This window comes from Dipodomys ordii, unplaced genomic scaffold (assembly GCF_000151885.1).
Source record: "Dipodomys ordii isolate 6190 unplaced genomic scaffold, Dord_2.0 Scaffold13, whole genome shotgun sequence".
Classification (NCBI taxonomy): Eukaryota; Metazoa; Chordata; class Mammalia; order Rodentia; family Heteromyidae; genus Dipodomys; species Dipodomys ordii.
Genome location: NW_012267229.1, coordinates 4,978,454 through 5,050,542, shown reverse-complemented (window position 1 = coordinate 5,050,542; position 72,089 = coordinate 4,978,454). Strand labels below are relative to the sequence as shown.

The 72,089-nt window shown below is 36.4% G+C and overlaps 1 pseudogene; it reads right to left on the bottom strand.

Annotated features, from left to right (window-relative positions):
- Positions 1 to 32,204: 32,204 nt before the first annotated feature.
- Positions 32,205 to 61,561, bottom strand: LOC105981442 (annotated as a pseudogene).
- Positions 61,562 to 72,089: the final 10,528 nt, after the last annotated feature.

Here is a 72,089-nt window from a genome sequence, read left to right as displayed (position 1 = left end):
TGCTAACCACATTTTAGGATTTAAAAAAATTAGTTTAGTGGAAGCTTACTTTTGTGCTGTTTAAAATCAATAAAGAGTGAAGCTTTCATTGATCTTAAGAGTTTCAGTGTGACAGACTTCAAAATACCCTAAGTTAATTTAAGAGCAGAGTATTTCTTTTTTAAATAAGTTTTTTATTGTGAAAATACTGTACAGAAGGGTTACAGTTACATGAACAAGGTAATGAGTATACTTCTTGTCAGAATTGTTGCCTTCTCTTTTGTGGGAGGGATGGGCTGGCAGGGCAGAGCAGAGTATTTCCTTTAAAGAATCCCTTTGAAGAAATGCATCTCACTGTATGCACTGAGTGTCAATGAGGATGTTTCCAGGTACTTAGATGAGACAGTGTAAAAAGTTCTTTTTCCCCTTAATAATTAAGATGTGGTTTTTCAAATCAATTTTGGTAGATACAGCATCAGGAGCTCAGAGAAAAAGAGTGGAAACGAGATTCTTATAAAGATCTCAACACCATTAAGAAGTTTCTTCTGAGACTGTGGTGTCAGCCTACTGATAAAATAAAAATAACAGTAACCTCTAGCTTTTATAGGAGACACCCTTGGATTAGTCAGAGCTGCTGGATTGTAATAAGGAAACACACGTTTCAAAAGATGAATTAAAGGAAAAGATGACCTCCAGGCTAGGGTGGTGTGTTGATGGGGTCAAGGGAAGGAAGGTTGGAAACCTAGTAGGAGAGAGGTCAGTCTGACAGTGGATGCGAAAGTTCACAAGTCTGCATTATAAATAATATATGTAGGAAATGAATGTTTACTCCCCCTCTAATGTTAGCAAACTGGAAGGATAAGATGGCTTCCTTTTGACGCGAAAAAGATCTAAATGTGAGATGCTATTTTAAACAATGAACAGCTGTTTCATCTTGAACTAAAAAGAACAAAGAAAACACCACAGGTCTACATAGGGGATATTATGGTTTCCCTTTGTGTGTGTGTGTGTGTGTGTGTGTGTGTGTGTGTGTGTACCCCTTTTCTCTTTTTACTTAGGATAATTGAAATGTCATTTTATCATGGAATGTTTTCTTTTCCAACCAGGAATGTGAAAAGTTAATATATTGAAGAATTTTCATCATTTTGAACAAAAACAACTTTGCATGGCTTTAACATGGAGTGTTTTCTTTGTTAATCCAACAGAGATTAATGCTTGGAATGTTAAATTGTATGCTTAAGGGGAAAAAAATCATGGTCCATGGGTAATATATTTTAGCCAGAACTAAAACTTTCCCTGCTCTGGTAGGCAGCTGTTAATATAAGGAGCAGGCTTATTTAAGAGTTTTCAATTATCTAAAGTTCCTGGGAATGGTAGAATTTCATTCACAGAAAAAAGTTATGTCACTTATATTTAGATAATTAAGAAAATGCACTCAAAATTTTTTTCTAAGCAAATTTCTTGGAAATTTATATCAACATACTGTTTGCATTGATATGTAATTCATTAAAATTATTTGTGAGTTTTTTACTGTAAATTTCTGAGGCTGGATGAATAGAATGAAACTACATGTTTAGTAGGTATCAAATTTATTTACTTAATTCTTCATAACTGTGTTTGTACTCTCATTTCTAAACTTTGGGAAAATGAGGCATAATTGCAATGATTTTTATTCTTCTAGGTAAAGAAAACACATACACACATACACACACATAGAGTCCACTTCAACTGAAAAACTATCCAGCAAGCAAAGAAAGAAAGATACACTTATAAGTATACCTACTCTTTGAATTTAAGGGATTATAGAAAAATACTTGTAGAAAATATGTCTGATACCTGGGAAAGACTTTGACTTTTTAAATTCATTTTAGTTAGCTTTTCCTGAGGTTTCATTCCTTCCAATATTTTTTGAAGTAAAAATGAAAACAAAAAACAAAAAAACTTATTTAAGAACAGGAAATTCTAGAACAGAAACATTTCTCTTCTTCTGATATAAATCTCAAGGATATCAGCATCTTGTAAAACTGAAAAAAATGTAGAAGAAGAAAAAAGTGTGGAAGATTTTCTTTTTTAATCTCAACTTGGTTATAGAGCACATTAATAAATTGTCCTGTCAACCTCTGGGACATGGGTTCAACTTCAATTGGTTTAATGGCCACAAATGTTTCCTTAGAAGGATTCCGGATTTCTGGATGGAAGAAGGAATGTCAGGGATACTTGGGGCAGGCCTGAGAACCCCTTAACCCCAGAAGGTGGTCTTGGGCCATAATCACACCCTGCTGATAGGATTTGGCAGTTAAAATAGATGAAGGTCAACCTGTCATTTTGTCTATTTAAATAAGTCACTTGTGATTAAGGATAAGCAGCAAGGGTTCTTTTCGTTTGCTCTCACTTTAGGGTCCTTAACTCACATCTATTTCTCTGGTGTTTGTCTTCTTGTATATTTTTTTCCCCTTTTTTGGCTTTTTATAGGGAAACTGTATTTCCTACAACTTTTTCCATTTGGGAGACACAGACTAGGGGGCAATTTATTACCTTATTCTGCTCAAACTACAAACATAAAGAGAGAAAAATCTCAACATCCAGATTGGAATTTGATATTTACTAGACATTTAGTGATATATGCAGGGTCTAGCCTTAAGAGTTTCTGTAATTTCCCTCTTTGCTAAGAGAAGTCACTAGAATCTACATGTGTAATCAAAGTCAAGGTAAGCTCTTCCTTGGCTTATATCCTTTTGTGGATAACCTATTTTTCTGCCCAGGTCCTGGGGCTTGAACCTTGGGCATACCTGAGGTGTACCTCCACTTCTGGCTTGTTGTTGTTGTTGTTGGTGGTGGTGGTGGTGGTGGCAGTGGTAGTGGTTAATTGGAGATAAAAGTCTCATAGACTTTCCTAGCTCAGCTTGCTTTGGATTGCTACCCTCTGTTCTCTGATTACTGAGTAATTAAGATTACAAGTAGGAGTGTCCAGATTTTTCTCCTTTAAGTTACATGGTGAATAATGTTGTGAAAATCCCTATAAGGGCTACATTTGCTTTAGAATTTTTCTTTCTGTAATCCAATAAGTTTTTATTTAATTATATACATTTCCCAAGAAGGCATATCAACTGTTAGCTGAAGAGGAATCAGCAATGTATTTGAATCTGCCAACTGCTTTGTTAAAATTGTCAAATACTTCAAAATCTAATTTCTTTCTCTCAGAGGTTTGGTATCCAATACTCTTCCACTTCATCAGGCCTATGTAAGACTCTTAGGTCTTACAAGGTATTGTCAAAAGACATTTCTTTATGTTAAAGATCTTGTTGAATGAAAGTGAACCAGAACTGATGCCTTTTTACTTTGGTCATATTTTTTTTTGAAGCATCTGGCCATGTGCAGTAGGTTTAATCTCATGGTGACCATTTTGGTTTCATCTTGCATTTCTTATTTTCTATGTCGGGTTAAGAACTCAGGGTATTCAAAATATGCATAGCCTCAAAAGTGCCAAGGGTTATCCCCTGTGGGACAGCCCTTAACCAACGAAGGACAGAGATAGTGCATCTCTTGGGCAGACAATTCTGAAGTTCATTTTACATAGATCTTCAACATTTCCCAGAGGGGGTGAGCCTGGGTCAGAAGAATGACTCAAATATACTGTGAATTGGGATTTCACATTCCTCTGCTCCTATTTTTGGCATTGTTTCCTCAAATAAACAAATTGCACACAGGCTCTGCTTTCTTGGGGTACCCAGCACAAAACAAAACAATGCAAAACCCTAGGAGATTTTCCTTCTAATACAATTTGCTGCCTACTCTCATGGATAAGTATAGTTCTGTTTCCCCTAAGCAAAAGTTTTCCTTTTAAAGTCAGGGAAAGATATGTTCAGCTCTCGTTTTATGCCATTCCTACCCTCCCCCGTCCCGGGACTTAGAGATACAGCATTTGAGTATGCTGTTCCCAAGTAGGAAGTGGAGACATTTATGCAGACATTTATGATGATTGTTGGAATAGAGAACTTTATGAAGTATTTGCTAACTAAATGGATGGTGTGTTAATATTTCTCAAACTGGGAACTTCAGACACTGGGGCATTTAAAGAAGATATAGCCGGTACTGGTGGCTCACACCTGTAAACCTACTTACTCAGTAGACAGAGATCTGAGGATCCAGGCCAGCATGGCAGGAAACACAGTAAGATTTTTATTTCCAAGTCATAGTGAAAGAGCTGAAAGTGGAGCTTTCAGCCTTGAGCTAAAAGCTCAGGGACAGCACCCATGTCCTGAGTTCAAGTTTAAGTTCTATGCATGTACGCACACATATACACACATGAAATGGAAGTAACCATGAAGCTGATAAATGACAAGAAATCATATTCTGCAGTTTAGGAGAAAATGGTATATTTTATCCTTGTTGCATAGAAAAATTTACATGTAAGAAAGGTAACATGTATTTACCTGAATTTTATTTTGACAGATTATATTTAGACATGAGTCTATTGTTTGCTCTCTCTGCTTTTTATGGACAGGTAGGATAGGAATCCACTACTAAACTTTCCTTTTATACTTTTTTTGAGATAAAATATGTCTGTGTTGCCCAAGCTGGCCTTGAACTCTGAAAAAGTTAAGGCAGAAAAGTGTGGGGCTGATTTCTTTGCTCTTTTTGAATTTGGGTATAAATGAATTTCTTTTTTTTATTTAATTTTATTTTATTTGTGAACATACTGTACAGAGGAGTTACAATTACATGGGCAGGATAATGCGTACATTTCTTACCAAGCATTGCAGCCTCCTCCTTTGTTTACCCTTCACATCCCTTCCCAGCCTCCCCCCTCCCCCCCAATCCCAATCCTTCTCCTTCCCCCCCCTTCCCCCCCCCCCGCACCGACGTTGTAAAGCTCGATAAATGAATTTCTAACAAAACTACTTGATTAAAATGCAGGCTAAATCTTAGATCAAAATTTTAGTATTTTAAATTTATTAAATGCAACAGACACACAAAATTCCAGATGTTTTAGGTATTTGCAAAAGATTCAAAATATTTGTCTGTGTTGTTTCTTAAACATTCATACACACATATAAACACACGTAGCAAAAAGGCAAAGAAACAACCTGAAAAGTTCTGATGATGAAGTAGGGATTGAAGTGTGACACTTTAAAAAATTACTATACTTCGGGATTTTCACAGGCAAGGGTCAAAATATCTCAAGAGAGATTTTGCAATTAGAGCATCTCATTGATCTTAGATACACCTGTAATCCTACATTTATATTTTCAAATTAGAAAAATTGGCCTAGGACAGTCCTAAATAGTATAAATATTGATTTTTCAACTTAATTTTCACAATAGCAGAATGATTTACTATTCACCAGAGCCTAATGGTAGCCACATGGCTAAAATTCCTTTGGGAAAAAAATGTATGTCCTGCATGGTGTTTATCTACAGCATTACATGAGTTAGATCTCTTATACCATTGTAGTGAATCTTATTATCCCATTGATTTGATAGTTGAAAAATGCAAGTGGAAATCATTGGTATTGTTTTACTATTCAGTGAAAGAAGGGGTTCCTAAACTGTTAGAAAACCAACATCATGAAAATACAAGAATGTATCTTAGGTTATATAATAATCAAGAGCCAAAAGAAAGAAGAGGGCTAAAAATAGAAATAGATAATTAACCATCTAAAAATAGGCTTGGATAGCCATATGGAAATCATTACAGATTAGTAGTTAAAGGAGGTGAGGAGGATAAAAATCAAATCAAATATTATTGCAAATTAAACAGCACCTATAAACATAGTCAGTAAATGCTTTACAGAGTTCAGCTCCAGGTAGACAATTATTTAGAATAAAAGTATAAAAGCACAGATGATCATTTTCTAGCCTATTGAAGAGATTTTTTTTTTCCTGGAAAGGTGTTTTTTGATCCAATCCACAATGCTCCTTCTGGAGATTATTAGTCAAGTGAGCAAGCTATAATTCTATGTGTCATAATGGCAAATTGTAACTTGAGACCATTTTTTATCATAACTATAGCATTTTCTATATGAATAGCAATGTTTTAATAACTAATAGGCAAAAAAGGAGGCCACTAACAAATATGAACCAGGTTCAAGATTCCAATATGCCACAATATGGCAGATGGTTCTACAATACTCTAAGGCAGACAGAAGCTGTCAATCTTTGCAATTTCTTCTATTCTAATCATCATTTTGAAATGATAAGGGAAATATGATTGCTATCACATGGGGGAAGAACTGTCATGGTTCCCAGGTTTTAAGGCTAGTTACTTCTTTCCAGTGTGTTATGCATCTTATGAGCCACATGGGCTGGAAAGTACAGTGGGAACTTTTAATCTGTTCAGTTTAGTTTCGAGTATCTAAGTTAATCAAAGCTGATGTGTGAAGTGATTGTATGTGGGTCAAAACAGAACACAGTTTTTAGTGTAGAAGCCACATATGTGTTCTGAGACCTGATTAAAAGTCAGGTTCTGCCTCACATCACATTTATGACCTTAGACAAATGATTTATTTACCTGCCAGAATATTTTTAATAGTTTTTTTATTGTAAAAATACTGTATAGAGGGGTTACAGTTACATGAGCAAGGTAATGAGTACATTTCCTATCAAGCATTGTTGCCTCCTTCTTTGTTTTTTTTTTCCCTACTATCCCTTCCCTCCCACCTCCACAACTACACTCCACTCCTCCCCCTCCTCACCTAAATTGTAAAGTTTGTTTTCCTTTTTTTAAATTTTTATTGTGAAAATACTGTACAGAGGGGTTACAATTACATGGGCAAGATATAAAGTTTGTTTTTCATCATAGTGTCTTGTACATCTCATTGTTACAATAGGTCAACCTGTATCCTTATTTAAGCATTTTGTTTTTTCCCTTCTCCTCCCCAAATTAGAGATGTGTATACAAGATGCAGGGCACTGACATCAAATACAGTGAAAACAGGTGTCATACCGTGGGGAAGGAACATACAAAGGAACAAAAAAAATCACATGGTACATTATAAATATGTTAGAAACAATAGGAAACAAGAAAAAAACACTGTGTCCCTATCTTAGGGTTCATTTTGCTTAATAACTGGTCATATGTATATAGCTTTTGACCTTTTCTGCTTGACCCAGACATATACTAGTTATTGCAAATAAGGGAAACCATGGGACGAGAATCGTATTTGTCTTTTTGTGAGAGTAATAATTTCTTAGCACACACATTGGCTATTGTAAGTACCTTATAGTGACACATGTGGAGAGACGTTAGAAATAGAATATTGGTATATAGCAATCATTTTTATAGATGATATTAATTATTAACATGACTATCAGCAATTTAATCTAGTAAGGGTTCACAAACTCTGAGGAGGTTGACACAATAAAGTTCCCTCAGAGAAGCTTGAAACTTTACATGTAAATAAAAGTGTGTGTGTGTGTGTGTGTGTGTGTGTGTGTGTGTTGTTTTTCTTTCTCTGTTTTGCAGCTCTGCTGTTCAAATATCAGGAATATTTCTTGATTCTCCTCTTGGTTTGAAATGGCTTTAATTTTCTTTAAGAATACCATTTAAACAGTACCAGTGGCTCATACACCCAGATCTGGGTAGTCTGAAATCTGAGGATTGTAGTTCTAAGCCACCACAGCAAGAATGACAGTAAGACTCGTTTCTCCAATTTACTTTTAAAAATCCAGAAGTGAAGTTGTTAGTCAAGTGGTAGAGCACTAGCCTTGAGCAAAAAAGCTCAGGGGCAGTACCCAGGCCCTCAGTTCAAGCCTCAAAATTGGCTCAAAAAGGAAAGAAAGAAAGGAAGGAAGAAAAGAAGAAAGAAAGGAAGAAAGGAAGAAAGAAAGTCTTTAAAGAGAGAGAAATAAAGAAAATTAAGGATTAAAGAATTAATTAAAAATATCAGTTAAGATGTATTTCTTTTTACTCCCATAGTATCAGAGGCACACTTTATGTATCATAATGTTAATGACATCCTGATTTAGCTTACCATCTTAATATGTTTGGCTGCTTCTGAGGTAGAAACAAAACTATACAGTCTTCAGAATTAAAAAAAATGAATGTAAAATCAATTCTTCATAAAAAGGCATGGCTCAGATATCAAGTATGTTTTTCCTACATACTTAAATTTATGCTGCTATTGTCTGTAGCATTTTTTCTATTTTATTTCCTAAATGGCAGTTTTCTGGGAATAGGAAAGTATTGTGCCTTAAATGATGGCAGTAGCTTACTCAATTACCTTTTTAATCCATTCATCTACTGAGGGGCATCTAGGTTGGTTCCATATCTTAGCTATGGGAAATAATGCTGCAAGAAAATATGGTGTATGTATATATAATGGAATTCTATGCTTCCATCAGAAAGAATGACATCGCCTTATTTGTTAGGAAATGGAAAGACTTGGAAAAAATTATATTAAGTGAAGTAAGCCAGGTCCAAAGAAACATAGGTCCATGGCTTCTCTTATTTGCAATAACTAGTATATGTCTGGGACAAGCAGAAAAGGTCAAAAGCTATGTACATAAGACCAGATAAGATGATGTTAAGCGAAATGAACCCCTAGATAGGGACACAAGTGTTTTTACTTTCTTGCTTGCTATTGCTTTTAACGTATTTATAATGTACCATGTGATTTTTTTGTTTCTTTGTATGTTCCTCCCCCATGGTATAACCCCTGTTCTCACTGTATTTGATGTCGGTGCCCTATATCTTGTATATACACTTCTCTAGCTTGGGAAGGGGAAGGGAAAAACAAAAATACTTAAATAGGATACAGGTTGACCCATTGTAACAATGAAATGTACAAGACACTACGTTGAAAACGAACTTTACAATTTAAGTTGGTGGTGGGGTGGGGGAGGACTGTAGTTGTGGAGAAAAACAAAGGAGGAGGTAACAATGCTGGATAGAAAATGTACTCATTTTCTTGCTCATGTAACTATAACCCCTCTGTACAGTAAATGTTTTTACACTGGTAATTTTTCTCTTTTTATGTTAAGCATATTTTTTAATTTTTTCTTGTAAAGATGCTGTACAGAGGGGTTACAGTTACATGAGTAAGGTAATGAGTACATTTCCTATTGAGCCTTGTTATCCCCTCCTTTGTTTTTCCCCTACCATCCCTTCCCTTCTCACCTCCCTCCCCATCTCCAAGTTGTAAAGTTCAGTTTTCAACACAGTGTCTTGTAAATTTCATTGTTACAATGGGTCATCCTGTATCCTTGTATCCACATTTTGTTATTTCCCTTCCCCTCCCAACATTAGAAAAATACATATACAAGATGCAGGGCACCAGAACCAAATACAGTAACAACAGGAGTTATACCATAGGGTGAAGAATATACAAAAGACATTTAAAAAAAATCTCAGAGTACATTAAAAACAACAGCAACAAAGAAAACACCTCCGTGTCCCTATCTTGGGGTTCATTTCATTTAGCATCATCTTATATGTCATATGTATATAGCTTTTGACCTTTTCTGCTTGTCTGGTAAGATTATCTTAGACATATACTAGTTATTGCAAATAAGAGAAACCATGGGACCTATGTTTCTTTGGGTCTGGCTTACTTAATATAATTTTTCCCAAGTCTTTCCATTTCCTAACCAATGGGGTGGTGTCATTCTTTCTGATAGAGGCATAGAATTTATATATATATATATATATATATATATATATATATATATATATACACACACACACACACTATAATACATATCACATTTTCTTGATCTATTCATCTACTGAGGGGTGGCCAAAAGGGAACCCTACTGCATTGTTGGTGGGAGTGTAAACTTGTTCAACCACTTTGGAAAGCAGTATGGAGGTTCCTCAAAAGACTCCACATAGAGCTCCCTTATGACCCAGCAATCCCACTTCTGGACATTTACCCAAACAATCACAAATAAGGCAATACTAAAGCTACCAGCACAACTATATTTAATGCAGTATTATTCACTATAGCTAATTTTTCTCTTTAATTGTATTGACCTCATATCTCTAGTAGCACATTAAACATTAGTAGTAATTATGGACAGCCTTGTATTTTTTTTCTGACACTGGAAGGGAGGTCTTCACTGATCTGTGGTAGGTATGGTGCTAGTTTCTGGACTCAGGTAATATATTTATTAGGTAAGAAAGTATCAGCTGCTGTTTTGCTGAATACTGTTATTGGAAGAGCAGTTCTTTGACGCTATGTGTTATACTTCTCCTAGTCCTTTTTTTTTCCTATCATTCCTTTCTGCTTCTTCTGAGAAATAGTGGTTAGGCAAAATTCATAGGTTGTTTTGTAACTTTAGTTAAGTGTTCCCTGCCTTTTCTGTGCATAGTCTCACAACTGAGAAATAACACTCTAAGATTATTATAATCTAATTCTTATTCATTGTAGAGACAAATAGTGAGTTATAATGGCATTTGCTTTTCTACTGATAAAGGGTCTTACACTCATTTGGAATTGCTATTTTGCAAATATTTTTAGCAATAAAAGGAAATACATGTAACCCTTATATACTCTACATACGTTCCTACATGTGTTCTTACATTTCATGAAGCAATTTGCTTTTATGTTTTGACCAGTGCCTTCTTGCATCTTGTCCTATAGTTTGTTATTTGACTTTGAATACTTTCATTAAGAAAATTACATTCTTCCACATAAAAATTGGAACTAGAAAACTTTAGGAGACAGGTGGGATGGGGTAGACTAGTCCTTCTAGTCTGCTTCTAGTATGATAGAAGCAGTGACACTGATCATGATGTATTATATGCATAAATAGCCATGTTTAATTGAGACTCCTTTGTATAACTATTTGGATATAATAAAAATATTACTATTATATTATTTATTTAATTTTTACTTCTTTTTGCAGCAAGAGGGTTTGAACTAAAGGTATTACGTTGCTAGGCAAGCAATCTACCATTTAAGCCACAACTCCACTTTATTTTTACCCTAGTTATTTTTTTTTCAGATAGGGTTTGGCATTTTTATCTGAGCTCAAATTGCAATCTTTTTACCGATGGTCTTCAATGTACTTGCGATCAGAGTGCACCACCATACCTGGCTGGTTGGTTGAGATGGGGTTTTGCTAACTTTGTCCAAGCTGGCTTCAAACCAGCTGGGGTTATAGAATGAGTCATCATGCTGGGACACACTTTTTTTAAGGCTGTAATAAAAAACCTATAATCTACCTGGAGTGTGCCCCACTGTAACACCTCTGCAGTCTTCTAGCCTGGCCTATGTTCAGTTCTTTCGGCATAATTATTATCATGAATTCATGTGTTGATTATGATTTATACTATATAGTTTTACTTGAATATTTCACTAATGTTTCAGAATTACACTTCACATTTTCCCAAAGTTTCCTCTGGATGACAATTACTTTAATTGATACTTCACTTTCTAATTGGGAGCTACATGTTAGATTGGGTTTTTTTTTTCAGTCATCTTGATTCTATTTTCAAGGACATGACCCACCAAGACAGTATTAGTGGATATTACCAGTTCAAAGTTTTTGGATCAAATTCCTAGAGTCAATCACAGAAATTATTATTATTAAGTAATCCTGGTCAGGACCTTAAATATAATTCCAAATTCTTATTTTTTGCTTTTCCTTTTTTATACTGTAACAAGTGCTTCAATCCCTTAATTTCTTCCTTATAACTGCAATTAGATCTACTTCTAATTGACCTCTCTGCTGTTAAGAATCATATCACAAACCACCCAGGCACACCATCCTCTGTCTCTAAGCCATTCAATAACTCTCTAAGACCCAAATGACTGAACTTCAAACTTAACCACTGCAGCACTGAAGGTCCTCCATGTTCTAAACACATGTCCCAAAGTCTTCTTCATGAATAATGTCCGAACTTAAAGGTATGTTTCCTAAAGCTATTAAAATTTTTAAAATTTATGTTTATTTTAAAGGTGATATACAGATGGGTTATGGTTGCCTAAGTCAGGTAATAGATACATTTCTTTCTGAACAGTGTTATCTCTTCTCTCCTTTCCTCCCTCCAGATTTTCCTCCCCTACAAATTGTATAGCTCATTTTCAACATAGGGTCTAGTGAATCCGTCAGGTTTACCTATTATACCTCTCTGTCTCGGTCTCTGTCTCTGTCTCACTCTGTCTTTCTCTGTCTCTCTCTCTCTCATACCTATTTCCATTCCCTATTTGGTGAAGTCCTCCCTCCTTTTTTTCCAAAGCATCCTCAAAATGCAATTACCTCTGTGGAGTTTCTTTGATGTGGCAAAGCTGAAAATTTCTCCCACCTCACACTCTTCTCTAGTGTTTCTGTAAGAGTCTTCTGCAACTCTATGTCACACTCATGTTTGTGTAAGTGTTACAGGGCAAACTATATTCACCTTCTTTGAGTAAAGGGATTTTCTAGGGCCATCTTACGTTCCTCAACGAACCCATGGATCCATAAATGTGAGAACTCTAGAATCATATAGATTACAAGACTGAATCTATAAAATGAAGTTAGTCATTTTAACTCCTTACCTCAAAAGGGCCTGGAGTCTACAAATAAATGGAGCTATTCTTTGTGTGTGTGTGTGGACTTTTCTGTCCAGGCTGGCTTTGAACTTTGATCCTCTTATCTCAGTCTCCTGAATAGCTAGGATTGATTGTAGGCATGAGCCACCAGCACCTGGCAAGTGGATGTGTTCTAAGATGCAATTTTGTTGTATTTTCATGAGCAAGTGAGTGAATATGCATATAATATTCAGGATACATTTGCAAAAAATAAAGATGAAGCTGTAATCTTTCTAAAGCTCTCCCCCCACTGCTTTTTTTTTTTAAAAAAATGAAACATTATGTGGGATGCTTCATTTTTGCCTGAGGAAATGAAGGCAAATGAAAGGGCTGGCTAAAAAAAAGTCAAAATATATTTTATAGCCATGTATAAATTCAAACATGAAAGCTGTTAGTCACTCATATTACAAGCTGAAAAATGTCCTTCTGGCCTGGCATTAGAAGAAGAAATTGTATGTCTTAATTATCTTGTGGGCCTTATTAAAATTGCGAGCTTGTTCCTCTCTGCTGTGTGCGCGCTGAGAACCACTTCTCAGAGCTCAATAAATAATAATGGCATAAACATTGAGAGATGGGCACTTAGAAGTTTCATGAGAAAGTCTCCCATGGGAGGAGCTATGTATATATGGGAATGGGAGTTTCTCTTCACATGCCAACGAGCTTAGCTAGATGAGCAGACAGTATTTTACATCTTTTAGGGGTTTCAGAAAGTTCAGTCAATTGGCACTGCCGTTGTATGTCTATAATGATGAAAATTAGATGAGAAATGCATTTGTCATTATTTTATATGTTGTCAAGGAATATTGAAACATAAAGGAAACATCTTTATCTTAAGCTGGTTAAATAAGCAAACGAGGCTGATGGAATAGGTAAAATAGGACTGAGTCAATATTATCTAGTGGTTTTCATTTCAGATTAGCATAGATTTTAAGATGAGTGTATCAGATAAGGATCATTCAGAACAATGCCCTTGTAGATATAAAAGGAAGGCAGGGATGAAAAAAGTCCATCTCTGTACTATTTTACAACTCAACATACCATTTATATGTATGAAATATAGGCTATATATATATATTAATATATATATATATATATATAAGCTACTATGTTGCTTTGGATAATGAAATAATTATCTGTGTGGATCCTGGTGTAATATGTTCATTCCTAATAGTTCCATACAATATTTAAATAGTTCTGTACTTTTTTTGAAATCTCACTAATGGTGATAATAAAACTGCATCCCAAAGTTATGCATTTAATATAGTTTAGAAGATAGTACAATGGCAAGATCTCCAGCAACCTCAGAGCCACAATTCCTGAAGTGTATGTGGATACATACATTAAAGTGTATGAAGATACCTGGGAATTAGAATGGGGAAAAATTACTTATTTATTCTCATCTCAAATACAAGAATTTTTTTTTCCGTAATGAATGTGAGCAATCAATCACAGGCTCAAGACAAATATTTTCATATTTTATGATAGTTACAATGCTTTAAAACATTATAACAGTAAATATACTCTCTTAAATTTAATAGGCATATAATAATTCATGAACCAAGTGTAAGACTATGCCACAAATAAGATTTTTCAAACTCTATTCATAGAATTAGATTTTTTAATGCCTAAGCATTTTTAATGGAGTATTTCATAAACACTATTACTCTGAGAGGATTTCATAAGCTTCATCACATAACAAAAAGTCTTATAGCTGGAAAAGTATTGTAATCTCCTCTTATATTGAGCAATATATTAAGATATGAAGGCTGTTTATGGTTATTTTTATTTTTCTCCAACTATGTAATTTTGAAACTAATTGATATTACCTTCTTAATCTGAGACATTAGTTTCTGAAACATTGATTTCCTATAGCAACTTTCATTAGAAAAAAATTAAGTTAAATTATCTTGTAGAAATTTTTGTTACCAGGGCTGGGAAGGTGGCTCAGGGGTAGAGTGCTTGCCTTGCATGCATGAGGCCCTGGGTCCTATTCCTCAGCACCACATAAGCAGAAAAAGCCCAAAGTGGCTCTGTGGCTCAAGTGGTAGAGTGCTAGCTTTGAACTGAAGACCTGAGGGACAGTGCCAGGCCCAGAGTTCAGGCCCCATGGCCAACAACAACAACAACAAAATTGTTACCAGTTCTAAAATAATTCTGTTTCCCTATAATTAAATGGTCATTATTTTTAAGTAATAGATTTGATATCTTATCAAAAATGACTTTAAGTTGGTCTTCCAAAGTTCCTAATATCAGAGTTATTCACAGATTCTACCAATTTCACCAAGATCTTATGAAATAAGATCAAACAACAATACTCTTAAATCTAGAAGGAATTATGCAAAGAGACATACATTTAAAAATCCTTAAAACTTTAGGCAATTTTATGTTGCTGGTGAATTATGCATATATTACTCATAAATAGCAAAGCATCTTAAAAGAGCAGATTGTTGTCTGGATATAGAACTGGTTTTTTCTTAATAAAATATAACTTGTAAATGATGCTGGGTGCTGGTGGCTCATGCCTGTAATTCTACCTACTCAGGAGGCTGAGACTTGAGAATCATGGTTCAAAGCCAGTCTGGGTAGGAAAGTCTGTGAGACATGTATCTCCAAGTAATCACCAGAAAACTAGAAGTGGAGCCATGGCTCAAAGTGGTAGAGTGCTAGTCTTGAACAAAAAAGCTCAGTGACAGTGCCAGATCCTGAGTTCAAGCCCTACAACCAACAAAAAGGGGGAAAATGTAAATGAGATGAAGGAATTGTTATTGAAATGAATTAGGATTTGTTATTAGCAATGTATACTATGATATGAATTAAACAGTAAATAATTTTAAAATTAAGAATACTCTCTCAGATACCAAGTCTAGTTTATTTTGAGATTGTAACATATTGTAGAGTTTTATTTACATCTTGTGGAGAACACATGTTGGGGCCTGGGAAATCAGGGTCAAATGGTGCAAGCCAAACTGAAATGTGCAGATCATTAATGACTAATATGCAACCCTTAACACATTACTCATTTTTTGCTTTTGACATGAATGCAGGTTGGGGTCTTTATCATTTTTCCTGAGGCATTCCTCTGAAAAGGCAATGTATAGTTGTCAGGGCTTTGGGTCTTTAAATTTCAGTTTGCAAAAACCCACAAGTGCTTTTTTATTCTTCTGTGGTTACTGCTTGGTCTTCTAAATATGAAGTAGCTATGGCACACCAGTGGTCAAATGATCGCATGCTATTACATAGTGCATACATGATTATTTATGTGTTCTCAACCACAGTGTAAGTCACAAGCAATTATTTTTCTCTCTCCTCAATGTAATTATACTGTAATCTACTAGGACATGTAAGTGCATAGATGATTCCATACCGAATTAACCAGCTCTCAGGAACTACATGAGACTTTGGGAATCTTTTACTAGCTAGCAGCTTGGCAGTCTCTTTGTGTGGACCTGGTGGCCTGAATATAAGTTTTATGCTACTAGAGAGATTTGCAACTCAGATGCCCAAGAGTTAGAGAACCTGCTTGATATCCTAACCTGTTGGAATGACCTTTTATATTTATCCTCAGGTTATGAACTGCATGTGGGAGGAAGAGAAGCTCCTATTGAAATGTTTTTTTGGTGAAAAGTTTCTAATTCACTAATTCACCATTTTGAGACACCATGCATCCAATAAGTGCATACTCCTTCAAATTTTTCATAGCTTTATACCAATATGTGCTTTAAAAAACAGAGAATTTAGCCGGGCGCTGGTGGCTCATGCCTGTAATCCTAGCTACTCAGGAGGCTGAGATCTGAGGATCGCGGTTCAAAGCCAGCCTGGGCCAGAGAGACCATGAGACTCCTATCTCCAATAAACCACCAGAAAACCGGAAGTGGCGCTGTAGCTCAAGTGGTAGAGCGCTTGCCTTGAGCTGAAGAGCTGAGGGACAGCGCCCAGGCCCAGAGTTCAAGCCCCAGGACTGACAAAAAAAAAAACAGAGATTTTGTTTATTATTCCCAAATACAAAATAACCATGACATGCTTTATTTTTCCAAGAGGACACAATCTCACCTAAATGCAGCCTGATAACAACATAACTTAATGGTTTGTCAGTTTGCTATCCCTTCTAGGAAGGAGTAATTCTTGTTTAGCTATTTATCTGATGCCTTCTAAGATAATGTCTAAGGTGCCAGAATTGGAATGAATTTGTATCAGAGAAAGTTTGAAAAAGCCTGTTTGAAAACTTGGATGATCTGATATTCTGGGAAGAAAGCAGGAGTGATATGAGTGAGAATCATTTATTCCTTATCTCATTGGCTGAGCTTTCTGTAGTAGAGTTGATGTTTTCATTGGTTTGCTTTTGTAGTCTGGCTTAATAACATAGCAAAGTACCAAGTCTTTGTGTAAAGTCATTTTTATCATACTACTCATGGGCATATGCATTGTACTTCATGCCAGAATTCTTGAAAAGTAGTCCAATAGATTTACTTGGCACAAGAGTATCTTAACCCAGAAGGTGGTGTGGAAGACAGTCTGCAAAACAGAATGAAGCCATAATATCAAAATGAGTCCAAAGACTAATCAGACAAAATTCTTGCTTGATTAGTTATGAATGTAAACTTGTAAGTTAGTAATACTTATGTTATTCACTGGCAGACCTTGTATATGAATATTAATTTCTAGACTTATTTTTCTGAAAATGACTGGAGTAACAGGAGTATTCAATAAATTTTAAAACTACTTTTGCCTCCTCAAATGGGTCGTTAATTTAGTAACTGGGCTCCTTTTCTGTCTTCCTAAAGTTTTAAAATATTTTTTTCTATTCATATTTCTACCTGTAGAGTATTCTTATTGTTTCTTTGGGAGTGAGCATTCACACATAGGTAGGTAGGTAGGTAGGTAGGTATATGGGTGGACAGAAAAAAATAAAAATACGGTGGTATTACTTTACTGAAATTCAATAAAGGAATATTTTATGTGCTCTTTTTAAATATATGAGCTTTTTGGTTTGATTGTGTTCCTTTTCTCATGAAAGTAGAATTTATCTTTCCAAAGGGCTTAATTCATGGTTTTCATTTAAGCTAGTTTCATTAGCCTGGACCAAAGAAATATTAAAGCAAAATTAAAGGTGTTATATGAATTTAAAAGGAGGTATGGACACATCATGACTAAGCTATGTAGTGGGGGAAGCATATTCTTAGGAGAACAGAAGCCATGATTGGGGCATGAGTAGTCATATATTACTATATAGTGCTTGAAATGTGGCCATCCCAAATTAAGATGCTCTGTAAATGTCATAATATTTGCCAGTTTCTAAGACTTAGTATGAAAAGGATATAAACCAGCTAATGGATACATTCTTTTTAAAATCATTACTAGTTGGAATAGCATTTTTGGACACATTGACCTAAATAGGACCTGTTCTTCAAAGTACCTTATCTATTTATCAATACTTAAAAAACCCTCACTTTTGTGTCATTCACATATTCCTGCTGAACAAAATAGGTCTAGAGGTTAAACCAACGGCTTTATTGGCAGGCCTTGATTCTCTTGCCAACACAGTTTGGCTTTGGATGAGACATATAATCATAAAACCCCTCAGTTTCTTCATCTGTGAAATAGGGATAATAACACTTCCCACTAACTGATGTCATAGGGAAGTACCTATAAGGATTAATGACCCAGAGCTTGTAAAATGCAAAGTTCTTTGGATCTTCTACAGTGAAACTAGCTTTTTTTTCCTCCTTTTTTAATTTCCCTTGGGACTGGACTATGCGGATAAACAAATAGAATGCATGGGAAAACACCCACACACTCACATAGTTTTTAGCTTATTTTTCCCTTTGGGAGTTTATACTGACTACAAACAGCAGCAGTGACAGGAGGAGGGGGAGAATTATGAGCTAGAAAATACCAAAACAGGGTTGCCAGGCTTGACTAAGCTTTGTATGGCTTAAATGTAACATGCTTAAGATGTTAACAGTGCATTGGTCTTGGTACTTACATTGATACCTGAAACTATGGGCAGATGGGACAGGATGACTTACTATATGATTTTTTTTGTAGATTTGAACAGTTCATCATAAAATGTTTCCTATAAATAACAGTAATCATCGAGCCCTTTATCATTTCTTTACTTCTTTTATGCTTTACAGTTGCATATTGAGAGTCTGATTCACCAAATATTTTATACACAAAGCTATTCTGTCAAACAAATAGTTTTGCAACCAAACAGAGCTTAGAACAAAGTTTCCTACAACAGACATAAGTAAATGAACTAGGATGGATACATAAAAACTCCTACTAACTTCTTTGTCCAAACCATTAAGTCTATTGTATAAATTTTCTGATATGGCTTTCTCCTATTTAAATCCAAGAACTGATTGTGTGGATATGAGACATGCTGTAAAAAAAAAAAAGCAAAGCAGAGCTTTATGTTGCCAAGATGGACTGGTGTCCTTCCTGAAACTCAGGAAGCACAGAGTATTTTCATCTTCTGAAGAAGCAGTCTCCTGACCTGTTGGAGCCAGTGCACTCATGCTGAGTGCTCTATGTTTTCCGGTTCCTTTGCTTTGTACAAAGTGGAAGTCTTGTTTGATGTCTAAATATGAGAATGTTGTAACTCCTGCACACAAAAGCCTGACTTGATATCCATAATTCTCACATCCTTTATTAGGAGTTACATACTTGTACCCTTGTGATAGGCTTTTTTTTTGAGGGGTGGGGACAAATCAATGTCAGCAATTATATTTATGCATCTATGTTTGCCTAACATAGGCAAAGGATGCAAGCATTAGTCAGGGACTAAATGAGGATACTATGGGTGTATGTAGAGTGTCTTTTGACATAGAACTCTAGTACAAGTTTGAAGTCAGGTAGTTAGATAGTAATAACTAGATATCCCAGCCAAGATCTCTAAGAAAATTTGAGATAATTATATAATAATAACGAGTATCTTTGCTAGCTTCTTCTGCTCACAAGCAAAAAACAATTATTTCGCTTTTATAAATAAAAATGCCAGCTGGGCACTAGTGACTTATAACTGTAATTCTATTTAGTCAGGAGGCTGATATGTGAGGATCAAGGTTTGAAGCCAGCCCAGGCAGATAAATACAAAAAACTTGACTCTTATCTCCAATGGACTAGTGAAATCTAGAAGTAGAAATGTGGTTCAACTGTACAGTACTAGCCTTGAATGAAAAAGATAAATGAGAGCTTGGGGCCCTCAGTTCAAACCCCAGTATTGGCACTAAAACAACAACAACCATCAAAACAACAACATAAAGCTTGGAGGAGTTAAGTGACCTTTCTGAGCCACACAAGTAATCAGGGGTTGAGAAAGAGAGTGCACTTATGTAATTAAGAAAATATAGTCATTTAAGAACATTAAGGAGAGTAATGACTTTAAACAGAAAGTGGTAACTCTTGACTGGGCCCATCATTTGCCTAAACCTTAGGATCAAGTATGTGAAAGAGGTTTAATCTGAACCACTGTTCCACTGAATTGGGAAACAATCCTTCCTAGGCACCTGAGCACTGGAGTAGCCTAGAGGCCCAGGGTATGAACAAGGTTGCTTCTAGGACAGCAAGCATGAGTGCCACCTAGGACTGCTGCTCTACCTGGGCAGTAATGTGAAGGATTGGTGTGGCAGAGGGAAAGGAGCCTGGAGGAAAAGGCTACTTCCAGAGTAAATCACAGTGCCCATTAAGCCCAGTGACATCAAAGACCCTAACATGCCAGTATCAGATGAGCATCAGAAAAATGAAAGGAATAGACACATGTGCCTACTCTACATGGTGACTTTGTAAGGGGCTAGAGGAAGGGCTGGAGTATTCTGGTGCCTGCTGCGGTGAAGGAAACAACTCAGATTTATATAAAGTTCCATAGTAGGAAAAAAAAGAAGTACAGAAATACATCAGCCTACATGGATGTGGTGGCTGGAGGAAAAGAATTTCATGTTTTCAGGGGCAGTTACACTGAAAAAAGAGTTATTTCAGTTTGTCAGTTTATTTTCAAATAAAAGCAGAACCTGGGACAAAAGTCTGGGAGCAAATTGTGTGACAAGATCCCAAATATTTGAGAGTACAGTCAAGACAGAGAGGGAAATATAATGCTGTGTGTATCTTATAAAAGTTTGTTCTTTAGAAGATCAAAGATTACCTGAAAAATGGACACAATGTCTACTAGAATTGTTTTGTTTAGTATATAGAGAACTAGAACATGTTTCTACTAGATCCTGTCCATTTTGTGGAGGATTTCCTCCAGCACTGTAAGTGTAGCTGGAGCCACCATTGGGCAGAGATCCAGCAGGCATGTAGACACATGTAAAGTTGATCTCCAGTACATATTGAGTTGTTGCTAAAAATGAGACAAGGGGTAGAGAGAAGCACTGGAGTTACTTCCTTCATAAAGTGATAGGTTGTATGACCCTTTTCAATGATATAAGCATGAAATGCAAATGGACACAGAGAAGAGCAATTACAAGTCTGAACAGCACACAAGCACAAGGCTTACTTTAGAAACTGAAGGAAGTCTGGGAAGCTGGAACACAGGATGTGCACTGGTGAGTCAAACTAAAGTTGGGCAGAGAAAGCAGAAGACAAATCACAAAAGACCTGAAACTCATTTGATTAAAATTTTACTTTTCTAGACCTGAGAGTCTGTAGGCAGTAGTTTCAAATAGTTTTTAAAGGATATTTTATTCTCAAAAAGGAAAACTATTGAGCTTAACAGCTATTTAATATACAATTGGACTACACATCCTCATCTAATCCAAGTTATCAGTCAGGCACCACTATGATTGGAAGAGAACTCTACATCTACAAAGCACCAATGAGTCAGTGATAATAAAACAACAGTGCCAGTAGCATTGATTTTATCCTATCTTAGGATGATCGCTTTAGTAATCACATAATAAAACAATTATTGTTATTATTATTATTGGCAGTAATGGAGATTGAATTTAGGGCCATATACTTGCTAGGTAAGTGAACTACCACGTGAATGATGTCCACAATCTTTTTGTTTTTAGTTTTTTTTTAAGACAAGATCTGAGGGTTTTTCTCTTGCTGTTTGTACCACTTGTATTTGAGGTACAGTCTCACTAGCTTTTGTCTGGATTGACTTCAAACCATGACCCTCTTATTTCTACTTCCTCGGTAGCTGGGAATACAGGTGTGTGTCACCTTGCCTGGCCCCAAAATGAAATCATCTCAACAGTGAAATAGCCAGTTATGGCAAGGACTAAATCCAAAATAAGCATAAAAATAGGAATGAACAAGAAGGCTATTTGAAGAATGGACTTTTATAGTCAATTACTATTACTGAGAAGGTAACTCAGGATATACATACAGAAAACAATTTTTCTTAATATGTAAGCTTTTGGGAGTCTGAAGCTATTTTAAATAAGCTGTTTAGACACAGGATATTATTTCAGATTTCCATTTTGTCACTAACTTCTACCATACACATAATTTATATGTGTATACTGTGTATATGTCATGTATATGTGTATATGTCATCCCTCTGAACCTCTAGGAACAGGTGGCTACTGGATAGCTGAGTAGAACCTTTGGGAATTCCCTACTGTTAAAATAAGCGATCTCAATTTGTAGGGGTTCCTTTTTTTTTAAAGGTTATCAAAAAACTTATTGTTTAAGTACTTATATAAGTTTCAGTTCAACATGTCAATTCATCTTGACAATGTGACTACTTTCATCATTCTCCTATATCTAGCACAAACCTCACTCAAGTTACTTGGCTCCATTTTCACATACATATATTAAGTTTTAAGACAGAGGCTTTTAAGTTCTTACTACAAGCACAAAGGGAGCTAATATGACTGAATACATTATATGCAAACATGGAAGTATCACAATGAAACCCCTTTGTACGATTAATATATTAATCTAAATGTATAAATTTATAGCTAGCTATATGTATTTGTATTCTAACTACAAAATTACCACCACCTTTTAGATTCAGTCAACAAAGAGCTAGCCCTCATCAAAATAATTACTATCAGTTTTCCAATGGAAATATTTTCTCTCCAACTTACCACATACATACATAGAAGATATTTTGACCCGCTGAGTTGAAAACTTGAAGCTGTGGAGATAGCATATAAAAATAAGAGTTGGCCGGGTGCCGGTGGCTCACGCCTGTAATCCTAGCTGCTCAGGAAGCTGAGATCTGAAGATCACAGTTCAAAGCCAGCCCAAGCAGGAAAGTCTGTAAAACTCTGATCTCCAATAAACCACCAGAAAACTGGAAGTGGCACTGTGGTTCAAGTGGTAGAGCACTCACCTTGAGCTGAAGAGCTGAGGGACAACGTCCAAGCCCCATGACAGACAAAAAAAAAAAGAGTTAGAGCCTAATATTAATGAAACGTATCTTTCCCTTCTTTGAGTATTGTTAATGGATCTACAAAGAGTTAATTTTTCCCCTCTGTTAATGATAATGGGACAGAAGTGGTATAAAACTGTAAACTTCTCTGTGTGCATAAATCAGGTGGCCAATCTTACTCAGCATCTTGGGTAAGGCCCTAGATCCTAAATTGATATATATATATATATATATATATATATATATATAATTGGTATATATATATATATATATATATAATTGGTATATATATATATATATATATATATATATATATATAATTGGTATATATATATATATATATATAATTGGTATATATATATATATATAATTGGTATATATATATATATATATATATATATATATAAGCTTCCAGTAGATCCTGATGCTTTTATTTAAAGATGCACCAGATACAGAAGAGAGAAAAATGTTACTTACTTTATCATCTCATCTGATACTTACTTAACAAATGCCTTCTTAAGGACATTGTTGTGCAGGGCACATTCCTAAATGATTTTATTAGTTATTAGAAGCAGGATGGGTCTGAAAATGGTTTTACCCTAAATTTTATGTCTAAATATTGTAGTCATACCTGTAGTGTTAGGCACTCTTGATGTATTGATTCATTTGTTAAACATTGTCAGTACCTTTGAGTAAAGTCTAGACTAGTACTTTGCATATGAACTAATCCTATGATGAGTTAATGGGATTGGTATATAATGATATTGGCATATAATTGGTTTTAAATCTCTTGAAAGCTATAATAAGTTATTTATAAGATTCTGAGAAGTGATAGAGATCCCTAAACCCTTCAAGAAGGATTTTTTCTCAATGGAGGTTATTATTTGAGCTGAGTCTTGAAGGATAAATAACAACTGCACCAGGCTGAAAGGGGTAAGAAACAATCTATGCAAAAGAACAGAGGTAAAGTAATTCATGAATTATGAATATTTGGAAGCCATCAAATATGAGAACTTCAAAGGAGTGAGAAGAGGAAGTGATTTAAAAAAATCCTAGGGTTATGTGACAAATAGGGCTTACATTCCAGAGGGAACAATATGGTAGGTATATCAGTGAGAGTATTTCCTTGTGGACAATATAATTGGAAAATAATGCCATGGAAACTCAAGTTTCAAAAGAGGAGGAAGGGAAATGTATGACAGATGATGCTGACAGAGAGTAAGTAAAATGAGGGCAGATACTGGATCACTGGAATGGTCGGTTACTAAAGCCCTGTTAGCATAAGACCCAAATATTCTGTAGGACAGTGGTTCTCAAAACATATATCACATACTCTGGAAGCCTGACTGAAATACAGGATCTTGAGCCCATTTCACAGTTGCTGAATCAGAAATATAGAAAGAAGTTCCCCCTTTTCAAGTCTTGCAGGGAATTCTGATACAAGTTAACACTTGAGACACACTGTTGGAGTGTAACTAAGAAAGGATTTGTGTGACTTCAGGATTGAAAGAAGGCAGGAAAAAGTAAGCAACTCTTTCAAGAAGTTGTCCCAAATTAAAAAGGTTAGAAAATAAATTGTGTTATGGAAGAATAATAAGCCATCCTATACTTCACTTCTTGTGCTTTTGATTTTTCCCTAATGGTGTTTTATTCTAATCACCAAAATTTTCAATTTTGGGGAGGTCAAATCTTTTGTTTTCACAGAAATTTTTTATTGGAAACTTGTTCACACATATTTTTCATTATTTTATTTTTCCTTTTTTCCTCCCTAATTAAAAATAATGTGTGGAATTTATGCAGGGAATAACAGGGAGACTGACTCTTAAGATGATGTGCTATTGCTTCCCAAACCCAGTTTCTTCAAGTATGTGTTTATTATCTCACTCATATATTAAGATATTGCATGCATTGCATGTCTTTTATTGTGACAGATACTTACATTATTTTTTTTTCTTTTGAGCAGAGGTGCCACATGAGCAGTTAAATCCAGGTTGTTTTTAAATTGATCCTTTAAAATGAGGCTTAGTTTATTCACTTCTTATATAGATATCAATATAGTGCTGGAACTTAAGTAGAACATATTTCATAGCTAATATCAGGCTCGGTTAAATATCAACTTTAGGTTAGTGATTCTCAGACATTGACTCAGACGTCACGGCACATTGAGGAACCTAGCCCGCCGTCCTCTGTATGAACACATTTAGAAATGTTGTTACTCTTCAAACTTTGAGAACCATTGCCCAGGGTGCTGTGAACACCAGTTAACACTGGCCTAAACCTATCTATCTCTGTATTTGGGTGTTAAAGTTTTTCCCCAAGTGGGCCTCCCTCTATAATAAACTGTAATGTGGATGCATAAACAAATAGTAACCTAAAAAGTTTCTCTAATAAATAAACAACTGAGTCCCAGTTAACACTACCAGTTAACTTCTATTCAATCCCAGGCTAAAGCCTGCCAGAATTTTCCCAAATAAGTCAAATGTGGAACTTCACCAAACAGATAATCCCTTCATGCCATTTCCTGTTTTCTGATTATAAATATAACTTACCATGTTGGAAGTGGGGACATGGTGAACTATTTTCATTCTGGAATGCTACCACATTCTAGTACTCTGTCTTGCTCAAATAAGCTTTGTTAAATGAAGCTGTATTTTTTTCCAATTAGTGCTTTCAGATTTATTTTATTTTTGCTCTTGCATATCTCATTATTATATATTTTTGCTCTTGCATATAGTTGGAGTACTTAGGCCAAGATTTAGATTATTTAAGTCCCAGACATACACAGAGATAAGAATATTTGTCTTATTTATTGGATAATACCAAAAATAAAGGAAGGAAGAAGAGAGGGAGGGAGGGAGGAAGGGATGGAAGGAGGGAGAGAGGGAGAGAAGAAAGGGGGGAAGAAAGGAGGAAGGAAGAAAAGAATAAGAAAATGCAAAAAGGTGGATCTTGTAGTGAATTACTTATAGTAATTTATATTAATGCTTTATCTCCCCATGATAATACTCACTTTGAGAATTATGATGGCTTACCAATCTGAAGTACTAACCACTAAAATCAGATCAGTATTTTGGAGTAGCTAGCTTACATTTGATCTTGATGCCAATGTATTGTAAGATAGCTATAATTTGAACATGATTCATTTTTCTTTAAATATGTGAAACTAAAAGTGCCTTAAAGGCAGAATTTGAGCTCTATTTATATGGATGTTCAGTGTCATTGAATGTCTGTGAAATCTGTGTTCACCGTGGATGAACATCAATATTTACTGTATGATGAATGCCTGATTATGATAGGTTTAAACATATTTTATCCTTTGCAAAATATTAACTATTTTTGCTGCTGGTTTTGGTGCTTCTAAGGGTTGAACTTACTGCCTTGTACTTGCTAGGCAGTACTCTACCACATGAACCATGCCTATAGCCCCTTTTTCCATTGATTAATTTTAAGGTAGGGCCTTGCTTTATGCCCAGGCTGGCATTAGTTTTGATGCTCCTATTTGTGATTCCTAGTGTTTCTGGGGATGACATACACAAACAATGGGGCCCAGCAGAGATTAACATTTTTATAGCTTTTAAAATTTATATTTGGTAGGTGAAAGATTATCTGTTATAGAAAGATATTGGGCTTGGCTAACACCTTCAGATGTTTTTCTCAGGTATCCTTTGATAAAACTTAAACATATTTGACTAAATATAGTATTTTTTTCTCAGAGTACTTTTGAACTACATATATATGAAGGAAATATTAAGCCATGTATTTTTATTTCTTTACAGTAAACTAATAGAAGTGCTATTTTAAAGAACTATTTAATGACTTCTTAAATTTTCTGAGTTTTTTTAAATGAGAAAGTTAAGTTTTTTGAAGCAAAGATTGGTACTAGATAAAGCAGAAATAGTTGGTTTTGTAATTAGGATCTTAGGAACCGAGTTATTGTCAACATATAAATGTGGGGCTGGGACGTGGGGGAGGAGTTGGGAAAACCCCTTTCCTCAGCTTCCTGAGAATGCTGAAACAATTGTTTCATCTTTGTATAAGGTATGGACAGTAGATATTTTAAAATAGAGCTCTATAGCCACAAAATTACACTTCTTATCTTTAGTTTTCAAAGAGGCATTTCTTCCTCTTTTCCACCTTTTTTGGGAGGATGAATTGTACAATAAAGTCTTCAGGGAAGTAACCTCCCCGCTCCCCTCCCCCCCCCAATCTTCCAGGACCACCAATCCCCAAACCTAAGCTACCACCAAGAACTATACATAAAGGGGTTTGGTATCGATACTATCTATTTTTATTTATTTATTATTTATTTACCTATTTTTTTTTTTTGGTCAGGCTTGAACTCTGGGCCCGGGCGCCATCCATCAGCTCTTTAGCTCAAGGCTAGCGCTCTACCACTTGAGCCACAGCACCACTTCCAGTTTTCTAGTGGTTTATTGGAGATAAGAGTCTCCTGGATTTGTCCTGCCTGAGCTGGCTTTGAACCATGATCCTCAGATCTCAGCCTCCTGAGTAGCTAGGATTACAGGCATGAGCCATGGGTACCCGGCTTAGTATCAATACTATCTAAAAATGCACATGAAAAGAATGATAAGTACACATCATTATTGAAAGATGAAGATGAAATTTTATGTTTCTAAAGACTAGTAGATGCATTTTCTCATTAGAATAACTATGACTAATAACTAGTGATTTATTTACTATTACCAGTGGTTGAATGGTAATGGAAGAATGTTCTATTACTGGATCTATCATCTCAGGGTTACATTTAGAAACATGCACAACCAGAAATATAGCTATCTAGGCTATTAATGTGGAATCAGATTGAAAATCCAGGTGGCCTTTATTAGTAGAACATGGTCTATTTCCTCTTTATAGGTATCTCAGAAATCTATACCTTTATCACAGTGATACTGTGTTGAAAACATTGCTTTAATGGATCATGGACTTATATAGTCTACTCTACATAAAGCTCTTTGATCATTTCCAAACCAGAAGGTTAAAAATTTATCCAGTTTACATAGTGTTTTGTATGTTAAAAACAAACTTTACAACTTCAGTGGGCGGCGGGTAGTTGTGGAGGTGGGAAGGAAAATGGTAAGGGGAAAACAAAGGAGGAGGCAACAATGCTGATAGGAAATGTGCTCATTACCTTGCTCATGTAACTGTAACCCCTCTGTACAGCATTTTTACAATAAAAAACATACAAAAAAGGATATTAGAAGAAAAATATCCAGTTTAATTACCACTTCATGGATTACTAGAACTTTTAAAAATAAGCTATCTGATATTGATTTATAATTATATCTCTCATATCTTAGATGTTAACATTTTCCACCCATAATGACAAACTCCTGATAAGTGCTAAATGCATTTTTGGCAAATAAAGAGTATGACTTTTTTGCTTGTTAGAGTGAAATTCTTTCTTACAGACATAAGAACTGTCAACTTTCTGTAGTTTTCAATCTGTGACATATGAATAGTTCAAAATATGGCAAGGTCATTTTCCTATTGTAGAGGTTAACTTATTTACTTGAAAAAATGGCACTGGAAATACACATAATTCTCTCATAATAACTCTGAAAACACTAAACAGCAAAAGAATATAGTTCATATGCTGGAGAAATGTCATAAGTGAAGTATTGGAGTACTTGCTCTTGCAGAGGTATTATACTTCCGGAAAGTGTTTGATGGACTGATGGACTGATACATATACCTTTTCTTTCTGAATATGAAGAAGTTTACTATTTTTTATTTTTAAAATACTTGCCAATAATATGAACTCAGTCAAAATGGAGAAAGTTAGGGATAAAGTTACAGCCTACAGTTTACAGATACTGTGACAGTTGCATGAAGTTACCCAACTATCTAGTTTTCCTTACAGAGCCATAGTCATCCTTCTGAAACAAATTAAATTTGAAATATTTAACAATTCTGATAACATAACCTTTTGCTACAATTGGCAAACACAGGTGTTAGTGTAATTCTTTTATACTAGCAATAATCCTTTTGGTAAGAGGGATAAAAGAGACTACAGAGGAGTATTCTTAAGTTGAAACATTTAATTTGAAATATTTATAAGCTATCCATCTTGTGATAATTTATTTCATAAGCATTTTTACAGTTCTTTTTATGGTGTAGGGTAGGATTTATAACAGAAGACTGAATATTTCCCTTCAAAGATTTCAGTTGTTAAAATAATCTTGATTCCTTTTGTAAAATTACATTTTAACTCAGGCTCTTATCACTTTCTCAGCCTAAACCATAGTATAAGTTATTTTTTAGTTAGAGGATTTGATATTCGGAAAATAGGTGATTTAGTGAACATTTTAATCCCTAATGTAGATGATCAAATAGGCTAATGCTAGTGTGTGTGTGTGTGTGTGTGTGTGTGTGTGTGTTGGTCCTGGGGCTTGAACTCTCTACTTGGGTACTGTTTGTGAGTGTTTTTTTTTCTTTTTGGTCAAGGTTAGCACTCTGCTACTTGAGCCACAGCTCCACTTCTGGCATTTTGGTGGTTAATTGAAGATAAGAGTGTCAAGGAATTTCCTGCCAGGATTGGCTTTGAACTACTATCCTCAGATTTTAGCCTCCTGAGTAACTAGGCTTACAGGCATGAGCTACTGGAACCAAGTCATATTTTTTTTTTTAAAGAAGTTGCCACCTATATGTTTCTTCCATGACTCACAAATAAGATGCTTAATATTTAATTCAGATAGATTAGATGCACACTCAGTGTTTGAGTCAAATTATGTTGGCTTTTCCTCTTAACATTTAATTCAAATAGATTTGTTGCACAATCAGTATATGAATAAAAAGTGTGTTGGCTTTTGCTCTGAAAGGATTAGGACACACTATGTAAAAAACAAACTTTAGGGCTGGGAAGGTGGCTCAGTGGTAGAGTGCTTGCCTTGCATGCTCGAGGCCCTGGGTTCGATTCCTCAGCACCACATAAGCAAAAAGAAAAAAGCCGGAAGTGGCGCTCTGGCTCAAGTGGTAGAGCGCTAGCCTTGAGCTGAAGAGCTGAGGGACAGCGCCCAGGCCCAGAGTTCAGGCCCCACGACCGGACCCCCCCCCAAAAAAAAACTTTACATATTGGGGGAAGAGGGGGAAGTTGGGGAAGTGGAGAGGGAAGGAAGGGGAGGAGAAAAACAAAGGAGGAGGTAACAACGTACTCATTACCTCACTCATGTAACTGTAACCCCTCTCTACACTATTTTTACAATAAAAAACATAGAAACAAAAAAATCAAAGGATTAGGAATGAATGATTAAGTATCCAATCTGTGGATTAGGAAAAGGATAAATGAAAAAGAAGAATTAGTAATGTAGAGGAGGATTGCAATGTTGACTATCATGAGCCAGAGAGGGCATATGAGAGCACATTTGAGTGATGACATAAAAGAGGTGGGGGAGAAACATGCAGACATAGATGGGCAAGTATTGCATGCACAAGCAACTGGCACACGTCAGGGATGCTGGCAGAGCTTCTACTGGCTGGGTGTAGTTAAAGAAAGTGAATAGGAAGGTCAGAGGGAGTGGGTCACGCCGGACCTTGTAGATAAATGAGAAGACTTTGGGCATTTACGCTGAGTGAATGGAGAAGCTTTGGAAAGGGTTTTATTAAACAAGTAGTGTCATCTTTTTGTTTTTTGCAAGATTCCAGTGGCTGCTGTTTTGAGACTAGATGTAATCAAGAAATAAAGCCGTGAAGCCATTGATAAAACTGTTGTAATTATTCTGGTAGGAATGATAGTAGTCTAAACCCAGAGAAATATCAGTTGGTGTTTCAACAGGTAGCACATTTAAATTTTTATAATTCAATTGGACAACTTTTTTTTACAAAGGAAATTGCCAAGTGTGGGTAGGTTATAGAGTAACCACAAGAATGGTGTAGTGATAATGGGTAACTCTTACCATGATTACACTCCAAAACACAAGGGAAGACTAGAAGTCCAGAACCTGACAGAGGAGAAAGTTATATAGAAAAAAAGTGTTTCTTGGGAAAAACAGGACCATCGTCATTTTGGCTGACCTCAGAGTGAGCTCTGTTCCCTCTCCTTTCCATCGTCTATCAAAGTCAATGCTCTCCATTGAAGAAACACAATGAGGAGCCAGAACACAAGGGGACCATTGGTGTTTGTACAAAACTAGCTTCCTGGGTCAGAGAGCAATCCAAATTATAGTAAACACTAGCTATGAAGAGACAAAAAGTTTTCACCAAAACCTCTTTTGTTAGTGCGTGCCCTCAATGACAGTACTATGTGTTTTCTTTGCAACAATCTTGCTTCCTATCATCTGAATAGATCAGCACCATTAATAATTTCACTGCATATTACTCTTACCATTGGCCATAACTGTACCATATAATCTAGGAGGTTTTTTGTTTAAATCATATAGGAGCTGGGTGCTGGTGGCTTATGCCTGTAATCCTAGCTACTCAGGAGGCTGAGATCTGAGGATCATGGTTCAAAGCCAGCCCGGGCAGAAAAGTCTGTGAGACTCTTATCTCCAATAAACCACCAGAAAACCAGAAGTGGCACTGTAGCTCAAGTGGCAGAGTGCTTGCCTTGAGCTGAAGAGCACAGGGACAGCGCCCAGTCCCAGAGTTCAAGCCCCACGACCGAAAAAAAATCACATAGGATTACTCTAAGTTTTATTTGTGCAATATATGGTTCCCTGTTTTTTTTTCTTTTTTAGGTTGCCTGTTTTCCACTGTTCAATGACTTTTGGTCAAAGAAATACTGACAAGTTTCCAACAGATGGATGTGTTCATAAATCAATTCCCATCACCATTGTTAGCAGCAACTTATTTCATCCAAGGTGATCAGAAACAATCACAGTAGCTAGTACAAAGCTCCCTTCTCTACCTGTTGTGTCAAATCTAGTAGCCTTGGATTTTTCAGACCCTTTACCTTATCAATATCTATCTGAATATCCCATACAATCTCAGGGTACAACCCATCCCTAATATTGCTCTTGCCTTAACCATTTTGAATATGTTAAATTCTCATGTCCATTTGATACCTAGTAGAGAATGATCATCCTACTGATTTTGAACATATACATTGAGAGTTCTGGAAAATGGTTAGTTCTGGGCAGTGTTAGAATCAATATGGCTTTTTGAGATCATCAAGAAAGTGAATGTAATAGAGCAAAATCTTAAAAATTAAACCTCAGCAGTGAGATGATGATACATTCTAAAGAGTAGTAGGAACCAGAAACTTGACTGGAGTGACTATGGAGGAAGAGAAACCAAGTGAGATCCTAGAAGCAAAACGTAGATGAGAGTTTTTTTTATTTTTTATTTATAGGGGAAATTCTCTTTTCCACATAAATGATTCATTCTGATACCAAAGCACATTGTTTTCTCTCGATAAGCATCACAGTATCAAAATGTTGGCTTCTGGTTTGTAGGTGAGGAATCTGTCAGCAGAGACACCAGGACAGCCATGATTGTCCATTTTCTGTGTTCTGCCTCTGGGAATGATCATGGAGAATAAAACACCTCATCATCTACTTCTTCGGGCTTTCTGGGCAAGCTGTGAAAAAATGTCCAGTCAGGGGCAGCAACTTTAGCAGTCATCATTGTAACCTGGTAACCTTGGAAATCCTGGAGCTTCTTTTTCTTCTCTTTTTCCTTTGTCCCATACTTATCCAAGTGTCTGTAATTATGCAATGGCTCCATTTGCTGTTTCCAATGGATCATTTGTCAGCTACAGTTTGGCACTATTCTCCTTGGCATACTGCTCTGCCAGCTTGGTTACATTAGGATCTGGCTCATAACCCTTTGGAGTCACTGCTTGAAGGTGCATCCCAAATTTTGCTGCACTCATCCTGATGGAGTGCAGGATGTTGTGTCCATCCCTTATCCAGCTGAGGGTAAGACCTTTGGGAAAGCTGTAGTGTTCCTGGAGTGTAAGGTAATTAGCCAGGATCTAGATAGGATGATACAAGTGTGACTGTTCATTGAAAATTGAGATAGATGGTTCTTTAGCCAGAGTGTCCAGATCTAATTGTCTATACACTCGAGCCAATACTGCATCTGTCATGCCAGATAACACACAGGCTGTGTCTGTGAGACTTTCATTCACACTCAAATGAATGTCTTACGTAGTAACACAATAAGAGTGTCCACCCAGCAGAGCAAAGCCTGTTTCTGTGGATAATCTTGAGTGCTTCTTTGCTCAAAGATCTTGCCTAAGGACGTTCCTTGAACTAAAGGCAAATATTCTCCTTTCTGTTTTATCCTGAATTCTAGATTAGCAGATAGCCATAGCAGATATTTAAGTTCTTTTTCTGTAAAGTTCTTTAGAGTGAGAATGTCATGACCCTTCAATTTGACTTCACTTTGTAGTTGCTTACCACACCAAAAATGTTGAACCATTGAAATGGTGACCATTTCTAGGAACTGCATTATTCAACAGGATCCTCAAATTAGACAGAGTCTTATTTTTCTTTTTAATTTATTTGCTAGTGAGAAGGATGAGTCAGTATTCTTTTCTTTCTTTCTTTCTTTCTTTTTTTTCAGTTGTGGGGCTTGAACTCTGGGCTTGGGCACTATTCCTCAGCTCTTCAGCTCAAGGCGAATATTCTACCCCTTGAGCTACAGCGCACTTCTGGTTTTCTAGTGGTTTATTGGAGATAACAGTCTCATGGACTTTCCTGCCCGGGCTGGCTTTGAACTGTGATCCTCAGATCTCAGCTAGGATTATAGGCGTGAGCCACCGGTGCCTGGCAAGTCTGTATTCTTGAAAAGTCCACAGTCAATCCATAGATGATGGTTTAAAAAGGACTATAATCAAATGATGCTTATTCATTAAATTACAATTAACCATTTCATTTAGTAACATTGAGACCATGAATAACTTTCAGTAGGACAGTAAGGCTAAAAGCTGGAAGGGTTTGGTTTAGAACAGAAAGGAGAATCTCAGTAAGTATATTGATACTTCTTTCTACATTTACTGTTAAAACGGTAAGCTTCCGGAGGGGGGAGTGGGATCAATGGTTTGCTTTATAATAAAGAAGAGATTAGGAGCATGATTATATATGGTGTTAGATGTAACTAAAAAATAAGAAATATTTAATGGTAAGGAATAGGGATGAATTAAGGGAGAGGAACGAATGAGTTGGCCTTAGCTAGTTATCTGGGAGGTCTTATGGAAATTCATTGACTGTATGGGATCCTAGCCATATAGAAGAGCCCACAAGGTGGTGAGAGTTTGTGGATCTAATCTAGTTTCAGCCACAATTTCCATGAAACAAGAGTAGAGTTATCAGTAAACATGAATGATGGAGGAAGAAGTGTGGAATTTTAGAAGAGGCAGTCCGAGAGTAAATGGACTAGGGAAGCTGTACTTGCTGGAAAGAGAAAGGCACCATACATTTACCCATGACAAGACTGAAAACAGTCAGCCTTGGCCCATACTCCTCTCCAGGCCCTTGCATCTGTGGGTATGTACATGGACCAATAATTGGCTGTAATGACAAGTGTAGTTGAAGTCTGACAAAATCTAAAGACAGGATCTCATCTTATCATTCTGTTGGACTGACAAGCAAAATAATACATTTGACTTGTAACTTACATTATTCCCAGAAGTAATGACTAAATAATAAACTTTAATGTAAAATATAGCCATTTTTCAAGATTAACTTTAATATCAAGCTTTTTTTTTTGTTGGTCATGAGGCCTGAACTCTGGGCCTGGGCTCTGTCCCTCAGCTTTTCAGCTCAGTGCTAGAGCTCTACCAGTTGAGCCACGGTGCCACTTCTGGCTTTTTCTGCTTAGATGGTGCTGAGGAATTGAACGCAGGGCTTCGTGCATGCAAGGCAAGCACTCTACCACTAAGCCACCTTCTCAGCCCTAATATCAAGCATTTTAAACTTTAAAATTAAATTAGCATTTTCATATGCTAAAACATACCACGAAGGTCCCCTGGAGACTAAACACATTTGATGATATAATAGTAGAAAAGGAAAATTAGTTTATTGTTTTTAACCCTAATTCTGTAAAAGGTATAGGGTAATTTTTGTCATTCCACACCAGTTTAAACAGGGATTATACCTAAGGAAAGTGAAATATTTCTGTCTATTCTGGTTTAGACCACTAGCATATTTTATGTTTTAAAATAAGACAGATGCAATTTCTACATGATAAAAGTGGAGCACATGAGTGAATTTGTGCTTCCTTCCAGTGTAGTTTTCTCTATATGTAATTCTTCTGGGTACCTACATTTTTCCGTTATCCTTCTGTGGGTAGAGTTAAGGCACAACCTCATGGAAGACATTAAAGATGGCATCTATTACATGTGGATAATTCAGAACCTATTGGTCCTGGTTGTTGTTCCTAAGTTTATTTCAGCATTTTAACATGAAAGAAAGTGGAGACTTGAGTCGATGGCACACATGTTGGATAAGTTTTGATCAAAAATAAGAACTTGAAAATAGAAAAATAAGAGGGGCGGGGGGAGCATGGGATGAGAAGGGGAAACAAAGGAGGAGGCTGCAATGCTTGATAAGAAATGTACTCATTATCTTGCCCATGTAATTGTAACCTCTCTGTACAGTATTTTCACAATAAAAAAATAGAAAAATAAGAAGTAGGAAGTGGAGGAAGTAGGAAGTAGGAAGTTGAGTAGACTTTATGAGACAATTCTCATCACTCTGAGAACATGGTCAGAGTTGTATTTCTCAAACAAGGAAAAGATTATATACTTGAAAAGATATTTGTGAATAAATAGGAGATTTGCCCCATTGCCTTTATAATGTTTCTAAGACCAAGTTTTGAACTACAAAACCTGGCTTAAAATTTTTAGTTTGCTGAAAGATAGATTTATCTTTCCTATTAGAACAGCTAATTTGGAATAGCTGCATTCAGACTATTATAGTAAAGTATTTTCTTCAAATCTAGCAATGCTTTTTAAGGTTAACATTTTATAGATGAGGAAGTTGAAACATAAATGGTTTAAGTAACTTACCTAAAGTCATAAACCCGATAATGATCTAGCCAGAAAGTTAGGGAAAGTTCATTTGAATACTTTAAAAAGGAAACTCCTAGAGGTCAGGCATCTGCCTTGTAGTTATGTATTCTTGAATGTAAGTTGAGAAGTCAGACACTAATAAGTGATTATTTAATTCTTCCCTACTTAGACTGTGTGATTTGTCCCACAAATGCAAAGTGACATGGAACATTAAGGCTTTGCTCAGCTAATAAATGCTAGCATCAATTAAGACCAAAGTAAAACCCCATTACATTTTCTTTCAATTATTCTCACAATTGAGGCCAAAAATGCTTTCTGACATGAAATAGCACCAAATGCCTTCTTATCTCTCAGAGTTCACATTTTTAAGTTATGCAGCCCCAAATAAACATGCAAGTATATTTTTGTTTTTGACATCATTGTTTCAGACATTTTGCCTGGTAAATCCCCTAATCTTCATATTCTCCATGGGCATCCATGTGAAAATGAGAGCCATCCTAAGCAATATGAGCTATCTGGCTGCATTTTGATAACTCCATTTTCCACTGTAACAAATTCCAATTTACTTGCCAACAACTTCAGACATCAACTCAAGGGGAAAGAAGGAAACTCTGGAGTGGAAATGTGTTTTAAACGATAGTTAATAAGATGCATTTTTGTAGTTGGAAATAAGGAGCATTGATTTGATATGGAGGGAATATGACTATGCTGTAAAAGAATAGCTTCAAACCAACTCTTTTGTAAATAGCTCTCTTTTCAATTTCCCTTTGATTGAAAGGTTTCTGGGTTAAAAAAAATATCTATGGAAGGAAATTCATGCAAGAAAGAGGGTGGAGATGGAAAAAAAAGTTCATGCTTAAGTCACAGTCTATGGGATAAGAAACAATTTGAATATTAATGCACAACCTTGAGAAGCAAATGCTCTGTCCAGCAACTTTAAGAGTTGGCAGCTGGCTAGGAGCTGATAAGGAATGCTGGGTGGGGGTAGGTCCTGGGAGGAACTATTTCCCAGGGAAGGCTCTCATCTCTGGCTGGCATTAGAAAGAATTACAAAGCATGATTCAGAATCTAATTTTGTCAGCTGGTGATTGGCTCCCACGAAGCACTGGCCTCACAATGTGTTCTATTAAGTAATGGGAATAAGTTTGCTCTCTTTTTCTCTGCTTCATTCCTGCCACCCCATTTTCCCTTACAGATCTTCCCATGTCTCCCACAGAAATGCAGGTGGTGCATTGCTTACATTTGTATTCCAAAAGATATTTCTAAATGTCTTCACCTTTCACCAGGGCTAAATACATAGACGGATGCCAACACCACATTGACTTTTAAGTGTCGTTGAACTTTTTTGATGTAGTAATATTATCTTGTCAGAATAGGCAAAACATAGATGGATAAAGGGACAGTTTATATTGAACCCATTCCCATTGATTGACTAACCCCTATTTGGTAGTTCTGCGCAAAGAAAAGCTTTTATAGAGCAAGGAGTTACATTCTATACAGGGATGCCAAGTAAACACATGGTATGAGTAATCATTTGGTTTATATTAACATCACAGAAACAGAACTGAGTTACAATTGACTCTTGAGCTTGCTTTTTTATTTGTAGTTGAAGGCCTGATATCTGTCAAAACATCTGTTTATTCTTTAAAAAATGATTTATATCATCAATGATGAAACTCATTTTCAAGGTTGTAATATGCACAGCTACAAAAGGTAGCATTATGTGTTCAGAGGACCTACAATGTGGATTTTATTATCCTTTTAAATAACTTAAGAGGAGTTAGTTTTTCACAGATTTATGAAACAGATCCATTTCTCTTCCACTTTAAGGCTTTGAAGACTTTGTGATTCTCTTTGGGTTCCAGAATATACAAAAATATAATTAATGAGCAAGGGTAATGTATTCATTGGATGGAGAGTTTTAAGCTAAAAATAGAGGGAGATCATTTCTAAGAATACTTTTCTCAACATTAAATTGCAAGATTCATTCTTTCTCACTGAAGCAATTTCCTTAAAAGAATTCTGAATCTTCCCCCCAAAATTGAACAATCTTGATCTATGCAATATTTTCCTTATCTTCAAATTATGGCAGTTTCAGGTAGAAAGAATCAGCCTTCTGCTGAAGAAAAAGTTCTACATAGGGTATGAAAAGACCTGGATTCTACTTTTTGTTCTGGCATGAACTTGCCATAGCAACTGGAGTCAGTCGGTTTCTGGACCAGTTTTCTCATTTGTAAGGATGAGGGAATTGGCCTGTTTAGAAAGTAAACATGCTTACTGGCAGGCACATATCAGATATATTTTACATGGCATATAGAGTTTTAAAAATAATTGCATTTGATTACTGTTAGGTAGCTACTGTCCTTCACAGTACATATTACTCTAAATGTGTATGTATGTATGCATTTGTGTATTGGCTAGCTTTTGCTGTGTGAGAAACAATCCCCAAACTTAAACTTAAGTGGCTTAAATGTAGCTTGGCAATGGAGGCTCATGCCTATAATCCTAGCTACTAAGGAAGCAGAGATCTGAGAATGACAATGCAAAGCCATCCCAGACAGGAAAGTCCATGAGACTCGAATTATCTACTAAAAAGCTAGAAGTGGATCTGTGGCTCAAGTAGTAGAGCAGTAGCCTTGAGCATAAAAGCTCAGGTACAGTGACCAGGGCCTGAGTTTGAGCCCTAGCTTTGGGACAAAAACAAACAAAAAAACTTAAAATGTAATTGTTAAATAACAACTTTTTACTTAGCTCAATATACTACTGCCTGACATTTCATGAAATAGTTTTAGCAACTCTGTTGATCTTACCAATTACTTAGCTGTGGCTAACTGCCTTTATTTCTTGATGTTGCTGCCTTTCTTATAGATCTATAGACATTTCTGAGCCAACTCATTCTCTAGCAAGTTAGCTTCATCTGGAAGCCTCTGGGTTTCAAGGGCATAGTAAGAAAATATATGTTTTTGTTAGTCGTTGGGGCTGAACTCTGGGCCTGGGTTCCGTCCCTCAGCTCTTCAGCTCAAGGCTAGCACCCTACCACTTGAGCCACAGTGCCATTTGCTTTTTTTTCTGCTCATGTGGTGCTGAGGAATCGAAATGACCACTCATATGTATTATTAATACTCAATGCGATAGAAGCTAAAGCACATCAATATATTATTTTATACTATAGTCAACAATTAAAGATAAAAATCACTAGCTTTTGTTGTATAACAAACAACTCCAAAGTTAAGCTTAAGTGGCTTAAATCTAAGTATTACCACTAAAGCACAATGTTTAACTTAGCTCAGTGTAGTTTAGTAATATTTAATACAGATGATTGTACCCCACACAAAATTGAGACCTGCTCTTGTCACATAGACCTATAAATTGTTTTGAAGCTAATTGACACAAATCTAGTGAAATGAAGAAGGAAATTAGAATACTCAATATTTCTAATTCTAACCATCTTTTTTCACAGAAAGAAAATCTAGGCAATAAACTACATCCTTGAGATAAAAGCAGAACACTTCACACAAACAAAGGCATAATAAAATTCTTAAGCAAATATATTTAATATTAGGAGGGAAATGCTTAAACTATAAATTAGTTGAAAGCTTTCTCAGCTTTTAAGAATCCTTTTCCTGAGTGTGTGTATGTGTGTGTGTGTGTGTGTGTGTGTGTGTGTGTGTGTGTGTGTGTGTGTGTGTGTTTATGGGGGGGTGATGTGTACAAAAATGATCCAATTTTGCTACAGCATTAATACAATTGTAGCTTTGGAAAACATCAGCAAAGAGAAAATGAGAGAGGAGGGAGATTATAGAAAAAATAATTAAGAAAACTGCTTAACACACAAAAAGTTGAAATAAAATAACAATGGGAAACATTTGGGAAGAATGAATGACTTGCCTAAAGCCATGTACTTATATAATGACAAAGATGGAATGCAAAGACAATTTGTTTTCCCAACTCTTCATTATTTGCGTAACTCCATGTGATGCTCTAGCGTCAACTCCCTGTGAGATGGTGTTGAATTCTAATTCTATTTTCTACTTATTCTTAATAGCCACTCATTAAACATTTGGTTAAATAATGGAAAGAGGCAGAGCCATGCAAATACGCTGCAAAATGGCAAGCCAGCCACAGAGTCCCTTTTATTCACTTGTTAGGAAAGTTTCCAGAAGTTTCTGATGCCTCAATCAAGTTTGAACAGCTTTGCTTGACGTTCAAAATGTTCAGAAGTTAACTTACCAGCCATGTGCATTCCTCTCATTTTGCTGCATGCTTCTTCTAGCTTCCAAGGAGCACCATTCTGAGCAATCTCTCCATTTCCTTCATAAAAACACTCTCCACCCTTCTTCCCTTCATTTCACCCTAGCATTCATCACCTTGTTTCTTTGTTTCCCCTTCCATAAAAATTTTCTCAAACAACTCTTAAACCTGATCCTACAGAACTGTACTCAACTTCTATCTAGATTATCAAGCCTCAATGTTCAGGGACTCTGATCTACCGCCAAGTACTTATGGGTAGTGGTAGTCTAGTGAGTGGCTGTCCATGAATCATGTGTTTCGTCTATATAAACAAGAATATTTGCCACTTGTTGAAAGGTGCCTTCACCTTGTTTGTTTTGATAGCATCTGAAGCCCAGAAGTCCTGAACGGGACTAATTACCAGTCCACCTCGATCTCATTTCTCTTTCTATATTTTTTGTCCTAGTTGGAGATACCAATATTAGTTCAACTATCCAAACTAACCTACTATATTGTATCTCTTATTATTTTTACCTCCCACATTTAATTGCCTGCTTAAAGTTTAATTGATTTTTCCACTACCACTACTGCCAATTACCATATCCTTTCTTTCTTTCCCGCTCTCATGTCCTGTGCTCTGAGTAGCTTTGCGACTTTCTGACTCATGTCTTCTACTTCTCATTTTGAAGCCTTCCTTTTAGAGGGTGCTCTGAGTTAGCCTCAACAAGTGTTTCTGTTTTCCTTTCTCTAAAAATCACTAATAATCATGACGATAGCCAGGTGCCGGTGGCTCATGCCTGTAATCCTAGCTACTGAGGAGGCTGAGATCTGAGGATCACAGTTCAAAGCCAGCCCAGGCAGGAAAGTCCCTGAGACTCTTATCTCCAATTAACCACCAGAAAACCGGAAGTGGCGCTGTGGCTCAGGTGGTAGAGCATTCACCTTGAGCTGAAGAGCGCAGGGACAGCACGCAGGCCCAGAGTTCAAGCCCCATGACTGACAAAAAAATATAGTAATGATATTAATAATCATGATGATAGTAATAATAAACTAAAAGTAATTTTATGACAGGTTAAATACCATTGGTTTCTTCTGTCTTTTCCTCTTTTTTCCAAATACACGCTGTTATAAACTTTCATACATTTTTATGTTGCTTAATGATGATCTCCCAGAAGGAAATGCCTCCTTTCATCTCTACAAATCCAAAGCCTCTAGTCCATGTCACATAGGATACATAATAACATGCAATTATTATTGCTGTTATTATTGTTAACTGCTAAAATCAAATGGTAAGTTTCTCTGTGAACTTTCTTTTGTTTTCTCAATGAATATTAGTGGATCATATTAACAAATACTCATTACAAACTGTTCATTTTTGATAGTATAGTTGGCTTAATTTTTTTAATTTTTAATTTTTTTTCCTCCCTAGTGAGTTGTGAGGTCATTGAGAAAAAATGCTGAGAGAAGCTCACTTTCATACTATCACAGTATCTAGTCTATTTATGACCCATAGTAATTTCTCCTTGTTTACTGTAGGTGTAAAAAAATGAGAGGTCTCATCAAAAGATATGGTAACTGAATGCAATGAATAGTCCTGGATGGAATCTTGGAGTAGGGAAAATTTTGTCATAAAAATCATTATTGGAAAACTAGTAAAGTTTGAAAATGGATAGTATATTAATTGTATAATATTATCTGAATGTTAGATTTCCCAGTTATGAAGGAGTATGATTCACTATGTAAATGCTTATACATATACACAAATGTTCAAATAGATGACAGATACTGTAGATACAAACAGTAGAAACAGAGGTAGACAAAACCAGTGCAAAGCAAATGTATCAGACAACAAAAATTGGTAAATCTGATAAGTAACAGGAACTATTTGTCACCTTCCTTTAACCTTTCTGAAACCTTGAAGTTACTTAAAAATGTAAATGGTAAGGACATAACCAAAATACAAACAAACAAAAAGAAAGGTTTCTCTTATCTAATCATGCTGTAAAATTGTCATACTACATGTTTTGCAAGGTCTCAGTTCTTTCTTTTAGCTAGAACTAGCACATGTGTGTTCTCAATGTGTGATTTATTTTATGACATTTATCAAAGTGATATATGTACACATAAAACATTTTTAAGATGATTAATAAAGAGAAATGCTGGCTCCTCTACTCCTTAGTCACAATGTCATTTTCAATCCTTGTAAACAGCTTCTGCTTTTTAAACTCAATAATTCTATTTAATATGCATGCTAAACTTATTCATTTATCAAATAAAGACATGATCTATTGAAGGACTTAGCTTTTTTCCAGTAGAATAAACAAAGATCTGAGTCTGAATAACAGAGTCTCGTATAGCTACACAGCACCAATTGACTCCCCAAAAGACTGAGCCTATGATTTTACCTTAGGTTAGCTGCTGACTTGAACCATGCAGCTAACTGATTTGGTTAGCCTAATCATTGGCTTAAGGTTTGCTATTACAGAGTTCCCCGTAAAGTTTATTTTTGTACCAAGCTTCCAGTTGGTGCCTCTGTTAAAGCACTAACCTGGTATTATTTTGTTATACTTTCATTTATTAAAGTGTTAGTAAACTCTAGGCTTAATCCTCCCCATACCTCCGTGCATTGACAGAGTTTTGGAAAATGTCACGTTCTTTCCAGTTCGGGAATGTAGGGAGATACAAATAATGCTGACATAACTCTAAAGTACTTAGTTCTTTCTTTGAAACTTCTTAGCAAAGCATTGCATCAATATAAGTATTAGACAAATTCCACATAAATTTAGTGTGCTTCTAAGAGAAGGCTTGTTCAGGTAAGGATTCTTTATCTCTTGCAACTCTTCATGCCCCAAGGGAAATAGTGTCAAACACTAGCTATGCTTGTCCTTGACATGTTCATTTAGTCAGAAGAGAGGTCAATCAGAGGCTGTAAGATGTTCAAAAGGGCTTCTATATCTGTCAGTCGAGAATGTAGACTAAAGGTAGAGACAGTTTGAAGAAAGCCAAAAGCCTGTGTGGTCTTATTCTAGAAGGTCTGTGTTTAGGAAGAAGTGAATAAGTTTTAATTATTAAAATACAAAGCCAGGTAATGCTTCTTAAAATGAACAGAGGTGTTGTCATCAAAAGCATCATTATTGTGTCTGAGCCATGTGTATGCAGCCACTGTGTGATTCAGAATGATATCATCAGTGTGGGCCAGAGGGGTACTGGCAAAGACAAAGACTGAATCCAGTAGAGGAAGTGCAAAGGAAAGTTGGCTTTTGAGTCAACATTAATCTCTGCAGGATCTGAAATACGGAAAGTCCGGTGTGTCTCAAAGGGCTAAGGCAAAAATAAATTCTTTTGACGAGTATAGAATCTTTCTTAAATAAACAGATTTCTATGCCATGAACTAAAATTGTACTCATCTCTCCAAATTTTCAAAATAGAATTTAGTGAATTCATTTCTGGGTTTCTTCAGTAGGTATCATTCTAGAGGGTGATGTTTTTCATCTGGCATGTCTTTGTCTATTGCTCTCTCTGTGGGCTGTTAAACTGAATGGGGCAGACATTACTCAGAATGAGGATAGAGACTGTCTGTTTTCTAGCAACAAAGGTTTATTTTTAAGTGTCTATTTTTTCCCCCTCCCATCTTGTGATAGTGTGAAAAAAACTAAGCATGTTTATCAGCATACTATAGTGTTTTGCACATCTAGGAAGTAATTCAGATCCATCCATCTCTTATTAACAACAATGGTAACAAGTTCTTAGAAAAGAAAAAGCCATAAACAATAAACTCAATTTTCTGATACTTAAAAACAGTATCATTTCTTTTAGAATGGAAGCACTTAAACTGCTCTAAATTTTATTTCAAATTAAAAAAAATCACACTTCATGTCAAGCTATGTAAGTTAATATTCTTGTAGTATACATTTATACAAGATGATATTCCCACATTCAGCCAGAGCAAAATAATTCATTTGATTTTAAGTATTGCTTCCCACATGCTTACATGGAAAAGAATATCTCTTGCCAGTGGGAGGTAAGAGATAATTCATCTTCCTTGCACCTGGAAGCTTACATGAATCATAGAAAAATATTAAGTTAACTCAAATATGAGATCTCTTCTTATTGAATGGACAATAACTTACCTCTCTGCCTTTTCAATCTAGCTACCATTGAGTATGATGGTTTATTTTTCCCTGATGTCTTCTCTAAGTTAACTTTAAGATGTATTCTGATGTCCAGCATGATGTAATGTCAAGTGCTGAGTCATAAATAAAGAGACTAGCATTGGGGTTCCAACTTGGCCATAGATTTGCTGTGTGGTTTTAGGTCTAATCACATAATCCTTTTAGGCGTCAGTATCAGCATCTAGAAAAATCTACGGAGTATTGAACACAATGGTGTCTAATGCTCCCCTTGGCATGAGCATTAGATATCAAAACCCTTTGGTCCCAGTTGATGTGCATTTTAACTTGGCATCACCAGTTTGCCTGGGACCTACTTCAGAACAGTAACATACAAGGCAAGGCTCCACATTACATTTTCATTTCCCACAGTCAAACTGTTTCAAATTCCCTTGTAGCTGGGAGTAAAGAGCTTGCTCCAAAGGGGCAGTTTTCTATTTGGAAAACAGATCTTGGAGGCCATTTTAATCAGGCATACTCCTGCACCCTGCTTTGAACTTGATGGCTTTGTAAACAATACAATACCTCCTGATGATTCTAAACACAAGCCTGAGCAGCCATCCTTCATAAGTTAGTGTGTGAATCTCTCTTTCTTCTCTGCTTTTATTGGAAGTGACACACAGTATTTCTGCATTGAATTAAATCTGGCCCACATGGAGCTCTTTTACACAGAAAATGCGAGAACATGGGTTGTTGGCAGACGTAAGGTAAATATAGAACCTCTGATGGTGTTTGGGTGCTACAAAGCTTTTTCAGCGCCACAGACCAGCAATTGCTCACAAGTTCAAATTCTCCAAAAGCTGTGGCATTAAAATTTATGTTAATACCTCTACAGCCAATTTTACTCATGCCCACACATCTACCTAACTGTGCTAACTTTTATGGACTAGTTCACTTCTTTCCATTCCATTTTTTGGTTACTATGGAAAACATGGCTCATTAGTCTGGGTGGAGCAAGAAATGATGAGTGTCCATCTTGAGTGTTAAATGTATTCTGGGGTTTGAAAAAGAAATGGGCTTTGAAATAATGCTGAGCTCAGTTGAGTATATTCATCATTTTAAGTAAAATTATACTAACCAAAATCTCATAAATTGGTAAATGTGAATTTAAAGACATTAGCTCTTTGTGGGGCAACAGACATATTATTCCTGGCAGTGAAATTATGATTAGTTGTATTTTGTTCAAAACTTAGTCAACTATGCAATGACATTACAGTTGAAGCAACCTAATTTTATATTTATAGTGTTGTATCCATATCGACTGTCTTCAGAAGTCCTTAGCATGTATTTCCTGTTCACTGGTATGGGATGTTCATCCAACAAAGAGTCATGACTTACTAGGTGGTAGGCATTTTGCAAGATGTTGGAGATATGAATATAGCTCAAATCCACTGTAATTCTGGGAGCACTAGTGCTTAGATTTTGCTTATCATCTATTGGCTTCCAGATAATAATTATAATTTTACCTCTAAGATTCTTTGTGGAAGACTATGCTATTAAGCCTTGGGGAATATTCAGTTTGGGGTATATAATATTCCCTCCCACATTCAGTGATATTTACTAATGAATCTAACATTCAACTTTTTGTTACAATGGATTAAAATGCTATTTAAACAAATGCTAAGTGGAATTACAAATCTGAAATACTTTTTCTGAAATCTTGTGTGTGTGTGTGTGTGTGTGTGTGTTTATGTGTTGACACTGGGGCTCGAACTCAGGGCTTCATGTTCTTGCTTGGTTTATTTGCTCAAGGTTGATATTCTACTACTTGAGTCATGCCTCCACTTCTGGGATGTGATGGTTAATTGGAGAATAAAAATTTTCTAGATTTGTCTGTCCAGGCTGGCTCTGAACTACGATCCTCAGATCTCAGTGTTCTAAGTAGGCAAGTTTATAGGCATGAGCCACCAGGGCTCTCAGTTCAGTCTTGAGGGTTATTTTTTCCTGAAAGTCTTAAAAGCTATGATTTCAAAGATTACTCATGGATGACCAAGAAAGATGTGATTCAGAGAAAAAAAGATAACAAAACAACAGCAGCAGCAGCAACAAATGGTCCTCCTCATACCCATGTTTCTGAATGTGAGATGATTATTTTCATGTCTGGTATCATCTTATTTATGACATTATTTGGGTATGTTTCTTGTATCTATTGGTTCCTCCTGTTTTAAAGTCATGTATCTTGCTCATTTAATTTTAGTATTCCATTCATTTTTTTTGTTAAATACTAGACAATTGTCTGACAATTTCTAGAATTATTTTGATCTTTCTCTAGAGGACTCATGTAATTGTTTCTGCTAGGTAGCTAATGTCATTAATAATCCCATATCACCTTAAACCAAGTGGAGAGTGAAAAGACTTGAATGCGGATCTTGTCTCTACTGAGTCTGGACAACTCTCAGTTCAACATTTCCCAAGGGATAATCCTTGAGGAACCAACCAAAGAGCAGGGTCCTTGCTGTGAAACACACTCCCACTTACAATATGAATCTTAAACGCTCCTTATAATATGAATCTAGGAAACCTACCCATCAGCTTCTCATCCTTTTACGCTCCATATTCAAAAGTGGAAAAGCTTTAAGGGCAGTCATAAAGACCCTGCGAATCTTCACAATCTCAGTAACTCATGAATGCCCTTAAGTACACATAAACATACTTCCTGCAGTTCCTGTTACTATTTCACAGGAGTGGTAAAAGGACCCAGACTACTTAATCTACATTTTATTTTGGAGTGAAACACAAAACTAATTTTTTTTACTGGCCTTAAACTTGAAATCCTTCTGCCTTAGCTTCCCAAGTACTGGATAGAAAGTCTGTGTCACCACTCCTAGCCCCAAATTGAAATCTTGATTCAATTTGCTTATTACTTGATAATCAGTCTTTTCTTTTTATGAATGTACTCAATTTAAACCTGAACTATGACAATTATTTTGATGTGTGAATTTCTCCAACATTGCCCACTCAAATCACTCTTATTACCCTATCAGCTCTCTTTCTAAAACATGTTTTTAAAAGGTCTGTTTGCATTGATCCCCTAATTCTGAGCCACTATTTCATCTTTTATTTTATTTTATTGTTTTGGGATCCAGTCGTGGGGCCTGAACACTGTCCCTCAGCTCTTCAGCTCAAGGCTAGTGCTCTACCACTTGAGCCACAGTGCCACTTCCGGCTTTTTTCTTATGTGGTGCTGAGGAATCAAACCCAGGGCCTCAGTCATGCAAGGCAAGCACTCTACCACTGATCCACCGTCCCAGGCCTTGTCTTTTATTTTATAATAGCATCCTTACTGCCATTACAGTTATTCCTGTCCTACTACTTTACATTCTTCACAGAACAATAAGAGTCAACTTCTAATAAATGAGCTTCCTTTCATGTAAATATGCTTACAGTGGTTTGAATTTAGAAAACAAATCACATTCCTTAGCAAACTGTCAAGGACTTCCCTGATTTGGGTCTACTGTATTGTCCAAGAGGATCTCATACCCACTTTCTCCTGTTAAGCTACATGTCACCTTCAATAGTAATTTACATCTTCTTAAATACAACTGTTTATAGCACTTCAGCACAGAGTACCTTCTCTCTACTTGTACATGATCACAGAGCATTTATAAAAGCTGTTTCTCTTGCTTTTTCAATGAGCTGAGTCATTTTTATCCTTCAAGTCCTGACTCAAGTATTACATGGTGTGAGCTTTCCCACATCATGTGATAGGGATATGGTTGCACAGAACACTAAATCAAAGTGAGGAAATCAGTATTTAGGCAATATGTTGGGGAGATGTTAGTTGGAGCATAAACCGTACATTGGCATAGGATAATGCTAAGCTGTAGGAAGTGGACAGTACTGAACGTAATGGAAAATGTGTCCAGAGAGGGAGATTATGTTTATGGTGTAAAGAAACTTAAGAACGGACCAGAGTGGGGCTGGGAAGGTGGCTCAGTGGTAGAGCGCTTGCCTTGCATGCCTGAGGCCCTGGGTTCGATTCCTCAGCACCACATAAGCAAAAAGAAAAAAGCCGGAAGTGGCGCTGTGGCTCAAGTGGTAGTACGCTAGCCTTGAGCTGAAGAGCTGAGGACAGAGCCCAGGCCCAGAGTTCAGGCCCCATGACCGGACCCCCCTCCCCCCAAAAAATAATGGACCAGAGTTTAAAATTTACATGTAGCAGGTGTAAAGGGGTTGGATATAATTAGGAAGATATGATGAGAACAATGCTGAAGAAGATTAGGTCCCTAGCAGCATGTATCATTAGGATAGGAGGATGACTCAGAGCAGTAAGCTCAGCTTGGAGGTTACTCTTGTGACCCAGGTATGATCTGATGAGGCCTAGATGAAGAGGATGGCAGTGAAGATGGAGAGGGGATGTGTTTCATCAGGAATTGAATGAGAGGGTGAAAGAATCAAGAGGACAAATGAGTCAAAGATTTTTATGCCTAGAAGACTAGGAAGTGAGGAAGAGAGACAATGTATTATATATATATACATATATATATATGTATATATATATATGTATATATATATATATATGTATGTATGTATTCCATCCATGTTGATTTTGAAATGGCAGCAAACTACCTTGTAGTAGATTTGTCCTGGAAGAAGGAAGGTTGGTTTTCAAAGACAATAAATCAAGAAGCATGGTAATAGACCCCAGTGTCCCAGAAACCAAGAGATATCTCAAAAGGGCTCTACTCTCTCTCTGAATCAGCAGTCAAACAGACTAAAACCACAGGGCCTGTCTTTCAAATGTACACTGGGAGGCTCAGCAAGCTCATGTTTCTTACTTCCTTTTTCTGTGAGACGATAGAAAAGACTTTGGCCATGAGAGAGATAAGGGGAGGTCATATTTTGGAATCCTCTTGCTATGGTTTTTTTTGAACATATTTGGTTTATAAAACCCTAAGACTCTTTTTTGCCCCCAAGTACTTTTCTTATTTTTAAACCCATATGTAGATTGAAGTCAATTTAATCCATATGTTCCTGATTAATTTATGCTTAGCTCATCAAAATGTTGTTTTAAGAAGAGAAGCTTATTTAAAAAAAAAAAGAAGAGAAAAAAAAACAGAGTCATGCTTCACCAGCCACTGATGAAATCAACTCCAGAAGACCGTAGCTTAGTCAGAAAAATCAGGCATGATGGCTTCCAAAAGTCAGAAGCTCACTTGCAAGCTTTTGACTTATAAAATGATGAAGACTGTTCCATTATTAGGTGGGAAACAAACTTACTTTTGTTGTATGTGTTTGATTTGATTTCTGGATGTACTTATTTGTAATTTGGATTGACCATAATACCTTTAGTTGGTCACTTAGTAGTTCACACAGCTTGTGGATTGTTCACAAAACCAAGTGATAAGAAGAAATTGAAGCATCTATGGTTCATGGTGGGTCTATGTCATTTTTGTTAAAAGGCACCTTTGAAGGATGTCTTCAGCAATGTATCCAAGAATTGGAAACAACAGAGCTTTAAAAAATTTATTGTTTAAGAGTTTTAGTAAATCATTTCAATTAACATCATTTTGTATGGTCATATGTAGATAGCTTTTGAGCTACTGTGATCCTCTGCTAGGTCTATCCTAGTCATATACCAATTCTTACAAATGAGGGAAACTATGGAGCCCATGTTTCTTTGGATCTGGCTTACTTCATTTAATATGATTTTTTCTAAGTCTTTCCCTTTTTCTATGAATGGGGTGATGCCATTTTTTCTGATGGAAGTATACAATTCCATTGTGAAATGAACTCCAATCTTTGGAAACAAGAGGTCTTTTGTTGCTGTTGACCTTATTGTCCTCAATGTATTATATCAGCTTCTTTCTTTTTCTTTTTTTCTTTTCCCATTGGTTTATCCCCAGTACTCACTGTTTTTTATTCTGGTATCTTGGGTCTTCTATATATGTTTATCTGATTTAGGGATGGTAAGGGGAATAACAAAATGGAGAAATAAGGACAAAGGGTGCTCCAATGCAATAATGATACTCACAAGACAGCACATTGGAAATGGACTTTACAACTTGGGAGGGGGTGGAGGAGTGGGGGTGATTGATAGTGGGAGAAAAATTAAGGAGCAGGTAACAATGTTAAACAAGAAATGCACTTATCACCTTACTTATGTAACTGTAACTCCTCTGTACAGCACATTTACAGCAAAATAAAATATAGAAAAAAATGCGTTTCAGTAAATCAGAAAAATCCTAAAACTTTGTATTGCCTGTCTCCAAGTTAAAATTTAGATACTAGATTGTTCTCTATCATGCAAAAGCAGTTTGCATGGAAATTATAATTAACAACATGCAATTTTCCCTGTTTTGTTTGAATATTTCAACAACATTTCTACAATATCACTCATTCCTTTAAATGCCAACTCTACCTCTCTGGCTGTTCTTTCTCTGTTTATAACTCTCTTTGCTGGCTCCCTCAGTGTTGACTTTAACCTTGTATTGTTTCTTATTTTACTCTTTGCTAGGTTAGATGGTCATCTGTCTATAAATGTCATGCAAAACTATATTCAGACTTCAGTCCACTGTCCCTGTTTCAGACTTTTATATCCAAATATAGCATATAAAGGTATAGGGGAATAAAAAAGTTGATTTGTGCCTAAAAAATTCAATTTTCATGTCTCAATTTTATCTATCTCTTCCTTTTTCTTGTCCCAAATTCCTATTGTGACACATTATATCATCATCTACTTTGTGACCCCAAAATGGATACATGAATATCAGTCAAAATTCTCTGAGAAGCTTCTGTTATTTTGCATCATATTATGCAGAAACTTGATTTCATTGTAATTTCTTTCATGTCATAAGCTCACACTATGAAAGAAAGTTTCTTTTCATCCCAAATTACCACTGGATCTCCAACTCTCTACACACTCAATACCTGATGCATAGTTACATAATCAATAAATTTTCACCAAAAGGTGAATTCAAAGCTATTTACACATCTTTGTAATTTTATACTCATTTATTTTACCTTGAATTCCTTTCTTTTTCCTAATTGACCAATACATTTCTATCTATTATTTAGCAATTTATTAACATGTTGCAGAATCAGCTTCTACAATATTCACTCTTGACACTGCTAAACTAGTCTCTAATCTAATCAGTTCCCTACTTTGACACAACATAAAACCAAAGGATAAAGAAGATGTTAGTTGTTGAGGAAGAGATAGTTGGCTACAATGAAGAACTAGAATATAGTATTTTCCCTAATATACCATGGTGTTCTAAATAATAATCATGGAAATAATCTAGTCAATTTGGACTTGATTTCATTTCTAACATGAAAGGCTTGTCATTTTCTGTGTGTGACTTCACATCACTTCTCCATTTGTTACTTGCTAACAGAGACATAGTTTTTAGTCCATTTTTTTTGCTCATCAAAAGAAGTGTGATCCTAGGGGGAAAATACTTGTATGCCATTTCTAATGGGAGAATGAGAACATCAACAAAAGGATGACGTGGGTGGTGCTGTCTGAATACATTTTTCCACAGTAATAAAATGATCAGTGCTGTACATCGTCAGAGTTTGGTCTTTCTTTGGGAATTTGGTGTTTATTTTAACCAATACTTTTCAAAAAACTATGTTGCTCCTCCCTAAAGATGTAAAATCTCACCATTTATTAAGTCTTCTTGGCTGAGTTGAGTATTGTAGCATTCACATTCTCACATGCAAAGTATTTCCTAATCTGAGCAAACGATTCACATCTGCTCTGGGTAACTGGCTTAAATCCAAAGATCCTTTAAGAATGCTTGACATTGGAACAGAACTATAGTGAAGGAACTCCTTCCCCACCTTCTTTTCTTCTCCCCAAATGTTTCTTCTTTTGGTTTCTTGTTGACACTCCTCTACATAGAAAGTACTGCATTCTATGCTAATATTTAGAAATTGAGCCAGAGTTCCAGTTGTGTTTTAGTTCTGTCTACTCTGTCCACACCCATTGGAAAGCCAAGAACAGTTCTGTGTGACTTCCAATTGCTTCTTGGCTACTCTAGACTCACTTTACCACATGGAAATTCTTCACCTATTATAATCAAACTTAACTCCAACACTTAATAAACACTCAAGTGGTGATGTGCAAAGATCCAGCCAATATTCTTGTTCTGCCCTTATTTATTGGAATTATTATTTGTGTAATAGTGTCAACTTCATAGTGTTGTTCTATTGTATTTTGCTGAACCTGTCATGAAAAATGAAAAGAAACTCTTGCCTGTTTCTGAAGTGAAAAGGAATGGAGGTATCCCAAAGATTATTCACACTGGAAATGAGTTTCATTGTACTTTTATTATGATCCAACCTTCTGTCCTTATTAGAAGCTAAAGTTCAATTAGCAATGAATCTATTCATTTGAAGACCAGTTTCATTACCATCACCTTGTTTCCAGGCATAACTTTTAAATGTCAAAGTGAGAACATTTCTGATAAAGCTCTGCATGGGATTATGCCTTGGCAAAGAATGAATGATACCTATAAACACAATTGGCAGGATGAGACAGAATAGTCTAATACAGATTGGCTAAAGATTTAGCTTAAAATTAATCCAACAAAGAGGATACAGTGGCTTAGAACTTTTTTGCTGCTAGATTCCATTTTATTATACACATAAACAGATAATTACCCAAATGATTAACAATTGTTATTTTATTTCTCATAAAGGAATGATTTTATATACATATACATATATACAAATGATTACAAATAAGCATAATCTCTAATTTCCTATAACTTGCATCTTTTTAATAAGTTTTTTATTGTGAAAATATTGTACAGAGGGGTTGCAGTTACATGAGCAAGGTAATGAGTACATTTCTTATCAAGTATGGTTGTCTCCTCCTTTGTTTTCTCTCTACCATCCAGAGACCTAACTGATGACATTGTATAAATCTTGAGATCTACTCATGCCTGCAACAAAAATCCACTTGTTGGAGGCATGAGTAGATCTCAAGATTTATACAATGTCATCAGTTAGGTCTCTCACTATGTATGTCCTCTGTTTTCATTTGTAATAGTCAGACACTTTCCTTACACACTTTCCCTCCATACTGGCCAAATTGCTTCTAGCACCTAAATATACACAAGTCATTCCTTGAGTAATGTCAATAAAAAAGAAAATGCTTCTTAGAGGTTTTCCCATTGAAAGTGATGAGACTAATTTTAATTGTACCGACATGAGTCACATGGTTTCTGTGAGTCAATATTAGTGTCTCTGTCAAGATGTTGATTGGTTAGACATAGGTCTCATATATTCTCCAAACCTCATGGGATAAGGATCATGCTGAAATCGTTTTGACATAGATTAGTAGACTTCTGTTGCATAACAAAGGAGAAAATGTACTTGGAAGAATAAGATAACTCATGTCCCCTAAGGTCTTATAGCTGACTCTACTAACATCCTAAATATAACCAAGTCTTGTATGAAATGAAAAGAAATAAAAATACCCTGGGGGAAAGAATTAAAATTTGTGTATATGATTAATAGCTTCAGGGTCATGGCAACCCCACAGATTCTTGGTAGGAGATATTTATCAGAAATAGTGGAAATGGGATAACTCTGTTCATAAGTGGGTTTGGGGGAGTTGAGTCATGAATGTGGACAAAGATAAAATTTGGCATTACTGGTGATGATAAAGCAAAATAATGACCTATGATTTAAATGCAACTATCTTTATTTCCTCTATGTATTTTTAGTTGTGCAAAAGACATACCTGGGGATTTCCAAGGGGATATGATGAGAGATGAGTGATTATTAATGTTTCCTGAGACATGTGGATGTAAAACCTATGGCCTGCCGCTGGTGAGGGCATCAGGAAATCGCATCTTCAATAAAGGAAGAAAGCGGGTGGGAGGGAGAATTGCATTTGTGAGTTGCCTTAGGGGAGAGAGATAGAATATGTTTATCCTTTCCTACACTCTCTAAACTTTGTGTAAATGGATAATTAGGATAAACTCAACCAGCTACAAAAGAGTATAGTAGTTAAAATGCCAATATTGAGACTAAGAATGTCTTGAGTGTGTGCTTAGAAGTCACACTGGTTGAGTCTATAATGGCTTCCCAGCTCTATGCATAGATGCATTTATGGCATGTTGAAGAATCCGTGAGATCTGCAATTGTAATGCATCCCTTCCCATGCTTCCTTGTTCTCTTCCAGAATTCCTGTTTCTGTAGTTTGGGACACGTTTTCCTGAGGCCAGACCATTTACGGGCTGCTGGAAATCCCCTCTTCAGGGCATTAGTATATTTGGTTTTCAGCAATATGTCAAGATGTACAATGAAGCTTGATCACCAAAATGGATTAAAAGAAGCAAGAGCTCAAGTAGGGTGAAACAGAATCAGTTATTATGATAAGAATTGCAGGAAGGATCCTCAACAAAACAAGATATTCCTATTATTAGCAATACGCAGTAGAAAATACAGTAAATGGGTGATTTCTTCTTAATGAAATGGGGAGTCTGGGTCTTGCCAGTGCCATCTTAGCCATGTGGTAGATAGGGAATTGGGTTTAACTGGTACCATCTTGTCTTTGGTGGAGGAAGATGAAGTCCCCTTTCCAGGTGAATTCTAAGAGGCAGGGGCAGAAACTTGGACCATAGGGTACGAGACTTGTCAGTCTTGTACCTTGTGCATAGGACACTCTTGACTTCCCTGTGACTCTACCCCCTGACTCTGACATTATTTAGGAGGGGAACTGCTCAGATTCCTTATATTTCCTTTATCTTCTGTCTCCTCGCTCTCTTCAGGTCACCATGGCTTCCCGCTTCAAATCTCCAATGGAGTTGCTCTAGTTTGTCAGTATTGTTTTTCTGTTCTTTCTGTCCTCTCCTGCTCTCATAGCTCAGTTTTCTAACAGTGTTAAGTGTATTTGAGGGACTGCAGGTCTTTGTGACAAGAGTCCACCTGCATTCACTGGCTTTCCAATAAAGACTCCCAATTTGACCTCTCAGGATGTGGTTTCTCTGTTTCTCATAATCGAGTCACCTTACAACATTGGATGTGGCAATATGGTGGATTAAAAGCTTCTTCCAATTGACTTGATGAATAAAAAGAGTCAGAGTCACAAAAGAGAGATTATATACTGAAGAGATAAAGAAAAAGAACATATCTGGAACCACGAGAGAGCGACATTACGGCTGAAAAGAACAGAGCAATAGGAAGATGTCAGAGGAATGCCAGGAAATTGATTGTAGCTCCAAACATAGCTCCTCAGACAGGAGAAACTGAAGCCACAACCACATGGTAAGCTAGGTAACTTAGGTAACAGACTTCATAGTGATATACTGACTATGTACAAACTTCTTGCAGGCCTAAAATACAATGAAGGGATTTGGTGAGGCAGTGACTATTACTTGCATGGCAAGCTAACAATGGAGTTGAAAGATGTTTTGTCTTTCTCTCTATCTCAGAAATGTGTAGCCAGACACCATCTTCAAAGCCATTTATTATTTGAGATTGGGATATTCTGTGCATCTGAAAAAAATAATAATCATGATTCTGGAATCTGGGGACATTCAACTACTAGAAGCTAGCTACCAGAGTTGTCATGGAGATTGGGGGAAGTTCTCATATAGATGTACTGAGATGTACTGAGACACTTAAGCACTGAAGAGAGATAGGCTCAATAGGTAGGATGACACTCACACTGGCAAGGATGAGCCATGTTGTCTGATGATCGTGGCTTAAACAGAGCTCTGAGATCATAGGAGGTGCCGTGCTTAGCCTTAGCCCCAGATCCAGGCCAGAACGCACTGGTATTTTACTCTCCTAGTGCTCTGATATATTGAGACAATCCATGCTTATTGTTCCTGGGAGCCCACGCTGAGAGTCTGTGGAACAAGTGGGAATCTGGCCAGGCCATAAGCTATAAAGGTTCTTGTAGACAGAAGCTGCTCTTACCACACCACAAAGAGAAGCTTCTAAAATGAAAGTATCAATTGATCTTGGCTGACCACACCCTCAGGACTCATACAAAACCAAGATGTACACATGTACACAAGGAACCACAGCTAATTTTTTTGACCTTTGATTTTTCTTCCCTCTTTCCTGTATTTTGAGAATATACCAATTGAAAGACAATGAAGATTAAAACCTAGTTAATAACTTGGCCTCAGATGCACCTGTCTCAATGCAGAAAAACAAAAAAAAATGAAACAAGGCAACAGTACTCAAGAAAAGTCAACAATTTGACAATAACGGATAAATGAGGATCAACAAAATTAAAGAAGACTTGAACAAATGCATTAACAAATCCCAAGAGATACTTCTGGAGAAAAAAAAACACAAATAAAGCCCAAAATAATAATAGTCTCTCAACAACAGGTAGAATATCCAAACCCAAAAAAATCGTCTTTATTATTCAAAGTCAGTACTATCTTGACATCAGACAGGATAAGGACAAAACAAAAATGTAAATTAGTTATCCATTTTCTGGATGTTCATAGATTTTAACAAAATCTCAGTAAATATTTGCAAATTAAATTCAAGAAAAAATTAAAAGGATCATACATTCTGATGATCAAGTCGGTTTCATCTCAAGGATGCAAGAATGATTTAATATATGCAATTCAGCAAATCAATAAACAAAGACAAATCAGTAATACAGTACATAAACATTACCAGACATCATCTCATTAGCTACACACACACACACACACACACACACACACACACACACACACACCACACACACACATACACACACACATACATATATATTTTACTATAATAAGGGCTACATACAGGAAATCCATAGCCAACATCATGTTATTAAATGCAGGAAAACTAAAAAGCATTTCCTTGTCTAGCAGAAATGAAACAAGGGACCACTCTTATTCAATATAGTGCTTAAAATCTTAGCCAAAGTTGAAAGATAAGATAAAGAAATACAAAAACTAAGGGAAGAAGCCAAATTACCCTGATTTTCAGTTAATTGATCCTGTACTTAAAGAATCCTGAAGACTCCAGTAAAGAACCCATAGATCATTATGTATACTTTTGGCAGAAGAACACTATATAAAATTAACCAAAAAATCCAGATATTTTCTATACACCAGTAATAAACAGGCTGAAAAAATTTAGGAAACAATACCAATCACAGTATCCTTTAAAAAAAAACTCACATAACTAAAGAGGTAACGGATGTCTACAAGGCAAATTGAAACCCTGAAGAAAGGAACTGGAGAAAACAGTGATCTTAGGATAATAGTTCAAAGCCAGTCTAGGCAGAAAATTCTGCAAGACTCCTTTTCCATCTAACCAACAAAATTCTGGACTCAAAGTGTCACTCAGTGATAGAGTGTCTGCCGTAAGTATGAAAGCCAAATGAGAGTGCAAGACCCCAAGACATCAACCCAGTACTAGTATAATATATGTACAATATGTAAATAAGTGTATATATACCATATATGTATATATATATGCATGGATAGAAATAAATGAAACTCCTTTGGACATTTAATGTATATGATAATTTATGAAATATTGAAAAGAAGGGTAATTTACTTAATCAAAGAAAGATATTTATAGAGTTGGCATGAGTTATCATTCTGAGAAAAGTCATATAAAAAGATGGTCACTTTTGTCCCTTAAACAAGTACCAGAATTTGAGTCCCTGCAGGTCTTAACCTACCATTTCATATTAGATTTTTTTTGCTTGGATACCAAATAGAGATGACAGCTGTCAGATTAACCTCCCCTATCCCTCCCCCAAAAGAAAACAGATTCTGCCTGGTACACCATTCCACTTCTAGAGGTTCATGGTTTTGTTTAATGTCTTCTTATCTATGTGCCAACACCCAATGTGTCCTAAGTTATATCAAATGAAAAACAGGATCCTAACTGAGCAAGAAGACAGTTCAAGTTGCTTACATATATACTTCATATGTGGGCAACAGTACTGATTTGCAGTGTTTGCTCCTTTCATCATTCAATTCTAGAACTGATAGCTATGGGATTTGTTCCTGTTTTTATTCTGTGTTAGTCTCCATTAGAGAAAATTTTATTCACTAACACCACAAGGGCTTCATTAACATCAATTCACAACTTGTGCAGCAGACAAGTAATATGTTCTTGACTTTAAGTAAACATCTTATTTCATTTCCCAGCTTACCTCTCCCTCTCCATTTTTTCTATCAGTCAAATTTGGAGACATTTTAGTCATGATATGTATAAGAGTCGTGTTGCATGAATTATTTAAAATTCACAGGCTGAGGGACAAATTACCAAAAAAGTTGCCAAATGTATTATGCATCTCCCAGATGTAAAGTCTCATGGTTTGCTCGATTCCTGGAGACAAGAAAAGGGCTGCCAAGTAAGATGGAGGATTTAGTTCAACAGATACACACATGGACATGAACCTCATATATTAGGCATTGTTTATATATCTGTAGGAAATCCATGGAGCAGTTCATGAGTCCCACAAGAACTGAAACAAGGCCATCGCTTGTACAATTTCATAGCCTTTTCCAGACTTAGCCTGCAGTAAAAATGAGACAACTACTAGTAGATCATAACAGCGATCTGAGAGGATCTGAAGTTTTATGAGCAAAATAACAAATTACATGATATAGCTTGATTGGATGGGAAAGGACCATCTATACCATAGAGTGAAGTGGGAATATTAGGAATCTTTAGCTGCTGCTGGGTAAAATGTAGGAGCCAATTATACACTGGAGCAAATGAAAACATACACTAAATATCAAAAGGTAAACGCACACACACACACACACACACACACACAACACAAGTCCGTGGCACTGTGATTATTCCGAAGGAAGTACATAACAGCAGCACCATGGCTTCATTCATTTAAAACATGTCTAGAAAATAAAAAATGAAGCTGGGTGCCAGTGGCTCACGCCTGTAATCCTACCTACTCAGGAAGCTGAGATCTGAGGATCACAGTTCCCAGCCAGCCCAGATAGGAAATCCATGAGACTCTTATCTTCAAATAACCACCAGAAGACTGGTAGTGGCGCCGTAGCTGAAGTGGTAGAGCGCTGGCCTTGAGCTGAAGAGCTGAGGGACAGCACACAGACCCAAAACATTCTATAGGAGAATATTTCTTCATGAAATATTTCTGGACAGTAGGAAGTTTTTTTTATCCTATATTGTCCAAAATTAAGTACCAAGAAAACCAAGGTGAAAGAAAAGTCCAGAAATTCACAAACTTGAAGAATTGGCTAAATAATAGAAGACTGTTGTTAGGAGAACAGACATGCCCTGGATCTTGTGAAAATATGGAACAAGGCTAAGAATGACACGAAGATCGTGGAGTTGTTCACATTTACCTGAAGAAGATTCATTTTATTTATGTGCAAAAGATTTTACTCATCCATTTGAAAGAATGGTATGGCATCATCATGGATTTGGAAAAAAAATTATCATGTTAAGTAATCAAACCCAGAAAGACAAAGGCTATATGCTTTCTCTTATATGTGGGAGCTGGAATTAATCTATAGATAAATAAATACACACTTCCAAGAATACATACACAGTGTCGTATCCAAAATACTGAAAATTCAGAGGACTACTCAAATGCTGTAATTCCTTAGAAAGGGTGCGTGATAGTTAATAAAAGGGAGGGGGTGACAAGTAAAGAGAGGAAGTGGGGGAAATGCAATAAAAATAATGCATATCTTAGAAAATTAAGAAAAATGCAAAGGAAGGAATGGGAAGGACAGGAGACAATGATGAAAGGAGGGACATTAATCAAGACCTATTCATAAAGTGCTTTGTTTATGGCAACTGCTTTGTACATTGATTAAAGATAATAAATATATAAAAAGTAAAGATGAATCGCTAAACCTGTATTTTAAAAAGTATACAGCAGAGGGGCCCATCAGCTGCACTGCATATTGATGAAACTGAACTAAGCAACTCAAGGCAGTGATGGGAAGGAGGGAATGAGAGGGAAAGAGGGAACAGCTGACACTAAGCAAAAGGAAAGAAATGTACATACCACTCAATTTGGAAGAAATAGTTGTATTGTCAGAGTTCATAAGCTTTATAGATATTGACAATTTGCCTTATGAAGGTTAAAATGTGTTTGTGACCAGCTAAGTATCACTATTCCACAACACTGTGAAATTTCTGTAATCAATTAATTTCAGGAAAGAAATAGGAAAAAAGATACAGTTGACAAGGTATTCATACACTGAAGGCAACTTTATTTATATAAATGAATCGGTATCCACTTTCAAAGAGTAGAACACACAACATTTATTCCAGCCTTCTATGGCAATGTTTGATTTTTCCCAGATAAAAATAAAATCTCTCATTTTAGAAACCCTGTATCTGAACTTCCATACGTATATGAACACTTAGGCTTTCTCCTTAATATCAGTTTATGAGCTTATAGCCAGAAATCTTTATCTTTGCCCTTCAGTTGGTGGCAGTTCCAGTGAAGATCCAAAGTGGGAGATTTACCTACCTTTCCTCTCCTTGACTGATGCAAGTGACATTTAACATTTGAAAAACCATTCTTGTATAAAATGTTCTTAAAGTTTTAGTTATCATTTTGTCCAAAGGTACATGTTGGCATCTTTGAGAAGACTTTTGAGCATAATTCTTGGAACTGCTGAGGGTTCCCAGGATTCTTGCAAATGTAAGTTTTAAAGAGATACAAAGCACTATCAAAACATTTATCTTCTTCCTGAAATATGAGTCCCACTAATATTCCTGACCATGCTGGAAAGAAGCGTAGCTTCCTATTCACTTCTGCATAATGATTTCTTTGTCTGCTTTAATGTGACCTGGATATTTTCCTGAAATCCTAAAGGCCATCTCGTAATTATAGGAAACAGTACATCTGTTTCCTCTAGTGGGCAAATGCTGACACTCTTCAATTCTTGAGTGAGAAGAGAATCCATCCACTGACATTCCATGTCAGCTGGGTAAATTATCTTTGGACACTTCCAAGTTCATAAATCTAAGCAATGGTGGGAAGTGGGAAAGAATATGGACCACAAAATCAGGCTGGTTGATTCAAATTCTAGCTGTGTCACTTTACTGCTGTGGAACTATGGATAAGCCTTTTGACTTTTCTGGGCCTCAGTGCTTTAGCTGCAAAGCAAAGGCCAGTTTCTTGAAAATATTGTTAGGGCTTTGCTATGTCTGTGAACTCCTGTCCCAGTTGAATGCCAACACTATGCATCCAGCATCTAGGACAGTCCCAGGACAAAGCCAGGGATCCCTCCTTAGAGATTTCTCTTGAACATGTCTTTATTTGTTGTTCAATTCAACATGTCAATTTTTGAATACAATGCATGTTGATCTGTGTCACCCCCTCTACCATTCTCCTCCAGACACAATCTATTCCAACCTGACCCATCCCCTCAAATTACCTGATATTCCATTGTTCCAAAGCTTCCTATATCCAGTTCCATCATGACTATTAAATAAAGCTAAGTGGTACTGCTGACTGTTAATGGATTTCAATCATCAAGTTATGTCAGAGACCTTTCAAGTATCTGGAAAATGTTTTGCTGTTAGCACACATGCTATCCTGATTGATGACAGAAATTTCAGCCATTGGACATGTCCACATTTTCTCCAGAACTTACTTAGATCCAGAATAATGAAGCCAAATAGCAACAGATGCTACAAATCTGCCTGATTCTGCATTCTTAAAAAAGCAGAGTATATTGACAATTGGTCTGCTTTCAGAATATATCGAGAACACACCTTCTACATATAGTACTTGTACAGTGAAAAAAGTATTAAAGGAATATGTGCCCAAATGAAAATGACTTTCTGTCCTCTTTGCAATACAGTGCAAACTTTAAGTGTCTTTTGAAATTTATTCTTTTTCCATAAGCATATTAACAATTTAGTACATGAACGTGATACTTTTTGGAACTAGTGGAGGCAAAACCATGTTGTTTAAAATATAATTTCTATCAAGGAATGTACAATTTGTGCAAAAATAAAACACAAAAGACAATTGTGGATACTCTAGGCTTAAATAACCATCAGGTTTCTTTGTGAATGTTTCTAACCATATATAGTCTATCTCCATCTCTCAAGTATATTTTCTAATCAATATAGTCTAAAATTTTATTCGTCCTATTACTGTTTGATGAATACATTTCAAACCAGATACTTTTTCAGTCATGTGATTGCTATTTTTTTGCTCTCTTATTTTTAAGAAAGCAGGTTTGTTTTCAGACTCCTTTCAATTATCTTCTTCCCATATTTACTAAAAGCAGTGATGAAGTCAAAGGTCACTGTTCTGGGCAGATGCCTGGAAAGATCAGATTCCTAAGAAGACTAAGTTACTGCTTTGAGGGTCCAAATTCCTTGCGAGGGATCACATTCATTGCTAGTTTCTTCAGATCCATGCACTCAAACAAAAATCTGTTTCAGCCTTTCTCTTTTGCATGTAGCAGTTATCTTTAGTAACTCTGGTTATAGCAGGTCATATTTCATGCTTCCTTTTGGGCCAGATTTTTTTTTCTTTAATTTTAGAAAGTTCTAAGACTTCAAGGAATATATAAAAATTGCTTGGAATATACAATCCTATCCCCCTATCCAGACTCATGATTCAAAAAGGGGTCTCTATTACCTCGTGACTGAGGACTGATAGATAGATCTCTTCAGACTTGGGTGAGTTGGGCAGAGCAGGTCTTTCCAAGGCAAGGATTCGCTGTGTAAATGCTACTTTTTAAGGGGCAAATGTTCTCCTTCTCAGATGACGCTATTCAGTCAGCGGACTGTGTCTCTGCCAAAGCAGCCTTTAGACTCAGAAGTCCTTCTCACATGACCTTCAACTTCATTTCCCGTGCCTAAGTTTTGAACAATTATTTTACCCATATGACCTAACTTTTGTTTGTCTGGGATGCAGGCCCACTGTGTCCTATGGGAATCTATTAAAGAAAGGCAGAATGTTCATTCAATGTTGCCTAGCACGTAGTAGGAATTCAGCATACTCAGTGCATTTAGGGTGGGCTCCTATTTAAAAAAAAGCCTGTGATGTTTGTCTTGTGTGGAAACAAAAATGAAAAACAGAAAAGCTTTCTTCTCACCCTATGGGTGGGGTATTACTCCTCCATATTTGATTTCTTTTTAATAAGAAAAGGGCGTCTTGAATGTGGTGGGAAAGGCCAGGCCACATGTCAGAAAGTCATGGAACACAAGATACGCTTTATTACATGGTGTGTTTCTGTACCACAGATGTGCACACAGATGTGGTCATCACCAGAGATAAGTAGTTTACAAGCCCTCCCTGGAAACTGCTCATAGTTCTTAGGAGAAAAGAGAGTTTCCAGCCAAGTTCTACACTGAAGCTCAGCACATGATTAAAGCATTTCCAATTGTTCCACACTGAAAAGTATTAAAAAGGAGAAATGATCAGTAATGTGTTTCTAGCCAAGGTTCAAGATGAGAGGTCACCTAGGATGTTAAAGTTGTGTGGGTGTGGGTGTGTGTGTGGGTGTTGGTTCTGTGGTTTGAACTCCGGGCCTAGGTGCTGTACTTGAAAATTATTTTTGCTCAAGGCTATCACTTGAGCCACATTTTCACTTCCAGCTTTCTTGTGTGGTTAATTGTTCCTGGGCTGGTTTTATTCAAGCAATGATCCTCAAATATCAGCCTCCTGAGTAGCTAGGGTTACAGGTGTGAGCCCCATGGTTCCCAGCAAGTCTCATCCATCCTTCCTTCCTTCCTTCCTCCCTCCCTCCCTCCCTCCCTCCCTCCCTCCCTCTCTCTCTCTCTCCTTCTCTCTTTCTTTCTTTCTTTCTTTCTTTCTCCCTCTCTCCCTCTTTCCTTCTTTCTCCCTCTCTCTCTCCCTCCTTCTCCCTCCCTCCCTCTCTCCCTCCCTCCCTCCTTTCCTTCCTTCTTTCTTTCTTCCTTCCTCTTTCTTTCTTTCTTTCTTTCTTTCTTTCTTTCTTTCTTTCTTTCTTTCTTTCTTTCCCTCTCCCTTTCTCCCTCTCTCCCTCTCTCTCCCTCCTCCCTCCTTCCTTCCTTCCCTTTCTTTCTTTCTTTCTCTCTCTCTTTCTTTCTTTCTTTCTCTCTCTCTCTTTCTCTCTTTCTTTTTTTCTCTCTCTTTCTTTCTTCCTTTTCAAAAGTCTATTTTTAAAAAGTTTCTGGCATGGGCTTATCTTTCTGTTTGACTTTCCTTCCTGTCTTTCTTCTCTTCTTCCTGCCCTTCTTTCTGTTTTGCTCCTTCCTCCTTTAATTTTTCTTGCTCTTTACCTTTCATTTCTTCTCTTTCATCTAATTTCTCTCTCTTCCTATTTACCTAATAGAAGAATGCTACTTTCTGTAAGGGATATACTGTAAAACACCTACTCATTATTGAGCATATTAATATGAACAAGGTACATTCCTCTCTTTCTGAATGTTTTAACTTCCATATTATCTTTATTGGTGACATATGGTTGTAGTGTTATGCAAATGTGAAAGGCTGTAACTTAGTATAAAAATGTATTTATAACTAGAAGCCATGAGAAAACTGGGTTCAGCTCTACTCTGTTATTCACAAATTACATGGCTTTCCTAAATAAGGCAGTACTGGAAATTAGATAAAATAGATATAAGAAAACAATGTATTTATACAAGATATACAGAACTATGGACTGACTTTAGTCTTATTCTCTAAAAAGGATTTCAGTGTGATTTGTTGGGACAGGGACCTCAGGATAAATAGGAGGGAAGGAAGCAAAAGTGGAAGGGAAAGGAAACAGGGCTGGGATACTGCTTTTTTTTTCTGGAGTCTGCATTGAGCTTTATCCCATGGAGAGTGAAATGTAAGTTATATCCCAAGGTTGGCTGTATTTTGCTATGAGTGCTTACATTCTTCCTTCAATTAGTCCTTGATAATAGTCTCCTGTGTGTAAGGTTGGAATGGATGTGACCTCTGAGAAATCATTAACCATTTGGCTTAGGGAAGGGAGAAGAACATAGTTGTGTGCTAGTCTCCTGTTTTTCAAAATAGTAGAAGAATCTTTCCTAGCTTTGATTAGAATTATACTTAACTTTCTTCTAAATCAAACAGGTAGATGTGATTCAGCCTTCCTATTTATCACTCAAAACTTCAAATTCTCTCCAACAGGAAAATGAAAGCAAACCTTCTTAGAAACAAAAATTTGTATCACATACTTTAAAAAATTCATATTTCCTTTCTATTCTTCATAATCTTATGCAACTCTAATGTAGACATATAATATAGCCATGTAGGAAATCAAAATGATCTAATGGTTCATTAATGTCTAACATTTGGATTGTGGATTATCTTAATGATTTCACATATGCCTTTTTGTGCTATAGCCCACAACCTATTTTCGTTTAGCTTCTGATAGAATGATGGCTGACTTTTACACAAGAATGGCTTGGTTTGGTTGTTGCACAAAACAACTTCTAGAATAAACCAACTCTGATTTAGAATTCTGTCTTGGTAGGTTGGCTATTGTCTTTTGGGTTTAGGGCAATGGCACTGTTATCTTTAAATATGTTTGTTGCTCCTGAACAATGAAGAGCTCTCCTTAACTATCCCTGGCTTGTTCTTACATAAGTGAAATGAGTTAATGACAAAGTAATGTTCAAGAAATGAAAATGATGACAAACCAAGACATGAAATGACTCAGGCTTGAGGGGGTGTGGATGCCACCCTCTGAGATGTCTGATTGGGTCACCTAACAACCTTGCCAAGGGCTGGGAGGGAGAAAAAAAGTAAGTTGGGCAGTCTTTTATTTTTTTTTCGGGACAAGGCCCAGAGTTACATACTTAGTTTTTAGTAATGAGAATTTGGGTGGGGGATTAGAACATGTAATTGAAAGGAAAAGGAAAGAAATGAATTAGAGTAGGATAGAAGTAGAGAAGTGCTAAATATGATGACTTTTTGGCTTTCTCTTTCTTGCACACTTTTTATCTTTACAAGATCTAGAATCTACTTTTCCTTAGCTTTGCCTAATAGGATGCCCATTTTATAATGGAAAATATTGGACTCTTTTCCATTATTACTCAACAAAAATGGTTAATAGTTACATTACTCTTTAGGGGTGAAGCTATCTCAAAACCGATTTGTTCTTTGGTACTTATATTTTTCCTTTCCTTTTTCCTTTATATATTATGTTGAGATATTAGGAGATAAATAGAAATTTCTGAGGCAGATTGTAGCTGAATTTTATTTTGGCTCTTTTTCTCTAGTGTTATAATTTATTTGATGCTGAAATACAGCCATTCTATAGGTGAGACAACTGAAGAACACTATCCCCTGATCAGTGCAGTTCATGATGTTGGCATGTGGTATAGCAAAGCTTTGACTCAGGGTGGTATGGCTGAGACACTGTACACAGCATTCTAACAGCTCTCTAGCTTTCACCATACTTGTACTCTTGCTCTCTCTTTTTTCCATCCAATAGACAATCAGATCTATGAGTCCTATATATTAAGTTCTTACCTCTTCCATGCATAACACCACTGGCTACTCTCATGAATTGAGCTGTTTACCTCGAAATTCCTATGTCAAATATCACTGTTTCAGAATATCACTTTATTTAGAACTAAGATCACTGCAAATATAAGTTGATGTCATTAGAGTAGCTTAATGTCCAATATGGCTGATATTCTTGAAAAAATATTTGAATGCAGATGTATTTAAGAAGATGGTCACATGAATACAAAGACGGTTATGTATAAAACTGAGGAGATAGACCTGAGCTATAACCTTCTCTCCTAGTCTTTGAAAGGAGCAAATCTTACCATAACCTTTCTAGCCTCCAGAATTAAGAGATGATTAATTCTTGCTGTTTAAATGCCCCAGTTTGTATTCCTTTGTTACAGCAAACTAGCAAAAGAATACAGATACTTTTCTATTATGTTAGGTGGTGTCTAGCATTGTCTACCTGGAAGAAGAGAAATAAAATATAAATTGAAAGAGAAAATAAAACTGAAGCTAAAGGGCGAACAAATGCAGCAGTGGTACTCACTTGATAAACTGTGTTGAAAATGGAATATACAACTTGTACTTAGGGACATGAGGGATATACTGGGAGAAAGCAAGGAAAGGGGTGTCATTGTCCAAAAAGAAATGTACTCTTTACCTGACCTATGTAACTGTAACCCCTTCGTACATCACCTTTATCATATTAACAAAATTTTAAAAAAATTAAAAAAGTATATTAAGGAAAAATGAAGCTAAGTATACTTAGATGTCTGCAACTGTGAATGAATCCAGCAAAAATTTATTGAGTCATTGTAATAATCTTACCTGTCAGGAATTACTGTATTTACATAATACAGGAATCTTATGTGCCAGGAATTGCTGAGTATTTAGATAGGAATTGAATTGACACAGTACCTGTTCTGTTGGAGCCAATGCTGAGACAGGCAACTAATTGCACAACTAATTAATTATGATAACAGTGAAGAGAGTTATGAATCAGTCTTCTTGTTTAGAGAAGTCAGAAACAGAAGAAAAGGCTTCTTTGGATCTAGTCTTCTGTCTGAAGCTCGAGGAGAATTCAGTTAACAGAAGGTGTGGTAGGAGAAGTGGCCTCAAGGTCAAGGAGATAGAAAGTACAAAGCTTCCCAGGCTAGGACCAAACAGATGTCAGCCCCAGCAGCACAGGAAAGACAAAGTAGAAGAGAGTGTTGATTGGGACAGCAGGAGGCAAAGAGGGCCCAAATACTATATGTATGTAATGTATGCAATGATGTAATAAGAGTTGCATGGTCTCCAGCCTCTTTTGACTGCAGTGTGAAAAATGGATCTCAGCATCCCGGAGTCCATGGCAAGAAGTAACAGTGAACCACCCAATAGATTGGAGTAGACACATTTAAGCAATCATCTGCTTATGGCATCCAAATGATGATATCCAACAGTGAATAAATGCTGTCAGGGCAAGAGATAGGGACGATATTTAATAGATGACCCACGTTTTCCAGATTGACCAACTGAATTGAAGATGGTATCAAAAGGAAATGTTAGGCTATTTTTTTCTTATTGAGAGAGTAAGAAACAGAAAGTGAGGTTTTGTATCTAATGATTACATTTAAAGTAGGAGAATGATGTATTTTTTTCTCCTGTCATATAAATCATCAGTATCATTAGACAGGAGTTTGGAGCCACAAGAAATCTCAATGTGTATGTTGATGAGGTGTGGATAGTTGCTGGTGCTGCAGTAGCTGATGAACTCATGCAATAAGGCCTTAGGACACTTGAGGGCTTCTTCTCTCCAAGGCAGACTGGAAAGAGAAAAGGGTATAGAATGCTGAGAACTAATAGCAAGACCTCTCCCAAAGGGATGTGTTCTCATGGAAGTAAAGGGAAAAGAGACCTTCGGGAAGGAAGCAGTGGAATCAAGTATGGTATTTCATGCCTTTCATATCAGCTTCTTCAGAGGCAGAGATTAGAAGGACTGGATTTTAGGACAGCCTGGTCAAAAAGTTAGTAAGACATCATCTCAATAACTAAGTTGGGCATAGTGACTCACAAATACAATGGTAACTATGTGAAGTACATAACTAGGAAAATCATGGTTCAGGCTGACCTAGACTACTCCCCCTACCCAACAACAACTACAAAAAGAAACCCAACAACAGTGAGTTTCTAGTTGAAAAGTAACTAAAGAAAAAAAAAGGGTTAGAGGTGTGTCTCAGGTGGTAGAGTACCTGTCTAGCAAGCACAAAGGCCCTCAGTTCATTCTTTATGAAATGGAGAAGGAAATGAGGAAATGGAGAGGGAAGAGAGAGAGAGAGGGAGAGAGGGAGAAGAGGAACCTGTAGGCAGAAAACAGTAACTGACAGTTTTTAAACTACTGAAGAAATATAACTAATGAAAAATGTCTAAGCCACATTGCAGCTTTGTAAAAATCTCTGGTAGGGCCTCAAGTGGAGAAATGAAAAGGAAACCCAGTCAATGCTGCTGGTCAATGCCTTTGGCAGTTAATCTGTGTTCCAGAGGCTGATTCTTATGAATACCTGAACCTGTTCATTGCAGACGTTCATTTAATTTCATGTTCTTGGCTGTAAAGCACCCTGATATTAAGCTTCAACCAAAGCAAAGTGACAGAAGGTTCATGCCCTCAGAGACATCCCTCAAACAATAACTGACAATGAAACATCCAGAACTTTTGTCCCAGGGCTTGTAAACAGTGAAAAAAGTTTCCCATACTATCTCTCAGCATTCCTTAGAGTTATTGATTGGTCTGATAACTGAATCTGAATGAACTTTCTGCCCTTCCCTGGCGTATTCCTCTACTTCCTGCTTAGTATTTCTGGGAATCATCTACCGAACAAATGACTCAACCTTGAAACTTTACCTCAGAAGCTGTTTCTGGCAAACCAGAGCACATAGAAGGTGAGATGGGAAAGCAATAAATGTATGTTTTTGTGAGCATAGCTGAAGAAGGGACAAAGAGGATTGAGGGTGATTTATTACAACTGCGAAAAAGTACCTAGCTTGCTTGAATTCTGATGTAAGGGATACCGGAGAGAAAGAACAGAAAGATCTCCTAACAACTCAGGTGACACAATATGCTTTCTTGTGTTAATTTAGTTGTATTTCTAATTAGCACATATTAACCATACAAGGGGAACTGGGTGGAAGTGGCTCATGTCTGTAATCCTAGCCACTTAGGAGGCTGAAATCAGACAGCTTCAGCAAAAAAAATCTTGAAACTCTTATCTTCAGTTAGCCAGCAGAAAGCTGAACTTGAGGTGTAGTCAATGGCAGAGCACCACCAGCCTTGAGCAAAGAAGCTAAACAAGAACGAGAAGCCCAGAATTCCATTGGGATAATTACATAGATGTATACAAAGTTCTCTGAAAAAATTTACCCCTCTACAATATTCCCATATCACCAATGTCCTCCCCATCCATTTTTGACCAGCACTGGGGGTGTTGTCATTACATTTGTCTTCATAGATACATATATATGGATATATATCACATCTTCATCCCTCAGTATCCTTTTTATTCCCTCCTTTCATCTGTCCACAGACTCCATTTACATTCATTTCTTGTCATCATCATTATCATCATCTTTTCATCATTGTTTCTTCTAATACAATTGGATAAAATACAAAGAAGAGAAAAGAGGAAGAGAAAGCATGGTAAGGTTTACATTATGAAACTTAGGAGTTCTCTGTCTACATGTACAACAGGCACAGAAGTTCCCCCGTGAACAGAATAAAACAAATTCTGATGTTCTTGGAGCTCTGTGTGTTTAGGAATTCCTAGCATCTCTAGAATCCAGTTAACCACTCCACGGCATATTTTTCCCTCCAGATGTGAAAACTGAAGAGTGAGTTGTCATTTGAATTCTCTTGTATTATTTTCTCAGCAATCATTTTAAGGAATGCATTTGAATAAAATGCATTTTTGGCATCGTCTTTAAAAATGGATGATGATTTATGCTTTTCTTGCAGGGACAAGATGGCTCTGGGCATGAGTCATGGCTGTATGCTGGGAAGAGTCCGATGGGAACCTTGTTCTTGCTGGTTGATCCATACCTTACATGGACTTAAGGCTGCACACAGCTTTTATTAACATGACGATTTTGCTTGTAAAGGTTCAAGATTCATCTTTTCCTTCCCAGCAGAAACCCTGTGGTGTTTCACATGCACCTGATTCAGAATCTGTACTTGAGACTCTGAGTGGCTTAAGAATAGTAATTTGAAAAGTGTCTGATTATTTGTCAGCTGGGATAGGATGTTGTATTCTCAGCTGCAGATGGGGAATTGGCTATTTTTCTATACAGGAGGAGAAAATTCAAATGGTAGACCAAATTCTATTTTTTCTAACATCCCCAACTACATGAACAGGTTTGGAGCAAATCTAAATTACCCATACACCAAGAAGGCTTGTAATGATAGCTTTTCTCAACTGCAGAAAGTTGTGTTTTTTTATACTGACTTCAGATGTTCCATTTCTTCTGAAAAATCCTTGCTCCCAAGCAGATGTTCTTGGAAACAACACCAAAGTCTTGCAAGGGGCCATGGTGAATGAACCATAAGGCTGATATGTTATTTTTTTTCAGGTGAGAATCATGTCTGTCATTGTCCTTAGCACTGCTTTCTAAGATGTATTACCCAATATCACTTCTCAGATTTTAATGTACAGAAAAATCACCTGGGGATTTGTTAAACTGCAAACTCTATTTCAGTAGTTCTAGGATAGGGTTTGATCAGTTTTCAGGGGATACATAGATCCCTTGGTCCAATGAGTTCAAGGGGGTAAAAAAAGAAAAATTGCATTTTGTCTTCCTCTTTAATATTCTTCAAATGAGAAAATGAAAGATTCTGAGAGGACCCACATTGATGAAGTCTGATTCATAATCAACAGATGGAAAGCCAAACTCAACTTGCCATTTCTTAATCATCCAAGGAATTTTATTTTGTGAAAAGAAAAAGATAGTTTGATGTGTCATGTCCACTGACATAGTTGTTTGGATAGTATAGCATATACAAGAAAGATTTTTGAAAATTGGCCCTTTTAGTGTTGGAATTCATCCTTTATGTTACTGGTTCTTGGAATGAAGAAAGTTCTAATTTAGGTTTCAATATTATAGGAAAATAATGCATTTCCCACATAGAATATTAGCATTTAAAATAAGTAGTGCAATTTATGATCGGCTCTTAAGATTGTTACGATTTTAGCTTCCACCACAATTTTGTTACTAGTAAAAGTGCTATTCAGGGAAGCTGGATTACTACAAATGTGACATGCATCCTGTCAACCATTTCAAATTGTTTCCATCTTTATTCTGTCAGGGTGTCTGTGCATGAACTTCCAAAGAAGTTTCTATGAAGATCCTTGATGTCTATGTTAGAAAATATTTTTTTCTTGGGACTGGTATATATCCTAAGACTCTTCATCTTATTGGTAATTTCCATGGTGCTATGTTATAGGTGGTCTGAGGATCACATTAAGTTTGATATCTTTTGAGTTACAAAACATACACTTGGGACTTCT